General features: G+C 35.0%; 1 pseudogene; it reads left to right on the plus strand.

Annotated features, from left to right (window-relative positions):
• Nucleotides 1-45,731: 45,731 nt before the first annotated feature.
• LOC105740740 lies at nucleotides 45,732-47,177 on the plus strand (annotated as a pseudogene).
• Nucleotides 47,178-72,089: the final 24,912 nt, after the last annotated feature.

Consider the following 72,089-nt stretch of genomic DNA (forward strand, 5'->3'; position numbering starts at 1 on the left):
GCAAAACATTGATGATGCATATGAAAGTACTTTGTAATCAAAACACTATATGCATGCACATTGATGGAACTTTTCCAAAACCAATTTCGTGCTTCTTCTATATAGAGGCAATATTAAAGATTCTATTCATCTCTTTAGCATGAAGTCGTTGCTGTAGATGGGGTCCATATAGTGTTCTATAAAAAAGTGATATTCTGATATTTTAGAAAATCCAGAAAAAAAGACAGAAGAGTTTGAGATTTGAACTGGAGACTATACATGGGAAATAGAATTCTGACAAGTAGATGATGGAGTTAACCACCTGCAAGGTATGATTCACATAAGCAGAGAGGGATTGTAACTGTATAAGGAACAGTCAAAGACATGTTATCAATGTTACTCGAGAAATCATTTGAGTGTAAATGTGTGGTCAGGAATGAGTGTGGAGGACAATAGTATAGCTGTACTTTCAGTAAAAGAAGATTTTGTATAACCTCTATGGGGAAGGAAGAAAGTCATATATATGGAAACTATTCAAAAGTTTATAATAATTACTCCTTTTCTAAATAGGTCTTAAATAATGGATTTCAACCCTTGAAGAGTCTGATTAAATTACATTGGCTGATACTACTATTTAAACTGTGGGGAGCTTTTATAAGGGTACATTTAAAAAAACAATTTGTAAGTGCCAAAGATTTCATTTAATTTTAACTTATTACTCATGGGGTCTTAGAATCTATGTTCACTCTGGGTTAAGTTAAGGCAATACATGCGATGACCAGAGGGAATTTGTCACTGTAACATGGTAACAGTTTTGATCATTAAATTAAGATAATCCAAATATCTATTATACGTTTGATAAGATTATAAGGGGTAACTTGTTAAAATTTAGGGAGATCCCCAGGTTTATTAACAACTTGAGTCCTTGTATTGATTAAGGCTGTTAAGATTGGCCAATTGATCAATTTCAGCAGATATTAAAGTTAATTCAGAACTTATGTTGTAGAGGTGCAAAGAAACGGCATCATTTTTGCTGTATAAATTATTTTATTCAATTTAGTAAATTTTGGATATTCTATTGAGTGAAATTGAATTATGGGCCACTCTTCCAGGTTTTTAAATTTTCTTTTATCTTCCCCCCTCTGTATTCAGATTTATTCATTTCTTCGTTCTCTCTCTCTCTCTCTCTCGTCTTTTTCTATTATGTGGTTACTAGATACACTTTGGGATGGGGAAGTGTCTCTTGGTGATGCTCATCTTTATAAATTTCTTCCTCCAGGGAGCTTCAAATTAGTATCACCAGGGTTAGGGGCCTCTTCCATGGTAGATTTAACCTTTTGATTTTGCCACAGGAGTGATATGAGCGTTCTTTCCTATAACCCTGAGGATCAGGATTTTCATTTTAAACAGAGGTAGCAGCAACCAGGCATTTTATAGGGTCTGAAAGAGCCATGTGAATTTTAGGGGTGTGGACCTCAACAATTCTAATCTGCGAATAGTAACTGCCCTTCAAATTGTGACTACACTTCCTCCACAGGAGCAACCACCTGAGGAGCCCTGGTATTGCGCAGCGCAGTCTTTCCCTGGGCACTCTGTAGAAAGGGATGCAGTGCTTGATTGAGACACACAGTTAGTCATAGGGTAAGAGTCATTTCTCTGAGTCCAGCATCTGTGGAAGCTTATGCTGGAATTGAGACATGATTCATTCTAATATACACAAATAGATCTGGGCTGAGACACATAACCCAGTGCCATTTTAAGGGGAGTCCCAATCCCATACTCCTGCTCTTACATGACAATTTATTATAAAAGTTTATGACTGAGGTCAGTTATATCTATAAGAGAGGCTCAGTAAAAACCAGGAAATGTTGCACAAAACAGCACAACTCAAACTCACGCCAGCCATTAGGCAGCAGCTTATTGTACATGCTTGCTACTAGGCAGCAGAACCAGTCTACAAGCCAGAGTAAGAGAAGAAGGACCCCGGTATTTGCTGTCATGGTGTAGACAATCCTATTCACAAAGCCAATTGTTGTGGCCTCTCTGAAGAATCTGGATGCCCAACCACCCCAAATTTGGCTTGATGTCAACATTCATGATTCTACACATACACCAAGAAAGTATGAAAAGGCTTACAATTTACATAATGAGGCTTTCTGGGGAGAGGAGGCCACATCTCCATACTGGTCCAATAGTACAGATTGATTTGAATTTTTTTTATTTATTTATTTATTTATTTTTATTTTTTATTATTTTTATTTTTTTATTTTATTTTATTTTTTTCCTTGAGACAAAGTCTCGATCTTGTCCCCCAGGCTGGAGTGCAATGGTGCGATCTTGGCTCACTGCAACCTCTGCCTCCCAGGTTCAAGCGATTCTCTTGCCTCAGCCTCCCAAGTAGCTGGGATTACAGATGCCTGCCACCACGCCTGGGTAATTTTTGTATTTTTAGTAGAGATGGGGTTTCACCATGTTGGCCAGGCTGGTCTTGAACTCCTGACCTCGGGTGATCCACCCGCCTTGGCCTCTCAAAGTGCTGGGATTACAGGGCATGAGCCACCGCACCTGGCCGATTTGAATTTTTATTACGGTTAGTCAGTGGGTCTTGACTGAGGATTTCCAGAAGTAGGCAACGACTTATGCCGCTTCAAAGGTGTGAGCAGTTGAACATCAAAAATGGAGTCAGATGTTTTATTTCAGCCCCAAATTAATTTATGTATTTTATGTGGTCACAGTTAAAAATCTATCAGGAGTTTTGATAGATATTTAAAAACTATCTATTTATATGACAAAGCAAGGTTCCTAAAATAGCCAATAGAAATTTTTGTTAAAGAATAAAATTGGAGGGCTTATATTAGCTGATTTCAAGACTTAATTGGGTGTAGTAAAGACAGTATAGTATTGGTTTAAGGTTAAGGATATAGACCAATTGGAAAAAACAGATTTTCTGGAAATAGACCCAAACTTGTATGATTAATTGCTATATGGCCAAGAAGCCAATGTAATGCAATTAAGAATATATAGCCTTTTCAACACTTGGTGCTGGAACATCTGAATGCATGTATTGGGAAAACAAGAACCTAGACCCTTACCTAACATCACACAAAAAAATTAATTGAATGTAGATTATAGGCCTAATTATAAATCATAAAATTTTTAAAATTCTAAATGAAAGCTTTTGAGAAATATTTGTGACATTGACTTAGGTAAAAGTTTCTTGTACAGAGATTTTAAAAAGTAAGAACTGTAGACAAAAAATATATACATTTTATCAAAATGAAAACATTTTCTTCAAATATACATTCAAGAAATGAAAAGGCAAGCCACAGAAAATCTTTCTAATCTTTCCAAAACATATATCAAACAGAAAGCTTCTATCAAGAATATATAAATTAAACCTACAAATTAGTAATAATTAGACAACTTAATTAAAAGGAGACAAGTTTTGAAGGGACACTTCACAAAGAAGACATATAAATGACAAAATAAGCACATACAATGCTTAACATCACTAGTCATCACGCAATTCCAAAAACAAAAAAGAAACACAATAATATACCACTACACACTCACTATAAAAGATAAAATTAAAAGGACTGATAATATCAGTTTTGGTAAGAATGTAGAATAACTGAAACTCATAGGATACTACTGGAAATGCAGTCACAGCCACTTTGGAAACAGTGTATCAACATCTTTTTAAAATGTAACATACACTTATAGAAACCAGAAATCCCACCTATGGTTATATTTCACAAGAAAAGCGAAAATATTTGTCCACCTAAGGACTACTATGTAAATATTTACAACAGCGTTATTTAAAATAACAAAAATGCAGAAAAAACCTGGAAACAATCCAACCATCCATTAACTAGCATATGGGTAAATGAATTGTGGCATATTGTTACTATGGAATGTTACTCAACGGTAAAAGGGAAAATACTAATATTCACAACAGTATAAGTGAATCTGGAAATGTTGCCATAAGTAAAAATAATCTCACTAAAGTCTACATTCTGTGCACTTTATTCATATGAACTCTTAGAAAAAGTATCTAGGGTCAGAAATCAGATGGGTGGTTGCCTGAGGCTGGAGATTGGGAGAGGAGATGGTCTACAAAAGGTTTTGAGAAAATTTAAGACAATGGAACTGTTTTCAATCTTTTTTTGTGTTGTGAGAATTAAATGTCAGTACACAATTATCAAAATTGCTCCAACGTATAGTTAAATGGGTGAATACAACTTAAACAATTTAAAAATTACGAAATAAAGTCAGGTTTTAATTTTACTTTCATCAGTTTTTACTTTGGTGACTCTAAGCAAGTTATATAACTTTTATTTTTCTTCTCTACAAAATGGAGAAAATAACTATTTTGCGTGGTGGTTGTGATGATGAGTGTAATACACAAAGTGTTTAGAATTGTGTGGTCACATAGTTTATTATATATTGATAAAATGAGAGCAATTATTTTTATTAGTAGGAAAACACATGTTGAGTCAGAGGAAAAAACATTAGGTTGTTTTGTATATCATATTATTTGGTCATAAAATGCAAGTAATTTCCATGTTTATGAATTAAATATGAAGATAGTTTAAATGCTCTTTAAAGTATAATTATTTTCAAAAGCTTAAATTGTATGAGGAGTTTTTCTAAACCAAATACATTTAATGATTACCTACAAATATATGGCATAATTAAACTTGAGGATATGTTTGTTTTTATAAAGATATAACTGATGACTACACTACACCGAGAATAACAAGACAGCAGGGCACAAAAATGGAGAATTAACCTTGCCTTGTATTCCATATAAGCACCATCTTTAAGGTAGTGATATCAGAGTTTTTTTTTTTTTTCCTTTGTTTTAGGGGGTGATAAGGTAGTCACACTGTTTGTTACATTATTTTATCTAGGATCTTAGAAGTCCAGTTTCAGAACAAAGTGACTAACTGTGTCTGTATCATAGAAAGAATATATCTTTAGCTAGGTGCATCCAAAGATAAACTATCAGTATCCTTTAGAAAAAAGAAAAATTATTGCAGAGTCAAAATGATAGTGATAAAGTAAGTGACCAAAGGAAAGAGAGAATTAAGAGATAGGACGTTATACATTAAACTAAATAGTAACATTATAAAATGTGCTAAATTATTTGGTCCCTTATTCACAGTATCTGTCTCCTTGCTTTAAAATAAGTCATATAACAGCTGTAGTAATACATAATTCTTTTTACAACTGAATACTTAAATGGATCTTAATACTTGGTGTATGTGAGTTATTCATAATAGTGTCTGAGAGTTAAGGGGAAATCCCCAGGAAATCTCCTGTGATTATCCTTTGGGATGGAAGAAGTTTTTCTTGTTTTCAAAAATAGAGCAATAGTTAAATTTGAATATTAATATTACTAGCCTCCATGTACCTCCGCCACACTTTGGATAGGGATTTTCTTTTTTTAAGTGCTCTGTCCCTTCATACGTGTTGTAGGTAACTACTAAGTCATTTGGGCAATGTTTTTTTCCCAATAACTTCACCCTTCCTTTTTTCTTTTTCATTCTGCTTTCTCATTACTCTTTTTCCATCTGGCCCAGTAATGTTGATGGTTTTCTTTCTTGCTTAAAAATAATACAACTCCAACCTTTGTTACACCTTTTTAAAAAAATTATACTCTGGAATGGAGATATAAGAATGGGAATCATGAGTAAAGATAATTTATCTTTCAAAGAAAATTTGTCCAATTTGGTGTTTGGCTAAATAGAATATCATCTAAAATTTCAAAAATATATTATTCTACTTCCCTAGGACATAGAAGTGTCTTTGGTCAGTGTTTGCTTTGAACAGTATATATTTCTTTTCATCAGTCAAAATATGGTAATTTGGTGAAATTTGGTACTCAACAAATAAATGGCAGTTATAAACAAAATGCCATTTCTCATCAGAGCAATGAAAAATTATCAAGTTTTTTGTTGTCAAGAGTAAAATAAGGTTTGCTGACTCATTCGGGTATGTCAAGTATAAGGCCTATGACATACATCATATTATCAATCCCAATTTATAGATGTAAAATATATGACTATATTATTTTTCCTGTTTCCCCTGCAATGTTAAATTGATCTTTTTAATATTTACCAGTTTGATAGATATTAAATGTAACTCATTGTTACTTTAATTTACATTTCTTTCAATATTGTATTTAAATATAATTTTTTTATTATTCATTTGGTTTAACTCTTCTACAGGTTGCCTATTCATATATTCTGTCAATTTTCTCTTTGTCTTTTTATAAACTAATGAGTTCCTTATTATTATAGTTTTCCATTTTTTTTCAAAATTGCTTATTCATGTATCCTGTAAACTTTTTCTTGCTTTGTTTTTTAATAAAGTAATAAGAGTTTCTTATCCTTATAGTTTTCAATTTTTAAGTTTATTTTTCGATCTGCAATGCCATCTCTATCTTATATCATAGAGATACATGTGCCTCAATAATATACATCTTCCAGAGCATCAGTTACGATGATGACATTTATTGTGTGATTTGTCTTCTGCAAACTGTCATCCCATAGAACACAATGAGCTGTGCCTTTTGCAATTTCCTAGGCTAATGATGTTTAAGTATGTTGACAACTGGGCTGAGCTTTAAGTACTAAATATAGAATCACCATGTGAATAAAGAGGTCCAAAGAAAAAATAAGCAACAGGATTACAATAGGCTGTCAAAGAAATGTGAGTCCTGGAGGACAAACACAATATTTTTTAAAGTGAGTTAATGCATATGCATACAGGCACATATACATTTCATACACGCACACACACATGCATGCACATATAAATAGGTATACATGAGTATGACACCTAACAATGATTATGTATAGCACAAACTTCAATTTTTGGAATAAAAAATACCCTGTGATTTCCAAAAATAAAACCTTAAATTTTGAGAGAAATGTCTTCATATTCTGAGCAATAATTACCAAATGAGGACAATCCTGTACAGAGGCCTAGGAGACTTCTGCATAAAAATGAAAAGTTTCACATCTCACAAAACTTAAGTATGCATATGGAGAAAGAAAAAAGGGAATAAAAATATTTTCTCGTGTATTTCTTGGGAAATTGGGGGTACAAAAGAGAGAGGGAAGATTCTAAATGTCTGAAGTCTATACACTGGTACCTTTAGAATTTCAGAAAAAAAATGGTAATGTATTACTTAGTCAAAGGAGTGTAGTGAAATTAAAATCAAAGACACTAGAACTAGCCAGATGACTTTTTACTTAAATCCCACTTAACTGAAAACAAGTAGATTATGTCATCAACGATAAATGAATCAAGAGCATATACATATTGTTTCTAAAAAAGTATCATACATTCTCTCCAGATATGATTACAGTTAGAATTTTCTTCAACTTTGGCAGCACCTGATGTGAGATACTTAATTTTTGCCTCTGGGAAGGTTTGTAACACATCGGTGTAGCTAGATTTGAAATTTATGATGAATAATGATGTTGAGTGCTGTATCATAAGGTTATTGGCCAATTGAACTCCTTTCCTTGATGCAGGAAATTTTTATTTTTAGTATGTTGTTCATGTTACACTGGTTTGTCTTGTCATTTCCTTATTGACTTACAAAATTTCTCTACACATTTGTTGCTTGTCTTTTTAGTCTCTTCATGATGTATGTACAAAGTTTTATAATTTCTTGATGCTTACATTTATCAATGCTTTATTTTATGATTAGTGCTTTTTGTGTCTCATTTAAGCAATTTTCTACCCTAAAGTCATAAAGATATTTTCCTATATGTTTTGAAAATTCTGTAGTTGTCTTTCACATTTAATTTTTAATATATATATAGAATTGACTTTGTGCATAATATAAAATAGTGGCCTACAATGATTTCCTTTCTTTCTTTTTTCCTTCCTTTTTACTTTTCTCCCTTCCTTTTCTTCCTTCTTCTTTCATTTTTCTTTCTTCTTTTTCTATATGAATACCCACTGCTCCTTATTTATTGGCATAGTTCCCTTTCCTCCTCTGATGTGCAATGTCATCTGTGTCTTATATCATGAGGATACATGTGTATCAGTCAAGATCCAATCAGTAGACAGGAATCTCATGGTAACATGAAGAGAGAAAGTTTAACATAAAGAACTAATAGCATGGGATTAGAAAAATAGTTATTTGTCAGTAAGATATAAAGATGAACTTAAAGAATAACAGAAACTGCATGTATAAGGAGGAGCTACTACCTATATTCCTGAGATAGAGTATCCAAGGAAGACCCCAACCCCACTCCTCCACTAAAAGACTGAGATCGGACTGTATTGGAGAGGGCCTGGCTGTGGCTCATGGATAGTGGAGAGGTGCCATGCTGGCAGGACTCTCTGGGGATCGTCCCTCTGGACTGCACATCCCTGTGGTCACGCATTCTGAATTGTGGTAGCGTAATATATCCATGCTTTCTGCAGTTAGCATTATATCTGACTTGAAAATAAAGTTGTTTGCATAATGCAGCTTTGTGGTGTTTAGAACTACAGAAACAAGCTCAACAGAGAAATTCTACAATGTGATCCTAAGTATGACCTAAAATAATAAACTTACATACGTCTATGGAGTTTGAAATAATACCAGTGAATTTATACATAAGAACATATCCATATAAAGCTAATATAGATGAGAGATATTTTGGGAAATAACCGGTGCACAGGAGCAGCAGGGTAAAATGTAGAGCAACCAAGTAGATACTTACTAGTATCCTTTTTATTACACTTATTATCTATGTTTTTGTAACATAAAACTAGTCATAGAAGCAGTTTATACATAATACAACCTGATGTGTAATACAGAATAGCACTCGTGAAAATTCAGCATCAAAATAATAACCACTGGATGCACCTTCTAAGATGGTGGTGTCTGGGGCCAGTGGGTTAATGGTGGACATGTGTGACAAGTTGTCAAGTACTGGATGAATTTTGAAATAGTAGGGACAGAATTTGCTAACGAAGTTTGATGCGTAATGTGAAAGCAGGAGAAATCTAAGATGACTTTCAGATTGGGGTGTGAAAAATTAGAAGAATATAGTTACCTTTGACTGAGATAAAAAAGAAAAATAAGTAGGGAGTATGGGGTGGGAGCAGGGATTGAGGAGCTGAGCTTCACAAATGCTCAGTTTGAGATGCTTCCTACAAACTATGAAAGAGGCAATTGAATACATGTGACTGGAAATCAGGGGAAGGATATTAGGTGGATAAACAAATTTGAGAATCCTCAGAGAATGAAAGTGAAAATACATGGTACCTGCTTTGTGGATAAATGTTTAGAACATTCTGTGAAATATTTTAGTGTTTGGCTCTAATATATTGTTAAATAATTTTTGTAAGATTCTAGAGTTTTCAATGAAGAGTTAGGACAAAATTAACTTCTCTTATTATAGAGAGCATTTTAGGAACATCTAGGTACAGCAGTAAGGCTAGACTTAAGAATTACAAAGAGGCATGGCATATTCCCAGTGAAATTATAGCTGAAAAAAAAGAAAAATTGTGCTAAAAGTGTATATAGATTAATTTTACTATTACTTTCACAATGGAAGATCACTATCTAATGCTCAGTATAACATGAAAAAGCGATTTGCTTATACATAAGATTGATACTGTTTTCAGAATGCTTTGACTATTGAGATCTTGTTTTAATCAAGAACAATAAAAATTTTAGATGTGTATGAAGATTATCTCACTTTCATTGAATTTAAATTTTTATTTGTTGTATTCAATTACATTGAATTAGCAAAATGTATTTGTAAGTATTAGGCATTGGGCAAAGCAATGACATTTACAGAAACAAAATAATAAAAATACAGAGAATATGCCTAACTGTATAGACAGTTACAGATTTTTAAAAGTGTATTTTGTAATAGCTCATGCAAGGGAACTTTTATTAGGATTTGAAAATAATTGTGTATGAAATACTCATACATCACTCCCTGTGAATTTAGGAATCCAAGGGATTCTACGTGTTACTTCTCTGTCTAAATGATTTTTAAAATCGGGTGTTACCACTCCAGTTAGTCTCTTATTTTCCAGAGCTCACCTTGAAAATGTGCATAAAAATTCACTTGTCATTTTCAGTCTTCAAAAAGAAGCAGTTTGTTTGGCTTGCCAGACACATTTTTTTTTCTGCAAGTGACGTTAGAAAAGAATAAAGTTGAGGTTTTATGTACTAATTGGGTTGTAATTAGTTTGGTAAGAAAAGTAGTAGTAAATAAAGGTAACAGTAGGATTTAGATTGTGTTAGACCATAGTTGCCAGTTTATTTGAATCTTATTTTGTATGTGTTGAGGGACAACTGAAGGGTTTGGGAGCAAGAATACAATGCCAATAAGAAACGTCTTGGGAAATGTATTCCAGTGCAAGTTATAAAATCAATGGGAATAGAAGGTATTTTCGCATCACACCAGTGTCTAACTTTGCAGTCTTTCTATGAAGAATTAAAATCCTTACCAACAATTATTTATGTACTTCTAAACACTGGGCAATATACCGTGTGTTCAGAGAAATAAAACAAAAATTGTCTAAATGTCTTCTAACTTCAAAGGGTTTGTGGTGTTGTGAAACAATAGGAAGTAAATCAGAAAAGATAAATATGATAGTAAGAAGATGCTGAGCATCATGAGAGTGATTAGGCAATTAAAAAAGAGGAAGTGCTCACTAAAATTTGAAAAAGATTTGTGTAACCTTTGAAACTGCTTATGTAGAACAGATAATGACTTGGTAGATGGGGTAAAAGTGCTGAGAATATTACACATGGGAAAAAAGCATGCATAAAAGTCTATACATTAAATCGAATGTGAGACGACCAATAAACCAATTTGTCTAAAGCGTAGTGTCACACAGAAAAGTAATAGTAAATAAGAATAAGTGAGAGTAAGTGAAGGACTTTGATTGTGACAGACCATGATTGCTGGTTTATCTGGATCTCATTTTGTTTGTGTTGAGGAACCACTGAAGATTTTTCGAAGAAATGTGCAATGCCTAAAAAACAGAATCTTAAGAAGTTTAGTGTAGTACAAGTTACAGGGTCAATGAGGTACCAGCTAGAAGTGAAGGACTTCAGGCATAAAACCAAATGGGGAGATTAAGCCTACATTCAAGATAAATGGTGGTGAAAATGCAGAGAAAAAAACAAAATCAAGAGGAAAAATGAAAGCAAATTTAATATAATAAGTGAGTGATTAAATTTGGAAAGGAGCATATCAATGATGAATTCTGGAATATGATCTAGGTGAAATATCCACCATACCACAAGAAACTGACACTCACACATTTTCCAGGATCACTTTGGTAATAGAAGCTTATTTCAGGCATGCAGGGGAATATGAGATAGAAAACAGTACTCTTTCTAGCCATCCAGGTGGGTTTGCGTGCTTGTGGTGTTCTGAGAACTTCATGGAAAAACCAATATAATAATACCACATCTTCTACAATATAACTTAAAATTCTTTTGGTTTTAGACAGTTTTAACATGAAGTTAATGAAGCTTAATCTTCACTGTTTCTCAGTTAAACTGTCCCTTTAATGAGCCCTGCACATACTTTTGAGTTTACAAATTCACATATTCAAATATATTTTACAAATTCATTTACAAATCTACATATTCTCTTAAAGATCCCCACAGATTGTATCAGTTTTAGAACCATCAAAACCTGAGGTTTTACAGCACAAGTGATAGGAATTAATGCAGAAAATATTTTTCTATTTCATCAAAAGTATCAAGGGACATAGCAAGTGCTTGCAGAATTAAAGACTTCTGCATCCTGTCTAGTATAGATGATTAAGAGAATGATTTAAATGTGGAAATTCAGTGACTGGGTTTGGTGGTGCATTAGTTTTGATTGATTTATTTTGGCATGGAGAATGTAAGAAGATAGGCTCCATATGGCAAAGGGTAATAACCTACAGAAACACAAGAGAAAGGCCAGGACAGCTCATCTATGTACTGCTGTGCTTGGCTTGTGTTCAGAACTGTCTATATAAGTGATTGGTCATTTAAGCATCTTCTGATTTGAAAGAGACATCCTGATAAAGACAGGCACTAGGTTAGCACATGATCTTAAATAGAATCTTAAAAAAAACTTGACTTAATTTTGCTCATTAAAATTTTTCACTTGAATTTGAAACTTGAATTCTGGAACCTCTAGGGCTTTGGTTATCCCAGAGGAGTTTACTGAGAAGCCTGGTTAAAGGAGTGTCTTTGATATTTCTGAGAGACAGTCTCCAAGGGGAGCAGTATTCCCTTTTATTAAAAAAAAGAATCCTTCCATCTGTGCTCATCAGCCTACACCCTTCCATTCCCATGAGGATATTATTAACATTGGTGCTCTCACCAATGTATTTAACTTTTTTCTTGCTGGTGACTTCTTAATAAAGCATTTAAAGATCTCAACATCTTTCCTACATATAAAAAAATTACCTCTGTTGTCTACTTGTTCCCATGACTACTTTCTCATCTATCACTTCTCCTACTTCATTAAATCCTTCCTCATTTTTATGTCAGAACCTCAAAGAAAGAGTCAGTAGTTGCCACCTGTTTCTGCAGCTCTTACTCTTATATTCCCATGAACTGCCTTCACACAGAAGCCACTACCACTGCACTGGGATCACACTGACCAGTGCCATTGATGACCTCATTATTTAGTCCATCCAGTAGAGTCTTTCCAGGTCTCTATTTTTTATATCTGCATTGTTCGACAACATTGAAAATATTTTTTTTCTTAAATACTACTTATTCTGTTGGTTTTCATTGATTTCACGCAGTTGTTCTCTTCTGGTTCATTCTTTACAGTGTTTTTGTAAGTCATTCACTCTCTGTCTTCTCTTATAGGTTGTGGTCTTCAAAATTATTTTCATTTTAATATTTGTCTTGCTCTCCATACCTACTTGAAGTGGGCAATGATATTCAACACAACGCATTTTATTATAAAACTCTAAATGGCTACCTTGCCACTTTTTACCCTGTGTATTGACCTCACATGAGCTTGAGCTCTCCTTGTCCTTCATCTCAAATCCAAAAATATCCATTTGATCATTAAGGTTTTTAAAATTTATTCCCAAAATATTTTACCAGTGGTTTTTGTCTCCTTTCCTACATCACCATTTCATTATCACCACTGTAAAATAAGTCCCTGTCAGATCTCCTAGCCTTTCCTGACTTAACCTTTTAATCTGCCCTCTATGTTGTAGCCATGTTTATAAGCCTAAATATAATACCTTACCCCACCATTTACAGAACATATCTTTAGTGTGACCCAGTGGGTAATACTCTTCATAATTTAATCCTAATCTAAAATTTCAAGGCATATTTGTGTGTGTGTGTGTACATGTGTGAAAACATAAACATAATACCCTCAACACACGTGGCCATTAATGCAATTTTGTTGACGTTAAGAATCCTGAGAGGATGGATTCACAGAATCATAAAATCATAGAACATTAGTCCTAATATAATCCAGACAAAAATTAATACTCAGAGAACTAATCAGAGTTGTTTAAGTGCATAAAATTTGTTACTGACAGAACAAGAACAAAAGCCATAGTCTAACACATTTGGAGCCATTAGTCTCCTTCTCTGCAATGCAAATACATTCTACAAATCTACAGAATTAGGGCATCAATACATTGGTAAACTGAAACTACCAACTGGTTATATTTATTCAGTTGTTGCTTGGTAATTGTCAACCCCTTGTTTTGTACATCTGGCTACCATCCAAATTCCAACTGGGAATCTTCACAGGTAGCTTATCAATTTTTTTGTTATTTGACTTTCAATCAAAGATGAGTTGTTGTCTGATTGTTATTTTATACTGAGGTACTAGATATTTATCAATATTAACTTCTTAAGGACCAGTAATAGGGAAATTCATGCTAATTGTAAAACATTTTAATATTAAGAATTATAGTGAGAAAAAAAGAGAACTATTATTTCTTTCTTCTCACTATTCTCTTCCAGCAAATGACATTATCTCTTCAAGATAGAATCACCATAAATTTTCATATATTTTCAAAATATCTTTACTTTTGTTCCATTTATTGATAGTTAAGGATAATTTGGTTGTGTTGACATGGAAAACCAAAACTTGATTAAGTCTGTTAATTATAAGAAATATTAGAGATTTGTTTTCATCATTCATTTTTATAATAATAGGAAGAAGTATAACTAAAAGATTTGTTATAACTTTGTGAATGACTTCTTATGGTAATCAGGTTTAGAGAAGGTAATCTCCTTATTTCCTTGGCATGGGAAATGGCATATGGCTGATACAATTTCCTAGTCTTATTTGAAACAATAGAATACCATTTTTAAAGTTGCCCATGAAATAGGCTGGAGGGACACATCCTGTCGTCAGAGATTTAAATGAATTTTTAAAAATAGTGAGCCACATAGTTTCTTTTAAAACATTTCACAAAAAGTAATTGACTTTTTCTTTCCCTACTTGCTTATTAGGGAGTTGATAGATGTCAGAATCACTGTGCTTTGAATACTGGCATATATTATGAAATTTGGTTAACAAAGCTTTGATTGTTAAAAGGTCATTCTTCTGAAACAGTTAATAACTGATGGGCATAGTCCTCAAAGTTTTCCGTGCATGGATTATGCATTTTGGAACTCATTGCTTTTTAATTTAGAATTAGAAATTAACTCATATCATAGCCATTATTGCAGGAAATGACCACCTGCCATCCCCATATGTTGGCTTTAATTATGAATATTTCCTCCATTCTATAGAAGATCAAACAAGGAGGACCAACATTTTATGGAACATCTTTAAGCAAATAACATCTTATTATGAGGAGCTTCACAGCAAATAAATAAATAAATAAGATGACTTGTGAAAAAAGTAATGTTAGAGACATAGCAGATGGTTCATAGAGATTTGTGAAGTTAGTTACATGAAGCTATGAGAATGCAAAGGCATAAGAGTGATACATTGGATTCTGAGGACTCGGGGAAATAGTGGGAGGGGGTGAGGATAAAGACTACACATTAGGTACAGTGTACACTGCTCAGGTGATAGGTGCACCAAAATCTCAGAAATCACCACTAAAGAGCTTATTCATGTAACCAAAAAAAACCCACCTAAAAAAATCTTTCACAACTCGTAATGCTTTATAATAATTGTTTAAGATCCTGCTCATAGCACAGTAGTTCTAGTATATATTTTCGTCGGTAGTTGCTTGATTTGATGGTAATTCTTTTTCTCCCCTCTGTCTGCCTCCCTTTCCATTTTTTCTCCTTTCTTCCTTCCTTCTTGCTTTGCAATTTACATCAAGCAACAATCAGCATTAAGTAAAAGTTAACTTTAGACAACATTTCTAAGAAAATTTTATAATCCCCATCTGACCGTTTGGTTCCTTATTAGCAGCTCTCGTTTTCCTTTTGGCTTATTCTACAGCAAGCATTAGTATGTTCTTTTTATGTTCCAGATACTTTATAGTTTCTGGAGGTACAAATAATATTAAAACATGGTCCTTTCATTCAATGACCTCTCAATGAAAGGCTGGGAACAGCCCTGTCCATATAAGGTAAGTGTCAAAATCGGGGCACAAACAAGCAATACAGTGACTCCTCTAGTGTGTAGAACTTACTTCCCTGGAAAGCTCAGGCAAGTAAATTTACTGGAAATAACAGTAAATAATTTTGATGTTGATAAAGTATGGGCAACAATGTGAAAGATGCTTGAGAATTTTCTAGGAAGAGTCGTCCTCATGGAGATGGTGGGGGTGATTAAACAAATGTGAATTTCCCAAGGTTTACAGTTGTTCTCCTGGGTAACTAACCTCTGTCTCATTTGTAGGAAATCACTGTCATTATTCTCAACCTATATGTTAGCTGAGAATCCTTTCTTAATCTGCCATAGTGTATTTTTATTTACAATGTCTGTCTTTGAAAACTAAAAGTTTTCTTATACAAGAAAAAGTGTTTCCAGGGTTGTAGAAAACAACATTTAAAAAACTGACTGAAGGCTAAATATTTTGTTTATGCAATTTTATCAAATCCTTTCTACCATATTATTAATATCAGGGAGATTTGTTACAAATGAGTGAACTGAGAGTTAGGTCAAGTAAGTCACATAGCGAGTAAGAGATTATTCAGAATTTGAAATTAAATTCTATACTCAGCTTCCCTAGAATGAGGAAGATAGTGGAGTACAATCTTTGACTCTTTGCTTTTTTTGTTCTTTCATTCTTATTAGAATTCAACTGAACCTCCTAGTTCCCATTTTTATTTATGGTATTCTCCCATCTCTGTCACTCAAATTCTAACCAATACTTCCAGACTCAGATCAAATGCATTTTCTCTAAGAAATCTTTTCTGATTACTTATGACAAAATATTATGCCTCCTCTGAGTTTCTCAATGATTTGCCTCATTTGCCTAGTAACAATTATCAGGGCTCTGATTAAATGAATACCTCAGTGAATTATAATCTCAAAAATTAAAAAAAGAAAAAATACCCACTAAATTTCTATCTGCCTTTCATCAGTGTCTCTTGGGTACGCCAAGCATAGCATTCCTTCCCTCATAGAGCTACAGAAGCCCAATAATATAAAGACGCAGCTTTTATCTCCAGGAAGTGAGATAGATCTGGCTCCTTTATGACAGACCCTGCTTAAAAATAGCACTTTGCTGCAAGTGTTTGTGAAAACACCCAGTCGTAGCGATGATCTTTGTTGCTGTTTGTAACACTAATGTAGACATCTCCACTTTCTCATATTTCAGCTTGACAAACATATCTTTATTCCAGTCCCTGAAACTAAAATATTATCTTACTTGTACTAAGTATATCCTGCCACATCTGAGATTTTACTTGTCTGAATATGTTTCCATAGTACAACCTCACGTGGAGTTGAAAATTGCAGAATTTCCGTTGTTGGCTATCTAGTCTAAATAGCTTCAACCTATTAAGCAACATTAAATATTTATAGTGAAAAATAAATATCATATAATGGAACTGTAGAGTACATAGCCTTTTGTGTTTAACTTCTTTAACATCATTTAATGTTTTTGAGATTTATCCATGTATTTGTTCTTTTTTATTGCTGAATATTATCTCATTTAATAAATATTACACAATTTTTTTATTTATTCAGTATTTGAAGGATATTTGCAGTCACCATTTCTAGTTTTTCCAATTACAAACAAAATTGGCATAAACATTTGTACCCAGATCAGTGCATGGATGCACACTGAGTCTTTTGAATAAACTTCTAGGAACAAATTAGCTGTGGTAGTATGTATAGTAGCATATGGTAGAATATATTTCTATAAGAAACTGCTGCTTCCTTTTTCAAAGTGACCATACCATTCTGAATTTCTATCAGTGATGTATGAAAGCTTCAATTACTCCACGTTCTTGCCAGCACATGATACTGTCAATCCTTTTACTTTTAGCTATTATAGTCTGTGTGAAGTACAATCTTACTATTGTTTCAATTTGCATTGCTGTGGTGATTAATGATGTTAAGCATTTTCCATGTATTTATTTGTCATTTATATGCTTTTTTTGGTAAAGTGTCTATAAAATATTTTTATCCATTGATTACATTGGTCTGTTTCTTTTATTAAATTTAAAGGTTATTTATATTTTGGAAACAGGCACTTTATAAGAAATATCATTTGTAAATCTGTCCTCCCAGTTTCAATTTTTTATTTTTAATATTTAATTGTAAATATTGGTGAGTACATAGTAGGTGTATATATATTTACATGGGGTATGTGAGATATTTTGATACAGACATGCAATATGTAATAATCACATCATGGAAAATGGAGGGTCCATCCCCTTAAGCATTGATCCTTTGTATTGCAAACAGTCCAATTATACTTTCAGTTACTTTAAAATGTACAATTAAATTATTTTGACTATTGTCACCCTGTTGTGCAATCAAACGCTAGGTATTATCCATTCTTTCAAACTATTTTTTTACCTCATTAACCATCCTCACTTTCCCTGGCCATACACCCCACTACTCTTCTCAGCCTCTGATAACCATCCTTCTACTCTCTATCACCATGTGTTCAATTATTTGATTTTTCCATCCCACAGATAAGTGAGAACATGCAATGTTTGTTTTGCTGTTCCTGGCTTGTTTCACTTAACACAGTGACCTCCAGTTGAATCTTGTCTTATTAACTTAAGCATGATTTTCATACAACAGAGCCTTAAAATTAGGATATAGTTCAGTTTTCATTGTTTCCTTTTATGTTTTATGCCTTTTTGTAACTTATAAAATGTCTTTGCTTAACTGATGGTTATAAAGCTTTTTCCTACAGTTCTTTCTAGCTTTATAATTTCAGTTCTTACATTTAGCTCTATGATCAATTTCATCTTATTTTTTATATATGGTACAAGGTAGGATCCTTGCTCACATATATGCTCATCTATGTTTACATCATACATTTCCTGCTTGGGATTTCAAAGATTCTTGCCTCTGTGGCATATTGTCATTTGTTAATTAAGAAAGAAAAAATATTGTTTATAAACTCTTCAAACATTCTTCTCCTATTCCCTTTTCCTTTACCCTCTCAGACTCTAATTGCATAGAATTAGATTTTAGATACTTTGAAATTCTTCCATAGCTCTAAAATGCTTTATTCGATACTCAGTCATGTTCAGTCTGCTGATAAAGTGCATCAAAGGAGTTTTTAACCTCAGATAAATTTTTTAAACTGCTAACATAGCTGACTTTTAAATAGTTTTAATCACTCCTATAAAATTTCCTATCTCTTCATTTATGGCCCCTACCTTTTACTCTATAGCCTATAAGTATTAATCATAGTTATTTACAATCCCAGTTTAATACTTGCAACATTTGGGTCATTTCTGGTTCTAGTTCTGTGAACTCCTTTATCTCTTGACTGTAGTCATCAGAACCAGAACTAAAGTTGTATTGCTTTTTTTTCTCACTTTTTTGTGTTTTGTAATTTTTTAATCAATGTTGGACATTGTATGCAGAATAATAGAGCTTGAGGCATAACCTTTTTGCCTGGGAATGGATGCTCCTCTTCTCTCAGGCTGTTAGCATGGTTGTTTGCTACAATATAGACAATTCATTTGGCTGGTTTGGGGTTTTGTTGTTGCTATAGTTATTTTCAGTGCCCTATAGTTGTCAAATTTCTCTGGCATTAGACAGTTACTCCTGTGTGTTCAGCATGAGGGTTGCAGAACACTATTCTCAGTGTTTCTGCACCAGCCTCAGTGTTTGGAAGCCATTGCATATCTATGGCACAGAAGGGTTCTCTTTTCCTCCTGCCTACCCCAGGAGTATATTTTGACCCTACATACCTTAGCACAAGGGTTGAACTTTTTTTACTCAGTGTTTCTGCTCCAGCCCCAGTCTAAGCCTCTATGTGCTTATGTGTCTAAATATGGCCAAGGGGTGGGGTTTTCTTAATAGGTTTGCTTCTCTCCCTCTGCTAAATAGTCTCTGCCACATAGTGGTGGACAATCTTGTTCTGGAGCAGATCCCTGCTTCTTTTCCAGCTCTAGCAGATATCTTGAGCTATTGTGAGATACTGTACTGAAGCGAGTTTTTGTTCCTCTCCCAGTGGCAGATGGCTTTTTCTTTACCCCTCTCTCAAATCCAGCAGAACTTTTCCTTGAATTATGGGGTGGATGAGCATGCTGCCCTTCCTGTTGCTTTTACTTTTTAATCCAGCAGCAATGGGCCTTTGATTGCTTCTGGGAAGATATAGGATTTGTGCTTTTCTCCCAGTAATGAAGACTTTTGCTTCACAGGAGAGCAAAGTCCAGCAAGATTTTGTGTCACTGCACCACTGAGGAAGGCTTTTCCTTGTCTCCGGTGCTGTACTCAATCTCTTCTGTGAGCACCCTGAGAGGCCCAGGGGAAAGATCTTGGGTTTGACCCCTCCTTGTATCTGGGGCTCCAACGGATTCCAAACAGTCACAATAGTTGACACTATTGGTGTGAACAAAATTGATACCTGTGTTTATATGCATAGAGTATCTCTGGAAGAGTACAGATAAAATAAATAAGAATAATTGACTCTTGGCAGGGAAATCTAATGGGTACAGAGGGTGGAAGGATTACTTATTTTCATTTAAAATGAATTACATTCATTTTATTGTTTAAATATTTTACCATGTACAGTTTTCATCTAGAAAAAATAACTAAAGACAGTAGTACAAGCAATTTAATTGAGTGTTTGAATTGATTAATGTATGTATGTTGTTTCCATAAAGAAATGCTTCACTAAAACAATAGAAAGTGCTGGACATGTACATTTTTAAAGTTTTTATTTATTTTTTAGTTTTACTTTTGAGACAGCATCCTGCTTTATCACCCAGGCTGGAGAGCAGTTGTGCAATCATGGCTCACTTCAGCCTCGACCTACTGGTACCAAGCAATCCTCTTGCCTCAGCCTCCTGAGTAGCTGGTACCATAAGTGCACATCATCACACCCAGCTCTGGGCATATGTCTTAAGTCATGTTCTGAACATATCTGAGACAGATGTTCTTATGTTATAATCAGTAACTTCTGTCTCATACAGGTAGTTCTTGACTTTGACTGCACAATAACATAACCTGGAGGCCTTTTAAAAAATGCTCAAGTAGAACCTGCACTGAGATATTTTTATTGTATTAGAATTGTATACAGACTATGTATTTTCTCTTTTATTCAATATTCTGTTTTATTTCCCCTTTCACGAGGCACAGTACAGGAAAAAATTAAAATATGAATGATTAATAAATATTTTAATAATACAAATTAATAATACAAGCAAGTATATGTATATATGTATAACCCAGATTAAAAAATGGAATATTGCCAGCCTTTCCTATCATGGTTTTTCCACTTCCTCCTCTGTGAGTGCCTCTAAATAATGACTGTCCTGAATTTTAGGTGGGTTATGCCTTTGTTTTATTTTGTAGCTATGCCTCCTAAAAATACAATTTTGCATTCCTAAAAATGTAGTTAGGTTTTATCTGGTATAGAACCCCAGTAAAAGAGAAATCTATTATATTACTTCATGTCTTAATAATGTCTATTAATACATAAATAAAAGTTTTATTTTGTATTTTATTTATCTTTTTTTTTTCTTTTTGAGACGGAGTCTCACTCTGTCGCCCAGGCTGGAGTGCAGTGGCACTTACTGCAAGCTCCGCCTCCTAGGTTCACGCCATTCTCCTGCCTCAACCTCCTGAGTAGCTGGGACTACAGGCACCCACCACCACGCCTGACTAATTTTTTGTATTTTTAGTAGAGACAGGGTTTCACCATGTTAGCCAAGGTGGTCTCGATCTGCTGACCTCATGATCCACCAGCCTCAGCCTCCCAAAGTGCTGGGATTACAAGCGTGAGTCACTGCACCCGGCCATCTATTTTTAAAAGTACCTGCATCTACTTTAACTTTTCATTGCTGTACTGTGTTCCAGTACATGGGTATAGCATGCTATGCATATCTTTTCTACTCTTGATGGATATTTGTATCCTATCTTGTTTTGGGTTATTGCAGACAATGCTCTCATAAACTATCATATATATATATTTTTTAATTTTTAAATTATTTTTAAAATTGTGGTGGGTATATAGTAGGTGCATATATTTATGGGGTACATGAGATGTTTTGATACGGCCTGCAATGTGAAATAAACACATCATGGAAAATGGGGTATCTATCCCCTTAAGCGTTTATCTTTTGAGTTACAAACAATCCAATTACATTTTTATGTTATTGTAAAATAGACAATTAAGTTATTATTGACTAAAATAACTCTATGGTGCTATAAAATAGTAGGTCTTATTCATTCTTTCTAATTTTTTTGTCCCCATTAACCATCCCCACCTCTCTACCAACCCCCACTACCCGTCCCAGCCTCCGATAACCATCCTTCTACTCTCTCTGTCCATGAGTTCAATTGATTTGATATTTATTTTGGTGTTCATTTGCAGAATTTTCTGTAGAGTATAGATTTAGGAGTTGATTTGTTGAGTCAAAGGTAGGCATATCTAGAATTTTACTATATTAGATCATACTGTTTTTCAAAGTGGCTGTTTTCAGTTACATTCCTACCAGCAACGTGTAGGAATAAACATTGATCCATAGATTTGCCAGTCCTTGACTTTGTCAGATTATTTTTGAGAAAAACTTGGCCACGTGGTAGATGTGTAATGGTACATAAAAGTCTACTAATGTGCAAAGTTTGATATAAAGCAATTGCTGATTGCCTCCTAACCTCTAACCTGGTAATTTGAAGAGATTCATCCCAATGAGATCATTAATTACCCAGTAACACCATGCAATATATTACATGGTGATTATTTTGGTTCCCACCCATAAAATTATGGAAATATATTAGTTACATGTGCATTTCCATGACTACTAATAGACTTCATGCCATATGTTTGTAAGCCTCTTGGATTTTTTGGTATGCAATGTATATTCATGTTTGCTTTTTGTCCATTTTTCTTTTCAGATCTCTATGTTTTACATTTTGAGATGTAGGAGTCTTTATATATTCTCCATATTCACCTTGTTTTAGTTATATTATTGTGTATATATTATCCGAATTTGGGACTTGCATTTTCACTTATTAGATGATGTCTTCTGATGAATACCTGCTCTTAATTTTAATTAGATGTCTTAATGTTTTTTATTTTTATTGATGTTGTTCTGTGTCTTGATCAATAAATCTTTCCCTACCTCAAGATGATGAACATACTCTCCTGTGTTATCTGCCAGGTGTTTTATGGATTGCTTAAAAGTTTTACATGCAACTGTGATCAAACTCTGACAAATTTCACTGAACTCTCAAAATGTTTCCAATTGTCATCTCAGCTTTCAAACCTGTGTGAAGATTCTTTCATAACCAACTTTTCAAGGATGGTTTTTTCCTTTTTCCTTTTTCTACCTTACTCCATTCAGCATCAAGGTCCACTGTCCACAGAGTTGGAAAAGTTTTGTTTCTAATTAACCCTTACCCTGAGAGTAGATCCCTTTGGAGAGCAAGCTCAAAATGAACACCTTCTCCTAAAAGTTACCCCTAAAGAGGGAGGATTTAGCCTTGCCTTCTGTTGTACTCATCTATAAGGTTCCCCCAAAGCAAGCTCAAGTTTGCTTGGGCTGGCCTCTTGTCCTCAAGGCCAAATTGTTTTTGTTGCTTGAAGGTTTTTTATACAACTTTTATATCCCATTTTCTCTTAGATGTTTGCCTGGTAGTTTTCTTATTATCCTGTCTACATTATGATGCATTTAAGAAAATGATAGCTATAATTCAACTAATATATTTTATTGTGTTTAGTAGAAAATCTATTCCAAGCATGATGGTTAGTCTTCCACATCAACTTGGTGAGACTACAGTAAATTGTAAAATATTAATCTAGGTGTTGCTGTAAAGTTAATTTTTATATGTGGTTAACATCTATAAGCAGTTGACTTTAAGTAGAGGAGATTTCCTTCAATACTGTAGGTGAATCTTATTCAATCACTTCGAAGTCTTAAAAGCAAAACCTGATGTTTCCCAGAGAAAAAGATATTCTGCCTCATGACTGCAGTACCAATTTCTGCATGAGTTACCTACGCACTTGCCATCCCTACATATTTGGACATTCTAGCCCCCACAACTGCATGAGACATTTCCTTAAAATAAATTCAAGTGTTACTATGGAGAACCCTGACTGATACACTGAGCTGTCTTATCATTACTGAAATTGAAGTTCTCTCTCTCCCCACTCCCTCTTTCTCTCTCAGTATTTGTTTCTGTCTGTCTCTCTTCCCAAACATAACAGCCTAATTTTGTCTCAGGGAAATGCTGTAGCTTCAAATATCTCTGATGAAATTTATCAGAGAACTTTTCTTTTCCTGAATTATATATTTTGTTTCTGATAAGCTCTTCAGCTTCTTTATCTTATTCTTACTCTTTTATATTTCAGGCTTTTCTCAATATGTGAGAATGCTTTTAAGGCCAGTTGAGAACCTTGTGCATGTGGGCAGGCTGATAAGCTTTACTTTAGATGAGAATCTTGGAACTGAGGCATTGCAATACTTGAGTTAAAAGGGCATTACTCTGGTATTCTGCCATTTTTTTCTCTACTCTGTATCACATTAGATCATGTAGTCACTTTTCCTAGAAAAAAGTCTACTATTTATTCCACTGATATTATTTCCACTGTATTCAGACACTTCTCATTCTTGGTTTTCCGTCATCCTCTATCTTTGTGTTCAGAACCTCTCCAGGTTTACGAGAAAAAGTTGGCTTCCTCCTCTACTTCCACTCTAGGCAGCAACTTATTTTTCTTTATTTATTGACTTTATATTTCATAAACTTGTTGAAATTTTTTGTTTTATCCTCTTTTACATAATACATCTGCCTTAAATAATTTTCTTACTTTGAAACAAGGTATTAAAGGAAAAAGAGTTATTATTTTTTTAAAAAATTAAATTGACGAGTAAAACTTGTATATTTTCATCATGTACAACATATTTTGAAATATGTATCTATTGTAGAATGGCTCAATTGAACTAATTAACATATGTATTATCTCATATGCTTACTTTTTTGTGGTGAGAACGCAAAATCTACTCTCAGAGATTTTCAAATAAAACACATTGTTATTAAATACAGTCACCATGTTGTAAAGTAGATCTCTCGAACTTGTTCCTCCTATTGATCTGAAATTTGAATCCTTTGACCAAGATATTCTCCCCAACAGCCACTGTTCCCCACAGCTGCCACCAGTCCCTGGAAAACACCATTCTACTCTCTACTTCCGTCAGTTCAACTTTTTTCATATTCCATATATAATTGAATCATCCCATATTTGTCTTTCTGCGCCTGACTTATTTCACTGAACATAACGTTATCCAGGATCATCTATATTGTTACAAATGGCAAGATTTTTTTTTGTTTCTTTAAGGCTGAATAATATTCCATCGTGTATACAGGCCACTTTTGTTTTCTGGAGACCAGCTCCTTTGTGCAGGCCTGGTGCCTGGGACCGCGAAGCCCTGCCTTCAACCCTGACTCTGTGGGGTCTGGCTTGGTGCTGGGACAGGTCAGCAGCCAGAGGGTGCTGGGTCCAGCTCTGCAGTGGGGTCACTCCAGAGCCTGGGGACACTGAAGTTGGCCTGGAGTTGGGGTGGACACAGAGACTGAATATGCAGAGCAGGCCTGAATGCTGAGGCTGCAAGATCCAACCTGGCACTGGGACAGGCCTGAAGGCTTGGTCTCCAGGTACCTGCCCAAAGTCTGAGGCCGTGGGGGCCTGCCTAGCATTGAGTTTTACTGGGGTGGGTGTGATGTTGGGGTCTAAGGCAAAATCCGGTGTTCACTTCTGTCTCCTTACCCCACACAGAGGGTATCTTTCTCTGTGCTGTGCACCTAGGGTTGAGAGCAGGGGTAAAACAGGTAATGTAATACTGTTCCTCCTACCCTCTTTGATGCATCTTTATTTTGTTTCTTTGCTATAGCCATATGCTGTAATCTCTTACCTGGTTTCCTTATCTCTTGTGAAAGTATTTTATTGCTACTGAGAGAGATGAGTGCTGGCAAGTCCCATTCCACCATCTTGCAGACATGAGTCTCTTCGATCAAGTAATTTTATGTTTCTGTCTAATTCAATATCTTAATCCAAAAGCCAATTTTATATATTCAAAAAGATGATACATAAAATCCGTTGCTTATATTTTTAAATTCTCTCACATTAATGAATATTTTACTGGAAAACTGCCTTTCACTTCTGCTTTCAATTTCAATATATTTCTCCTTGTTTATCCTGTTGTTAAAAGCCATAAGCTGCTAAAAGACTGCATAGATTGCTCTTTTCCTGCTTTTCTAGTTTCTGCCCCTTCAGTTACATGGTAAACCTTAATTATCTCTGATGAAACTAATGTAGGCAGGGAAGAAAAAATTACTTGGTAAAGCTCCTCCTATATACTTGATTAATCATAAACCCAAGGCTCATTGTTAATTTTGATTGGAATGCTGAAATACAATATGTTGGAGAGCATAGATTCAGTTGCAATATGTGCACTCACAAGGGGAAGACAAGCTCAGGGTATGCTGCAAGGAATAACAGCTACAATAAATGGTTCCTTCTGTACATGTTTAAGCTGATTTGCAAAATCGGAATCTTTAAATTCAACACTTCATAATTTCAGAGTTTGTGCCATTGATTTCCAAGTTATTTAAGCATCCAGACTCAATTACATGTCTCTTAAATTATTCTGTGTATTACTATATGCTCTTTTGAAAACATGGAAACACTATTTTGAAATTAGATTTTCCAACGAACAATAGTGTAGCTCTCTCGTGTCTAGAAGCGTTAATATTAAATAACTAAAAAACAACATGTTGAAGATTCTAGAAAGATGGCAGCAATTGTATTGTTTGAATGTCTCAGGACTCTCTTAGTAAGTGGACATGGAAACTAGACAGCAAAAGCAAAATCTCATAGACATTACAGATATTTACAACAGAAGTAATTGGGAAGTTATCCCTATGATAGACATATGGCAAAAACCTTCAACATTTATAAGACCTCTGTGGAATCAGTTTTGAGCAGAAGGAGGGAGAGAAAAGAAATGAGAAATACAAAAATATTTTAAATCTGGAAAATCCGAAGTATTCCATAGTTACTCACCGACAATGGGAGGGGTTTTACCCAATCCAGTAGTTGGTGAATCTGAGGCATCAGAGGCATTGTCTGAATGAGCCGCGGCAGTGCAGTCCCTGTGATTCCACAAAGCTCATCAGTGAGGGCCGACTCCCAGGGCAGGACTTCACATTGAGGAGAAACTCCTGGCATGGCCAAAAATTAAAAAGCAGGAGGATAACAGAGACAAAGGAAAAGACAATTGAGATAATATTAAAGGGGGTGGAACAGATGTAGTAAATCGAGCAAACAAGCTGCCGAATATGTATTTTTTTCAAATAACTACAGCAAAACTATAGAAACGGGGGTTATGCCAAATTAGAAAAGTTACTTGAACCACAGGCCCTTCTAAAAGTTCAGAAAAATTAATTTTACACATGCAAAAATAATTATAAAAGTTGTAGCAAGAATGAAAAGCACAATAATATTCTTACAGAATAGATACTAAAAGACAGGAATATGAAATAAAACTATGACTTATTATTCTTTTTTTTTTTTTTTTTGAGACAGAGCCTTGTTCTGTCACCCAGGCTGGAGCGCAGTGGTGTGATCTCAGCTCACTGCAACCTCCGCCTCCTGGGTTCAAGTGATTCTCCTGCCTCAGACTCCCGAGTAGCTGGGACTACAAGTACCCGCCACCACGCCTGGCTAATTTTCGTATTTTTAGTAGAGACGGCGTTTCACCATATTGGCCAGGCCAGTCTCGATCTCCTGACCTCGTGATCTGCCCATCTCGGCCTTCCAAAGTGCTGGGATTACAGGAGTGAGCCACCCCGCCCGGCCAGTTAACTTATTATTCTAAATGACTTACGTGAATCAGAGATTCTCTAAAACTTTAATAACTTAGAATGATTTATATTTTCCCATAAATATGTCCCTCTTCCTCCTCATCTGTTCTTACCATAGGTAGTAATTAGTCACATCAATTATCCTGAACTAGATACTGGAGAGCATGATTTTCTTCTTCTTCAACAGCTCTGTATCTCTACTCAGTCACTGAGTTCTGGAAATACTTTCTCCTAAAGATTATTGAAACTATATTTTTCCTCTCTTTCTCTACGTTCAAGAACGTATTATCTCTCATGTATATTAGGGTCACGCTCCTCATTTGTATTCTTATTTTATGGTAGTCATCTCCAGTCCACATGGCAAATTGAATTAATGGAAAATGATATAAAATAAAAAAACTAATATTTTTAAAATAATGACTTTAATGACCTTTCATTTTCTCACTATAGTTTGCCTTTTCGATCTCATCTTCCACCATTCCTTTTTATGTATTTTATAGAATACTTAGTTTCTTTGCATAAATTACTGTCTTCCACATTCCTATGCCTTTTTATATGTGGTGTCCTTTGTTTAGAGGGCTTCATCCCCTTATTCAGCTGGAAGATTCCAGCTTATACTTCAAGATTCAATTCAAATATCAACCTCTCTAAGATTATTTCCTTGACCTGATAGGTAAAAGTTTGACATCTCTTTTCTATCATATTTTATGGCTATTATTTGTTTACATGCAAATGTTACCCTCTGTTAGCTCAGAGGTCAGCAAATCTTTCTGCAAAGGGCCAGAGAGTAAATATTTGAGGCTCTGTGAGCCATACAGTCTCTGTCACAACCACTCAACTCTGTCACTGTCGTGAGAAAGGAGCCATAAACAGTATGTAAAGGAATGGGCATGGTCGTGTTTAGGTAGAACTTTATTTACAACAACAGAGAATCACCTGGCTTTCGTCCCTGGGCCATCGTTTGCCAACTTCTGAGTTAGCTGACTAAGGTTTACATTTGAAGCTTGCTATAAAACATATATGATAAAGCATTTGTATTTATTATATTTTAATACACATAGAAGCCTGATCTCCTAAAAAGACCTTGAGTTCCAAAAGGAAACCACTGTCTCAATTGGCTGTTTCTCATCACCAGCAGATTCTTGTGTATATTAAAATCGAAAAAGAAAAAAATGAATCCCATGAATTAATTACATAGACTATACCAAAAATTATACATAGTGCATTTTGTTATAATATTGTGCAGAAAATATCCCTGAAAAAAATTAGTTAAGAAATGTATATCTTCATTCTCTATGGGCCCTCCCTTATGAACATCATAAGGTACCTGTTTGGTGCTACGTGGTGTTTTACTCAGAGCATGGCATCATCCAATGTGCCTCACAGATGTTTTTAGAGGTTCTTCACTCTTAAGAGTGTTACAGTTTGTTAAAGAACAATGTAAGGACAAAAATTCATAAAAATGGCATTTATTTTGATGTATATTACTTGAGTTTATAGTAGAATAATTTTACTGTAGATATAGTTCCTTTTTTTCCTAATGATATCTGCACTGTATGATTTTATGATCACAGTGAGTTATTCTTGGGTCCTGTGTCAACAATAATCTTTCTAGCCTCCAGGTAGTTATAATTCTCTTTCTTTACACTAAAAACTAGGAAAGGAGAGATACAGAAAACATTAAAGCATGTTGTATAAAACCTACCATAACAGATTGCTTTATTTTAAAGATCAGAAACCTTAAAATCTAATGTTGGTCTAATTTAAGTACAATGGAGCAGAAGCTACGAATTCTATATCAATGCCGATTTCCCAAGCCCTTCAAAAATGACCTAATAAAGGTTAAGCTAAGGCATACCCTTGAAGTTTGCTATTAAGTTGAAATGAGGTAATATTAGTTTACTATTTTTCAACAAATATAAGATCCCACTGGTATTTTCTCTTCTAAATTTAAATTACCTTTACTCCTCAGGTTTTCAGGAGGGACATTCAAGTGAAGATGAAGTGGTCTTAATAATCATAAGTATTTCGAGTCTGTTTGAGGGTGTGTGTGCACACACATGTTTTTAGCATATTCATAACAACTTATTTGAAATACATAATTTTTCCACTTGAAATAAGTTTGATAAACTGGCATATTGATTCCAATTGCTGCTGTAAAAAATTACGAAAAGTTTAGCTGTTTAAACAATACAAATTTACTATCCCACATTTCTGGTGGTTAGAAATCAGGTATGGGTCTCACTAGACAAAAATGCAGGTGTCAGCAGGGCTCCTTTCTGGAGGTTTTAGGAAGAATCTGTTTCTGTGCTCATTCATGTTGTTAGCAGAATTTAGTTCCTTGCACCTACGGGACCAACAACCCTGTTTTCTTGCTGGCTGTCACCTGAGGACCATTCCCAGCTTTTAAAATTAATTCATATATATATATATATATCTCGTGTTTCTTGACTCATGGTTCCATTTCTTCATCTTCAAAGCCAGAGAATATGGGTGGAGTCCCTCTCGAGGTACATCATTAGTCCTTCTCTGCCTTCCTCTTCTGCCATTAAGAGTGCTTGTGATTACACTGGGCTCATCTGGGTAATCTCCCTATTGTAAGGTTGGCTGATTAGAGAACTTGATTCTACCTGCATCCTTAATCCCCTTTTGATATATAACATATTCACAAGTCCCAGGGTTAGGACATGATCATCTTTGGGAAACCCATATTCAACCTGCTGCATTTTGTAATTCCCAATATCCACAGTAGCAGTGGTCAACCAAATTACTACCTACAAAACTTAGGGCAAAATAATAATAACAATAATATAATGAAACGATCATATTTTATATTTTAGGTCCATAATTATCATAATAAAGAAGCAAGGAACCAAAAATAAAACAGATACTTATAAAGGATATTTGATATGGGTAGTGCCTGTGTGAGTTGTAGTCAAATTTTATCACAATTGTATTGATTGAACAATAATTCGTTTTTAAATTTAATTTTAAGAGAAAGTAATATTTATAGTGCTAATTTCTAAAACTGCAAGCCCAGATGTGGTAGCTCATGCCTATAATAACCCTGGCACTTTGGGAGGCCAAAGTGGGAGGGTCACTTGAGCCCGGGAATTTGACACTTGCCTAGCAACATGGCAAGACCCTGTCTCTACAATAATAATAATAGTAATAATAATAATAATAAAATAATTAAATTGTGACAACTGCTGAAGTCAAAGAGGGCTTAAGCTGCCTTTTGTGTACTGCAGAATAAAAGTTCTAGTTGCGGTAAAAATAGGGATCATAAAGATTACTTCTTAGGTAAACATGAAAAGATTTGGCATAACTACCAAAAACAGTAATATCGAGAAATAAATTCCCAAATTTGCTTGTCTTCTGTACTATCTCAATTCATGTCAGACGATACAGGATTGATTTTAGTTCTGTCGTTGCCTAGCTCAGTTTTTCATCCTTAACATTGATTTGTAAAATTTGTATTGATTATATCTTTCCACCAACAGTAAGAAATTTCTGCCATCTCAGTGCTCCAAAATTTCTGTGAAAATATGGATCAATAATATGGTAAATAAATGAGTTTCCTTATCCAAAAAGCTAGTGACCAGAAGTGTTCAGATTTCAGATTTTGAGTTTTCTTGGGATTTTGGAATATTTACATATACATAATGAGATATCTTTAGGATGGGACCCAAGTGTAAACATTAAATTCATTTAAATTTCATATATACCTTATACACATAGCCTGAAGGTAATTTTATACAATATTTACATAACTTCTTTTAAAAAACAAAGTTTTGACTGTGTTTTGACTGTGACTTGTCACATGAGATCAGGTATAGAGTTTTCCACTTGCGGTGTTGTGTCAGCTTTCTAAAAGTTTCAGAATTTGAAGCAGTATGGATTTTGTATTTTTGCAATGGAATGCTTAACCTGTATTTTTATTTTGGGCATCAAACTGAAGAAAGATTAATACACTTGAATATGTCCAATGGGAAAGAATGATAAAATAAATAGATCTGACAATTTTTAAAAATGTTTAATCAAATTAGAGATGTTTGTCTGGAAAAAATTATTAAGTGTCACCTAGTGTTTATTTGTTTATATTCCACTGACTTTTTAAGATAATGTTAGTGTAACTACTATTAAAGTACTTTACTGTATCTTAATAACATATTGATATTATTATATTATCAAAATGATGGAAGCTCATTCTCCAAAAAACTGAAGAAGTATGATTTTGGCATTTAGTGATATGCTTAGGAAGACCCTCCACATGCCACAAATATTCACCGAGTACCTACATTCTACCAGGATGTTCAAGGGCCATGGAACACAGTGGTGAGCTAACAATGCAACCCAGACAAAAACAAAAACAGAATAACCAGAAGAAAAAATACTTCCTCTCAGAGCTTACCTTTTCATAGTACAAAAGAAAATGAACAAAATGAATAAGAAAATCATATAGTACATCTATATTAAAATCTGCTAATTGTTCCTCAATTTTTACTCCAACCTTCTTTCACATAGTGATGGAGACCTCCCTTCAAGTTTTGGAAACATATCTGTCAGTTACAGTTTAGATTTTCCAGCTTGTGTTAGCTATGTGATTCATGTGACTAAATTCTTATCAAGGAGTTATAAGTGAAATGCATATGTATAACTTTTGTGTCCATCACCTCAAGGGAGTCTCTTGAAAGTTTATGCTTCTGGAACTGGCAGACCAGTGGGTTTAGGCCAGACCCTCTCACCATGAGTAATTGGAAGGGGTGGAGAAAGTATACAATAAAAAGAATCTATTTGAAGACATCAGAGGAGTATCAAGGCCGAGATGCTGGATAAAAGAGAACTCCAGAGAGATGCACCTTACATTTGATATCAATATTTACCTCTAAATAATTTGCTATTTACAAACATTAGCCGAGTGGCTGAAGAGCAAACTAAAAGTAGTGGGGAGAGGCTGAGTTCTTAGCAGCTTTACAGGGAAAGAAAATAACAATAGATCACACTTTGTATTCCAAGTTTGTTTGTGTCTATAGTTTCTTTTTGTCCCTGTGTACTATATTCCAAGTTTTTTCCTCTGATCTACTTTCTAATTTCCATATTCTCTTTAAAACTGTGTCTACTTTTCTGTTAGAATACTGCAATGAATATTTGATTTTCATTAATGTGTTTTTCTATTTCTAGATATTCTATTTGGTTCTTTTCTGACCTATAGGTTGCTTTTTACAGTTTTATGTTCCCTAAAGACATTTTCAAGTTTGACTTTCATTTCTTTAAAAATAACGGGCAATATTGATTTATAATTTCTGTCAGATGTCTTTGTAGATGCTGTCTGTGACATGTTTCAGTTGGTACCTATTTGCTGTACCTTCTGTGCTTGGTAATTATTTTATCTTATTTTAATTTTACTTTAGGCTGCCCATTTGTCTTTGTTAATTTCTCAACAGGCCTCTTGAGGCATAAGATGGTGATGACATTCTCCAGAGAAGGAATTTAATTAATTAAGTTTGTTTCCTGTACTAGCTAAATCTTATTCCAACTTTTGTTTTTTTGTTCTGTAATTTTCTCAGTCAGTATGTGTATTAGTCAGTTCTCTCACTGCTATATAGAAATACCTTTGACTGAGTAATTTATACAGAAAAGGGGTTTAATTTCGTGGTTCCATAGGTTGTACAGGAAGCATGATGCTGGCATCTGCTTGGCTTCTGGGGACGCCTCAGGAAACTTACAATCATGGCAGAAGGCAAAGATGGTACAAGTGTCTTACTTGGCATGAGCAGAACTAAGAGAGAAAATGGAGAGGTGCTACAGTTTCAAACAACCAGATATCACAGCAGTTCAGTCACTCACTGCCACAAGTACAGCACCTAGGAGATGGCACTAACCCATTTATGAGAACTCCACCTCCATAATCCAATTACCTCCCACTAGGCCGAACCTCCAACACTGCAGATTACAACTGGACATGTAATTTGGTGGAGGAAGATCCAAACCGTATCAATATGTTAACATTTTTGACTGTGATTGTGATTCTGTCAGCTCTTTGATATATATGTTGAGGTTGTTTGGGTCGCCCAGTTATTGGGAATTTAGGTTTCAAATCGTTGCAGGAGGTGCCTTATAAATACATTGTCTCAGGAAAGTTATTTTTCTAGCTTAGCAACAATTCAGTTTTCTTTGTAATTATCTAAAGAGAGTTTCCTTTGGATTCAGCATTACAGTAAAGGATTTCTTTAGTTTTTATTTCTGCCCTGCTTGTCTCATAAATCCATCAAAACTAAATGTCATTTGTGCATAGTCCAACTTCAAAGGGGCTTCAATGCTCTTCTTATTCCTTTGGGTTCTGACTTTCTCATGGATTTTGACCTGGTATTTCCCTTCTATCCTTTAGGGATTTTGAGGAATTAAAATTTATTTTCATTATTTTATGCAGCATTTAAATTTTTTATTTCTTTAAATAATCTATCAAATTTACCTCCCCAAAATATAAGTCCTCTGCTCCTAACTTTATTACTTATTTCCTGTAAAAGATTTTAGTTTTATGCTTTAAGTTCTTTATTCTATCTTTTTGAATTGCTCTTTTATAACCTGGTGATGTTGGTTGCTTTTGTTTTTTGAATGAATCCATTTTCTTCAAAGTACCACTTAAGTAGCGTTTCCTAATTTTAAAAACTTCAGAACATTTTCTACTTCATCCATGGATTGTATTTTTAGATTTCAAACACATTTTTCCTACCAGTCTAATTATTGGTTTCTAACCAATTTCACTGTGAAAAAAAAAGAGTAAGTTCTATAGGCCACTAATATTTTTAATGAGTTGTGGCTTATGTCATGACCTATAAAAATGTCAATTTTTAGAAATAGAACAGTCCACTGTTGTGCGCAAAGTTCTCTCTCTGGCTCTGTCTACATGAGCTACATATGTTAGTATAGCTTGTTAATTGTGTTTTCCCAATCTGCTATGTACTATCTGCTTAGACTATCACTTTTGAGAAAGACATGTTAAAATCATCCATTATTATTTCTTAGTACGTTTTTCTATGTTTCTGTCAACACTTCTTTTAATGTTAGGAGACCATATTTTCGGGTGTATATACATTCACACTGATAATACCTTCTACTAGTTTATTTCTTTAATCATCATGTAGTGATTATCTTAGCACTTATTTATTCTTACACCTCATGCTGTTTGATGCCTACTTTTCTTAATATCTCCATATAGAGTCTTCCATCTCTTATTGTCTTTTAAATATACTTATTTTATGGAACATATAGCTAGATTTTTAATGCAATTTATATCTTAGGGTTTTAGTAGATTATTAGCAATTATTACGACTTATTACAAATATTTCAATTAACTTTTATTTTGGCTTTTTCCCTCTTTCTGCGGCAGTTTCTCAATGGGTCATTTTTTTTATTATTAATGTCTCTCTTCCTTTATTCTTTCTTCTTACATTAGAAGTATAATTTAAATTTAAAGTTTCTCTCATTAAATTAACATATGATTTTTTTTAAATTTTAGCAAAGTTTGATGTTTTTAACTTTTTCCCTTTTATTCTTGAGTAGAACTTTCAATTAATGTGTTTTGTTGCCCCTTGTGTTCCATCACTTACATCACCTATATTATTTGTGCTAAGGTTTAATTCTTAATTTTTAATCATAAAAATATAAGTATTATTTTTAATGGCCTATAATTAATTAGATTCAACAATATGTTTTGCTAATTCTCCTGGGTTTAATTTTTTTCTCAGCAAAGTATGTTTTTTCCCAATAGTTCTTTCTCAGAAAGTTTTTAGGTGGTAAAATGTTTTAACACATTTAAATAATAATGTTATTTTATTCCAGTGTTATTCACTGACAAATATTATATTTGGTTATATCAGTCCAGATTGACAAATATTTTCCCTCAGCACTTTTGAGGCACAACTTCATTTTCTTGCATGTAGTTTTGCTGCTGAATACATCATTAGCTTCATTATCACTCCCTTGTAAGATAGCTGTTCTTCTGCGTAGCTGTTAGGTATTTGTTTCCTTAATTTTTCCCAATATATTATTATAAACAATTTCAAATTCGTGGGAAAGTTGACAAACTGTGAGCTAGTGAATACTTGTATTACTACCACATATTATGCTATATCTGCTTTATCTCTCTCTCATACACACACACACACACACACACACACGTGTGCACACATACATGTATTCCAATTATCTATTTTCTTTGGATGAGTTGCAAACTTAATCTTAGATTTGATTTAATTAAAAAGTATCGCTATTCATGGCCAGGCACAGTGGCTCACGCTTGTAATCCCAGCACTTCTGGTGGCCGAGGTGGGCAGATCACACGGTCAAGAGACAGAGACAATCCTGACCAACATGGTGAAAACCCATCTCTACTAAAAATACAAAAAAATTAGCTGGGCGTGGTGGTGCATGTCTGTAGTTCCAGCTACCTGGGAGGCTGAGGCAGGGGAATCGCTTGAACCCAGGAGGCAGAGGTTGCAGTGAGCCAAGATTGCGCCACTGCACTCCAGCCTGGCGACAGAGTGAGACTCCATCTCAAAAAAAAAGAAAAAAAGATCGCTATTCATAATTGTATTCATAATTAACAGTCTTTTTAAGGTATGACAGTAATGTAATGAACTGTGTATTTTAAGTGTAGAATTTAATAATTTTGGCTAAATTCATCATCACAATCAAGATAATGAATGTAATGATCAAAAAAAGGCATCCCTTGTCTCTGCACAACACATTGCTCAACCCTTCTTCACCAAGCAAACAATTATCTGTTTTCTTACACTACCATTTCCAAAGTGTTAGTTTACATTTCCAAAAATTTTATTTTATGATTTATACAATATGTCTTCTTTCCATCTGGCTTTTCTCACTGAGTGTAATTTTTTTAGATTAGCTTATATTGCAGTGTATATCAATAGTTCATTATGTTTTTATTGCTGAGTTATATTTCATTATATGGATACACTACAATTCACTTATCCGTTCATATGTTCATAGCTTTCCAATTGTTGGCTATTGCAAATAAAGGTGCTCTGAGTAGTTTTTCTGCTAGCCTTTGCATGGACATATGCTTTCTTTCTTTTGGGTGAATATGTAGTAATGCAATGATTATATTACCTGGTGGTGTGTATTTAAATTTTCAAGGAACTGTCGAATTGTTTTCCAAACTATTTGTAGAAATTGCAATGCAAGATAATTCCATGTATACATATTGTTCCCAATGCTTGTATTTTTTTTACCTTCTTTTTTTTTTATTATACTTTAGGTTTTAGGGTACATGTGCACAATGTGCAGGTTTGTTACATATGTATCCATGTGCCATGTTGATTTCCTGCACCCATTAAATCCTACAAGAAAACCTAGGCAATACCATTCAGGACATAGGTGTGGGCAAGGACTTCATGTCTAAAACACCAAAAGCAATGGCAACAAAAGCCAAAATTGACAAATGGGATCTAATTAAACTAAAGAGCTTCTGCACAGCAAAAGAAACTACCATCAGAGTGAACAGGCAACCTACAAAATGGGAGAAAATATTTGCAACCTACTCATCTGACAAAGGGCTAATATTCAGAATCTACAATGAACTCAAACAAATTTACAAGAAAAAAACAACCCCATCAAAAAGTGGGCAAAGGACATGAACAGACACTTCTCAAAAGGAGACATTTATGCAGCCAAAAAACACATGAAGAAATGCTCATCATCACTGGCCATCAGAGAAATGCAAATCAAAACCACAGTGAGATACCATGTCACACCAGTTAGAATGGCCATCATTAAAAAATCAGGAGACAACAGGTGCTGGAGAGGATGTGGAGAAATAGGAACACTTTTACACTGTTGGTGGGACAATGCTTGTATTTTTAACGTTGGTCATTCTAATAGGTGCGTCCTGGCACCACTGATTTCTATTAATGACTAATGATGTTGAGTGTTCTTTCGTGTCCTTAGTTGTCTGTAAAACTTCCATGGTTAATTGCCAAATAAAATTTTTGCTCATTTTTCATTGGATTGTTCTCTTACTATTGAGTTTTGAGAATGTGTATTCTGGATTCAATTTCTCTATTAGATATATGATCTGCTAACATTTTCTTCCCGTCTGGGATAAAAGGTATATCCACACAGCACACCCCAAAGAGGTGCTCAAATGTTCTTTTTTCCAATGATAAAAGTAAAGTAGTTACTTAAGTTTGTTCACTCATTTTCTGGGGAAACAAAAGACTGAGGCTTGTGCTCTGTTAAGATTCACTTTTGAAATTTTATAATTCTATGGAACTCAATATTATACTAAAATTTAATATATCTTATATTTTTTTAATGTAATGCTTTTTTACAAGTCATATAAGAAAAATAGATCCTCATCTTTCCAGTGTTACACACAAAAATAGGGCAGAAAATACTTTCAATATCTGCAATTAAACACATCAATATGAATGGGATAATCTAGCAGAGGCCATTATTTAGATACATTAATATTTGATTGAGACAATTCAGTTCTTAAAATTATTTTTAGTTACTGGTAATGGTATAAAAGCACATTATAGCTATGTTTTTTTTGAGACGGAGTCTCGCTCTGTCGCCCAGGCTGCAGTGCAGTGGCGCGATCTCGGCTCACTGCAAGCTCCGCCTCCTGGGTTCACGCCATTCTCCTGCCTCAGCCTCCCGAGTAGCTGGGATTACAGGCGCCCGCCACCGCGCCCAGCTAATTTTTTTGTATTTTTAGTAGAGACGGGGTTTCACCGTGGTCTCGATCTCCTGACCTTGTGATCCACCCGCCTCGGCCTCCCATAGTGCTGGGATTACAGGCGTGAGCCACCGTGCCCGGCCCATTATAGCTATATTAAGATTGTAATATCAGGCGTATAAAGACAAGGAAATTGAAAAATCTACATTTCTTTCAGTAATGTTACCATAGCCATTTAAGTTTTAGAATATGTATTTATTATCAAATAATCTTTTTGAAAGTAAATTAATCACTAATTAAAATAGGTGAGCATTATGTCTTATGTAGAAGTTGATCATGCTTTTATTGTAACAATTCTTTCTGTTTGGTTGAAATATTCCATCTTAATATTTAATTGAGGGTACAAACCTTTACAATTGTCCTTTCTGCATCATACAAGGTATTCAAAATGATTGAGGACAGGTTGAGCTGATGGGTAGGAACATTGCCTCTGCCCTTGAGTAACTGCTTAAATCCAAATAGTAAATTTGTTGTGGTTGCTAATAATAAAATCTGCCTTAGTCTCCCTCTATACTCTGTCATTTTTATAGTCTCAGTGGACAATAGTTTTTCAAGTACTTTACTAATCCACAGAATTCCTGAATTCTGCTCACTGTTTAGACCAAAAGATATTTTCTCTATTCTTCCCTCTTGACTGATGTCCTTCCATTTTACATTCATTAAGATTGTTCTCCGTAAAATGTGCTTGCATTTTCTTAAGAGGAAACTCATTACCTGCTTAACAGTTATTTTTAAAAATGGAGGGTTAATATAAGTATTGAATTCCAATTTGTTCTTTTTTGGTAGGAATCATGCTACTGAGGAAATCGAAGACTCTCCCTTGTCAGATAATAACATAAGTCTAAAATTAAAAGACATTTAATGCCTATAAGGTCTCATTGTATTTCTCTTACTGCATCTCCAACAATTGTTTTCATATTGATATCAATATTAATTTATTCACTGATACTTAAAATATTGTGCTTTTCTGTTCTTCCCCATCCCACTCCTTTTACTAGGCGTTATTTAATACTTACATCCACTCTCACTAGTCTTTCATCTCCATTTTCTTTTCTCTTAAATTTGATGTTTATATTTGTTTACACATTTAAAGTACCTATTTAAAACTCTCAATTATATAATAAAATTTTGATTTCTTGCTCCCTTCTGAATATATTGAATCTTTATTATCTAAATGAATCAATAAGAATCCAGATCCTACCCTTGACCCCTTCTTTTTAACCTATTTGTTACTTAATATTCTAAATATTGTTAAGATATTAAAAAATAAAATTCATTTACTATTTACTTATATCTGAAAACCACAATCTGCTGTGTTCTCTTCCAATTGATTCTAATAGCTGAAAACCACTGTCTGCCTTATTATAATGATGTAGATATTTTTCTTTGAAAAGTCAAGCAGTGGGCTGGCATTACAGCTTTTCCTATGTGGGATCATAACCCCTGTGACACTCAGGGAAGAACACATTGGCAATGTCAAACAGATCCTCTTTCATTGAACATCATCAATAGTTTCATAACATGGCACATTTCTATTTTTCTTATATTCATACATTAGTTTCTTGAAGATATTTGTTGGTTTTGTTTTTCTTAGTGTTTCTAATTCTATTATTTTCATTGTTGAAAGAAGAAACATATGCCCTCTTCAACAGATTCCTTCAATATTCCAGCACATGAAAGACTTCATCTCTTGAATAGAATCTACTCCTTTTTTCTATTTACATTTTCCTTACTGCTCAGGAATTTCTTGTTCACATTTGTCCTGATTATTACTAGGCTATCTAGAAAGTTATTATTTTAAAATTTATTTGCTTTGGACTCCTTACTTAAATCTGAAACAGAATAGTTCCTTTACCCCTTCATGAGTCCTGTGAAGGGGTTGGCTTGTTTACTCAGCCCGCAGCTCTCAACCCCTCATGGGAGTGGGAGCAAGCAAGTGAGTATCTAGGAGTTGCCAGCAACCCCCAGAGCCCCAGAAGGTGTGTGTTACATGCTCCTTTTTTAGTTTTGCCATCCATGGATGGCTGAAGTGTTAGCCCGGTGGAAGGTCAGTGTGACAGCCTCCTTTACCTGCATCTGGGACCACTTTGTCTGGCTTCCAGGAGGAATCAGGTCGCAGGAACAAATTGAAGGTGGTAAATGTGTAGGATTTTATTACCAGTGAAAGTGGCTCTCAAGGGGATGGGGAGCTGGAAAGGGGATGGAGTGGGAAGGTGGTCCCCCTGGAGTCTGGCCGTTTTCAGCTGAACTCTTCTCCAAGGTTCCATAGTCAAGCCATCCCTTTGAAATCAAGCTGCTTCTTCTCTTCTCTCCTTCTCTGCCACTCTGCTGCTAGTGGAGCCTGGGGTTTTTATGGGTACAGGATGCAGGGCAGGGCAGGTCAGGGTGGTTTTGGAAAAGGCAACATGCGAGCAAGAAAACAGGAATGCATGTTCTTACTTTGGAGCCCTTGCCAGGGACTCTGCCCTTTTCTACCCAGTATTTCCCTGCCTTCTGTCTGTATCAAATCCATCATTTTTAAAAATTCCATGCCTACATCTTGCGATTGTTAATTTTGTTTTATGTAAACAGATAGTCATGTAACCTTCTCCAAAATGGTATGTGAGAGGTACATTTTCTGATTTCTTGAGTTTCTCAAAACTCCTTTATTTTGCTATTTCTATTGATGGATTTCTTGGCTGGACATATAATTCTAAGTTGAAAATATTACTGCCTCAGAATTTTGAAGTAATTGTTACCTTTTTTTAGTACCAAAGTTGAAGATTTAAAAAAATCCGCTGCATTTATGACATCTATTGATTAATATTTTTTCTTAGTATTCTCTGGATGCTTTTGAAATTTCTTTTTATAGGTGGTGTACTTGAAATTCCCCAATGATGTCAGTGATGTGCCTTTGAATTATTATTTGTATATTGAGCTCAGCAATCAGTGGGCCCTGTTATATCTACAGCTGGTCACCAATCTTCATCCCTGGAAGGTTGTTTCAGATTATTTATTTGATAGTATCTCTTTTTTTTTTCTTAATGTTTCCCTTTTGAAAGTCCTTTTGATTAGATATTGAGCAATCTGGACCTACTCTTCACCAATTCATTTTCTTTTATAGGTTTTCTCTTTTTTATGTTTTCAGGTGTATGTTCCAGAAGAAGACCTCAAATTTTCTTTTAATCTTCCTATAAATTTCCATTTTTAATTTGTTAACATAGTTTTAATTTCTAAAGTTTTATTTTTTCTGAGAGCTTTTTTTTTTTATTCAGTCCCGTTCATGACTCTTATTTTATAAGAGGCATCATCTAGAAGCCTTCTGAAGACATTATGTGTTTTAAGATTGTCTACTGTCTATGAATGATCTCTCTTTCTTCTTGGGGCCACATTTTTGTGTAATTGACATTTTTTTCTCCTTTCATACTGCTAATTTGCTTCATATGTCTAGTGATCTGTAGTTTTCCATTCAAATGAAGAAATAAAGGATTAGATTACTTGAGTTGTTTGTCACATATCTCTTAAGTTGTTGGGTATGAAGGCTAGAATTTTCTATTAATATTTTTTTCTTGAATAAGGACGTTCAATAGGGTAGTACAGAAGCAGAGCTTGTTCATTGGCAAACTCTCTTTCATACTGAAATGGTGTAGAACTGTCTTTAAAATGGAAGGCCCCACAGTTTCAGAATTAGAAGCACTTTACTTTGGAATAATAGCACACATTCAAGCAAGGTTAATTCTTATCTAAAATGTTCCTTATAATTGTTTTGAGATGGTCTTACAATTCAATCAAGTTCCTGTCCCCCGCCCTGATAACTCTCTCTTTATGGTCATGGAAAATGATGTCTTTTTGTATTTTGCCACATTTTCAGTCCTATTATTATATCTGCTCATTCCAAAGAGAAAAATTTTCTGAGTTTAAGCTATCCAGTTCAGGCTATCTTATTTTTGCATCTGTCATCTGCTGTATTAGAATTTGAGAAATATATTCTCTTTTAATTTTATCAATATGATTTTATCTTTTACTTTTATAAAATTTATAGAATTCCCCTAATATGTGTGTTCTCCACCCACTTATTTTACAGTTATGGGTTTATCCCCATTTTAATCATTTATTATTTCGTTAGTGCCTTGAAGATAAAATCTAGACTAACACATTTGCTTAGTCTGCCATATTTCTGTGTTAGTAAAAAGTATATATTATTCCTAATTATGAATTGTTATGAATAAGAACTTGAAAGATGTTTATCAAAATAATTAAAACTGTAAATGTGGAACTTGCAATTTTATTTTAGCAATTTATACTAGATGTTAAAATTTTATTCATATATATAGTTACATAGATGTTCAGTGGAGGGTTATTATAAAAGTTACATCAGTAAAAAAGATTTAACAAAGGGAGATTATGTCATTAAAATATGGCACATATAATTTTAAGCTACAGAGCTTATTTTTATAGTTGTACTCAGTATTCATGCAGTAATTTTCAGTTCTTTCTACTTTATCATAAATATTATTTTTATAACTATTTGATTACATTTACATTTCTTATTCATTTGGTTTAGATTTAAATTGTAGTTATTAACATAAGAATTTAAGAGAGTGTAACAGAACAAATAAAATACAAGTATGGCTGGCTATAATAAATTTAAATATGCAAAGTTCATCTTATAGAGGCAGAGAGGATAGATACTAGCAGGAGTGTGAGATACACTGATTTATAAAATGATGATCAAAGTTTGGTTCAACAACAAATAGAAGGTTAGACAAAAAGGGATAACCTTTTGCATGAAATGAAACTTAAGCAGGAATCTATCATGTGATTAATATTCAAAAATCTACTATTGTATATATAATTTAACCTGATATGACATAAGTCTTAGAATAATTGCTTTAAAAGTAATGCACTAAAATACAAACAAAAAAGAAAGAAAGAAAACAAACAAAAAAACGCTATGCTTCTAAAGAGCTCTTACATTGACCCTATTTTGGGCAACAGTTTACAGTTCATCAAAGGAATGTCTTCAATACACTACAATGATGCCCTATTTTGTTTTTGAAGAAACTTGTATCTCTTTGAGTGGGGTCTCACACATTCTGCTATTTTTCTCAAAATCGAGCACTGTGTCGAGGGTTTCCATGTTTGGAAAATTTTTCTGGCTCAGCACAATGCTCTGCCAGACGCTGACTTCTCTCATGGTTTTGTAAACCCAGTTTCTAAATCCAGAGCCACAAGCCTAGATTTCTTCTGTGGATGAGTTTTCATGTGATATAGTTAGGTTTCTTTTTTTGCTGATGGGCCTTAAATTGAAAGCACTCTAGTCTCCTCTACTTTCTTGAGAAGTGTAAGACTACGCCTCTTGGATTCTTTAAGTCTCCAGTTTCCTTGTAAAACTTGATTGAGTACTTCTCCAGAGCTCAGCAGCAGGAAAACTTCTGATGTGTTGCCATTTCAGAATTTTGAGGTGAATTCCATGTAGACTTTAATTGAGCCAGCATATGAAAAAGATGAAGAAATAAAAATTATGTTTTCAGATATTCACTGCTTATGGAAATTTTATTTATTATATAATATATGATTTCTGTGTTTGTCAGTTTGAGCTATTATAACAATGTATTACACACTAGGTGGCTTGCAAACAGCAGAAATTTCTAACAGTTTTAGAGGCTGGAAGTCTGAGATCAGGGTTCCAGTATGGTCAGGTTTTGGTGAGATCCCACTTCCAGTTTGCAAACTGTCAACTTTTTCTTATATCCTCATATGGCAGAATGAGAGCAAGCTAGTTCTCTGGCCTCTTTGTTTACGGGCACCAATCCTATTTGTGACCTAATCTGCCCCCAAAAGCCCCGCCTTCAAATACCATCCCATTGAGGATGATAGTTCAACGTTTAAATTTGTAGGGGACACATACATTCAGTCCCTAACAAGGTATTATTTATTACATGGGATATATCTCATGTATTATGTAATATATATATATATATATATATATATATATATATATATAAAATGTGATATTTCCCATCCAATTTTTTATTGGAATGATTACATATACAATCAAGATGAAATATTAGCCAAGAAAGAAAGAAATGGGCCCCAGATAAAGTAAATCCAATAGAAACAACTTGTAAAGCTGTGTATAAAAATATTAAAAGAATATCTAATAAAATAAAAATCATTATTAATTTTCACAAAGTTCCTACACAAAGACAATGTAAAACAACCAGTTGAATTTCTACATACCATCAAGTTAATAAATAAAAGCTGTATAAGTTTATAATGATCACAGTAATAGTTATAGCAAATATCTGGAAGTGGTCCTAAATTTATATATGTCTTCATAAAAAATTACGAAACAAATTGAGATAATTTAAAGGACTAAGTAAATGGACAAAATATGTTACAATCATAGATTTGAAGACAGTAATTTAGAGATGGAAATTCTCCTTAAACTTCTTCTTAAATTAAATACAAATTCAATCAAAATTGTCCCAACAATGTATTTCTATGTATTTTGGTATTTTAAAAAATTTCTAAGTGTATTCCATATTTTAAGTGGAAATGCAAGTGGCTAACAATAGCCAAGCAGTCTTTTAGGTGGGAAGCCTTGCTCTATTCATAATGAAGCTACACTAAGACAATGTGGGAATAGTACAAGTACATAATAAAGAGCCTCCAGACAGAGCCTAATATATATAAACACTTGATTTATACATAAACATAGCCCAGAGTAACTGTAGACAAAGGTTTGGAGGAAAAATAGAACTTGTACCATATGTCAAACCTACACAAAATTTCATGTCAATTTCATGTCAATATATCTAACTGTGGAAATTGAAATAATAATCTAGAAGATTATGTAGAAGTTAACCTCATTATCCTGGGTTAGGCAAAATTTCTTAGGATGTTTTTAACCTAATGTTTCTCAAAGTTATTTAACTAGAAACGGTGCGTGTGTGTGTACGTGTGTTTAAGACATTAATATATTGGGAAAATAACTTTTCTCTGAAACCTTTTGGGAAAAGCTACCTTGAGTTCTCTGTTTTATTACCAAATTAGCACAGGGCAATCACCAGAATTAAGGCCCGTGATTATCAGCTGAAAAACTTTACAAGAACAGTTCAGGGTATAAAGCCTGACCCCGGTCTGGTAAAAAACATCAAAGCAGGAAACTACCATTTTCCACAAAAAGATCATAAGATAATGTATTTTGGCTGTCTGTCAAGATCGAGTTCCAGTGTAACAAGGTTAGCTGCACTCAAGTAAGTATATACGGAGCAACTTATGTCATCAAGAAACATTAACCAGGGAATTGCATAAAATTTCGTTTAGCTTTTGTGTAAGATTTTTATTACTAGAAAAACAATGATTAAAAGATATACTTGTGGCGGCGGCCGGGAGCGGGCCCGGACAGGCTGACGGGTTCGGAGATTCGGAGGGAGGGAGACTCCTGCCTAGCGGGAGCCAGAGGGGCTGTCCTGGGCTCCGTGGAGACCAGGGCGGAGGAAGAGTTGCGCCAAAGAAAAAAGCCAAAGTCTTCAGAAAATAAGGAATCTGCTAAAGAAGAGAAAAATCAATGACATTCCAATTCCTGAAAGAGCTCCAAAACGAGCTTGAACGGGGAATCACGTTTCAGGGTGACAGTGCCATTTATTAGACCTATCGTAAAGATATGTTAAATGTTAAAGGCACCTTCATTTGAAAGAGGTGTTTATGAACTGGCACACAATAACAAAACTTCTATCTCTGAAGACTCTAAATGCAGTGCAGCAAATGTCTTTATATCCAGAACTTACTGCCAGTGTTTTTTTGTCAAGCCACTGGTAGCAACGAGATTATTGAGCCACTGTATTTCTATATTGGCGCTGTTTTTGGATTCCAAAGAATATATATTACTGCATTATTTGTTACAAGTTGGCTTATGAGTGGAACATGGCTAACAGGAATGCTTACTGTTGCATGCCTCATTATTAACAGGGTAAATACAACACGAATGAAATACTCTATTCCTTTAAGAGAAAACTGGGCACCACCATATTTTGCGTGCCAAGTTGCCGCCCCTACAGACTATTTAAAAAGCAACTGAAATACTTATGGACAGGACTTTTGCTACTTGTTGACAAGTGCTTCAACTTACATATTTATGATGACGTGGGGTATGGCCGCTATCTCCTGTTTCTTCAAGCATCGTCTCTATTCCTCCTCGATATCTTGCCGCTGGAGCAAAGTGACAAGGTTCATCAAGTTTATAAAATCTACATATTTTCTCTCTTTCTGGGATATTTACTGCAGCTTGGGAATCCAGCTGTACTGGTATTTCGTTTGTTAAGTTTACTAGCAGCCTAAATGATTGCTAAGTGCCTTCAGCTGAATGTGAAGAAAGAAACTTTTGTAGCTAAAACAATGAAAGTGATTAATTTTTACTAGGTGTGTACTCTGACAGTGACATTGAATATTCTAATGAAGATGTTTGTCCAGCACAAAGAAAATGGGCACATGCTCAAATTCCTTGAAGTAAAATTTGGACTAAATATGACTACGAATTTTACAGTGATTTAGCTCCTCTGTCAAGATTCCCTGCAGGCACCTTCTCCAGACGTTTTTTGCTTTTTTTATTTTTATTTTTATTTTTTTGCAATTGACAATCTTCTTTATTACATTTCTATATTCCAGTGTTAATTATTTGTTTTCTTTCTATACTGCAAGTTATTTTTAGGAGGATTAATACTAAATTCCTGACAGAAACTGTTATTCTTGATGATGGATGAATTGGAGAAAGGCCAGAAATAATTTATCATGTAATTCACACTATTTTATTGGATTCTCTTGCGATGGTTATAGAAGGCTTGAAGTACATCTGGATTCCTTATGTGTGCGTGTTAGCAGCATTTGGTGTATGTTTTCCTTAACTTTGTACAACACTTTTCAAGTGGATTCGATTAAGAACCATACACCCAATATTGTTGGTGGTTTGCAAAGAAGGTGACAGGCTAACCTACTCAAAATACAGGTGATTTTGTCATGAGGTCAAAATTAACTTTCTCCATATGTGAATTATTTCACTAGAGCTTACTGGATCAGATCCTACTTTGTATATAAAATCAACCCTGTGATATCCTTCCAATTTTGAAAAATAACAGAGCCTTCATTTCAAAGACTACCTGAAGTAAAATGCAGTTTTCTTCCACCTACTCCGTGTCTTTTGCAGATTAGACTATGGGCATTTGAAATATTGCTGCTTCTTTCCCCCTCCTGCTCTTAACTGGATCCAGAGTTCTGTGGGAAATAGAAGATCAAGCATTACTGTCCTTTGATAAAATGTGATATCTACCATGCTGCAATATTCCAAACAGGTGTCTTTCTTCCTACTGAGAGGTGAAGCCAGCTGGACTTCCTGGGTCGAGTGGGGACTAGGAGAACTTTTCTGTCTAGCTAAAGGATTGTAAACACACCAATCAGCACTCTGTATCTAGCTAAAGGATTGTAAACGCACCAATTAGCGCTCTGTAAAAATGCACCAATCAGTGCTCTATGTCTAGCTAAAGGACTGTAAATGCACCAATCAGCACTCTGTAAAATGGACCAATCAGCAGGATGTGGGTGGGGACAAATAACGGAATAAAAGCTGGCCACCCCAGCCAGCAGCAGCAACCCACTCGAGTCCCTCTCCATGGTGTAGAAGCTTTGTTCTTTTGCTCTTCACAATAAATCTTGCTACTGCTAACTCTTTGGGTCCGTGCCACCTTTAAGAGCTGTAACAGTCACTGCAAAGGTCTGCAGCTTCATTCTTGAAGTCAGCGAGACCAAGAACGCACCAGAAGGAAACAACTACTTTTTTTTTTTCTGCTTTTACTGATTGCAATATTTTCCCTGTAAAATCTTCATTCCATTATAATATTGATTCGAATATGTTCAAGGACAGAATGTATTTCTCAAACATAACATTTAACAAATACGTAATGTGACATAATTGTTTACTAGAAAGAATTATTCCTACCTTTAAACAAGTTTCTGAAAGTGTTTCATGATTTATAACAGCTGAAGTTTTACAATAAAAAACTAATTTAAATGTTAGCTGAAAATATGTGGGATTTAATTAAAATGGAAATTATATAAAGGTAAGTGATTTTTAAGGATATACATAAAGATATATCCAGAATTTTCATGATAATGTTCACATCATCTGCTGCTTATATAAGTGAACACTTTCTTAGTAATACAAAGTGCACAATATTATTGCATTTTATTTTTTATGACTGTCTAGTGATTAGTTTTTTCACTTATGCCTATTAATTTGATACCAATTTGATAATGATAAAACAATAACTGTTATCTATATTTTTAAATGGACATTTAAAAGAATGTTGTTCAGGTTTTTAGAAAAATATTGATATTGGGTATACAATTTATTCATGTTTTCTACTGAAGTATTAAGTAAAACATTAAGTCTTTATCAGAATAAAAATATGTGCTCTAAAATGAGCAACAATTTCTGGAGATACATGCAGATGCTGTTAAACATACCTCTGCATATAGATGTATTTATTATAAAACGAGTGATGTTATTTATGAAACTGATGCAGTCTTCAACATTAAGAAAAAATGATTACAATAAAATTTACAACATGGTTTCACAGTCTAAATTCTGTGTTCCTTTAAGTTAAATATTTTTATATTTTTAATCATCTATTAAGAGAAACTTTAAAATACTTAATTTGGCCTTATAAAGAGATTCAGGATAGATGTAGCCTATGGATGTGTCATTTTAATAAATTGGGATAAATGTTTAGTTTTTCCTTGTGCTCCTGCTCAGTGAACAGATTTTCAAAATTTTCACTTGTTAGAGTGCTGCAAAAATTACATTTTCAGTACTTTATTACCTTAGAAGGGAGCATTTCTTTTTTGTCTTTATTTTCTGTTATAGATATATTATAAAAGTACATGCATTCTTAGACAAACTCTAGGATGCTTTGCTCTTTTGGAACTTAATTGTTTGGGCTCACACCTGTAATCCCAGCACTTTGGGAGGCCAAAGTGGGCAGATCACGAGGTCAAGAGTTCGAGACCAGCCTGGCCAACATGGTGAGACCCCCATCTCTACTACAAATAAAAAAATTAGCCAGGTATGGTGGTGGGCGCCTGTAGTCCCAGCTACTCGGGAGGCTGAGGCAGGAGAATCGCTTGTACATGCGAGGTGAAGGTTGCAGTGAGCTAAGATCACGCCATTGCACTCCACCCTGGGCGACAAGGCGAGACTCTGTCAAAAAAAAAAAAAAAAAAAAAGAAAGAAAGAAGAAGGAGGGAAGGAAGGAAAGAAAGAACGAAAGAATTGTCATATATCTGACAGATTAGTTTCAGTCATTCTCTTTTCACTCTTAGACATAATTTTTTTAACTATATTAAGATAGTTGCAGACAATGTGCTTCAGGTTGACTCTGTACATCTGAGCAGTGGGTCACTATTATTTCACTTCAAGCCTTCTGAAAATATTACCGTAGTTATCTAAGCACACGATGAATAGTCACATGGTAGTACTTGTGATTAGAGGATGTAAAACAATGTAATTTAAAAAGTCATCTTCCATATATTGAAGGGGAAATAGAACAACCTACTTTTTATTAGTGTGAAATATTTTAATTGAATTTTTATTGACATATAATGAAAACATGCTGAATTAGGTTTGGTGGTTGCGTTTTTTTTGACATATTCACAAGCTGCTTTTACTTCTTTCTGTCGACTTTTTTCTTAAATAAAATCGTTCTGAAAAAAATGTTAAAAATAAGATATATTTGCATAATTTATGCATATGTTATTAAAAATATTCTAGGATTAAAGTAGTCCATGTTCGCCCTTCTAACAGGAACAACACAGCAAAGGTTGCAGGCTAAGCATTAGAAATAGAGCACCACACCCAAATTGCTCAGGCCAGAGGCTAGAGATAACTATGAGGCATCTTTCCTGCCTAGCCGAATGGGCTCCCTGAAGGAACCATTCAGACTTGCCCACAAACTTAAAGTGACCCATTCACTATTCTGATACATACTGCAAGTTTTCTCTCTCTGCCTGTCCCTGTCCCCCTCCCTCTCCCTCTCTCTACCTAACTCCTCTTTCCTGCCTCATGTGATCCAAGGTTGGAGGACTGCCCACCCAACTCACTGCATCCTCCCTGCCAAGGACCTGTAAATAATAAATCTTTGAACCTGATTCCTGACATGGTGGTGTGTTGAATTCGTGCCTTCCATCTGCGGAACCAGGGACTACCCTAAGCTCTGTTTTCCCTGCTGTGCTAGGGGTGACACAAGATTGGGCTTCCAGCACCAGAGCTGTGGTCAGATATGAGCCACAAGGGGTCTTCTGGTATAAGCAAGTTTCTCATGTGAAGGACCGCCTGGCCACTGGTTGGACAGCTAGGCATTAGGCCATCCACCAGGTAAATGAAGCATCCTGTGAAAAACACTCTGTAAACACCCACACCCAGCAATTATTCATAGCAGAATTGCTAGCCATGTTGTACTAAAAGCTCAGTTTAGCTGGGGTCTCTCAAAGCAATCCTATTTAAAATAGATTACATGAAAGGCATTTTCGTACCAGCCTCTATGTCTAGATCCATCCCTTATTTTTTCTAAAATATTCTTAATCATTCTAAGCCTCACATATCTACTTTATAAACTGAGGATAATGTTAACTGCCTTTAATTAAATAATAGAGGTGTGGATTATCTTATTGAAGCTATGTCCTTTAAATAAACATTACATGGTAACAAAGGAACACAACAGCCAGAGTCATGACTTAAATTTGTAAGCACAATGGGCGTCCCCTCTGTAGAGAGGCTGGCACATGAAACAATCTATCATGGATCCCATTCAAGGAGAAGTGGCCAATCTTACATGGCACAAATTGTTCGTTTGATGCAGGTACTGAAACATTCAGCTGACTAGAGGATTCTAGAAGTTATGTGACACAGACAGACTTCTCATGGGGAGGGAGTGATTCATCTCCACTGCGGCTAATGAGAGGATTAGCCTGTGTGTCTCTCGGTCATCACCCAGTCATGGGGTTCCAGGGGTGCATGCTTCCCATCTATGCAATACCCAATTTCCTACACTGGGCCTCTTCCATCCCCAGATTACATGTGATTCATCTGTGTTCCCTTCAATTTCTCCTGCTGTTCATGTGATTACATTTTAATATAACACACTTGAAGGGTAGATATACTTACCATAATATGCTTGAAAGATAAAATATTCTGATGGATTTTATTATTTGCTTTGAGGTTAATAATTGTTAGAACTTTTATAAGTATGTGAATATTCCTAAAATAATGCGTACTAAAAATATACTAGCCAAATTCTTTAGCATTTATTATGTGCCAAATATTGTGCTAAGTGCTTTACATGTATAATCTCACTGAATCCAGTTCTGGGTAGCGTTACAATCATCCTTATTCAAATAATGAAAATATGAAGCCAATAGAAATTGAATATGCTACCCAGAGTCGCACAAGTATTAAATAAAGCCAGGCTTTAAACTAAGATTTGTCAAAATCTAAATTTCAAAATTGTTGTGCTTGACCACTAGATCATGCAGTAACCTGTATACCACACAGTGAGAAATGGGCTTTCCAAAACTATGAGGTAAAATCAGTACGTGCAAGACATTCACGTTAGAAAACCACAAACTGTTATTCATATGATGCCATCACATCATTAATTTTCTGGAAAAAAATTAACTTCAAATTTGTATTCAAAGTCTATTTCAAAACAATTGTAGAGTCTACCAATAAAACAATATAACCAATAAATAAAAAGTAAAAAGGTTTGGGTCATAATCTCAGTTGTGTGTCACTATATGAATTTGGACAGCTTGATGAATCTGAGTCTATTATATTTTTAAAATGTTGCAAGGTTTTTGAAATGTTATGCATAGAATTTGAAGTTTGTATACACAAGTATCTCTTACTTTAATATTAAAGGCATGTTGGTTAATAATAATATTGCCTGAGATTGTAAATATTGCTTTAAATACAGGGTATGAAAGTTGTTAACAATATTTAATAAAGGATTAAATGTACATGCTATACTTTAGAAAGCTGTTACTATATTTATTACTTCTGTGAAGGTCACTCCATGTTCAGCAGCACTGTTTCACCTGACAAGGAAGGTTCTGCCTTAGGCTCACTGAGAGCTGCCTATTACTGTTGTCAATTTAACAAAATCTCACTTATTATGCTTCCAAGAAAGCTTATATTTTGTATAGTAAAGAGATTAAACTATAGATAGATAATAGATCATAATTTTAGTAGAATCTATTTTAAGAACATGATATAAGAATGTATGCTTAAAATCTCATATTCATATCTATGTAATTCAAGTAAATTAACAAAACATGCGTATGTCAATATTCTTACTAAGTTACAATCTTCTTGCTATTAAAAGTCGAGTTTGTATTAATGCTTGCAAGGCAAATTTCTATTAACCAAGACCACAACTATCATTTTCTAAGTAAGACATTTTTTAGAGAAGAAGCATAATCACTATCATTGGTGTATATATGTATATAAATGTCATCAAAATCCTGTGTATATTTTTGGTGACTATCAAAGTTTGAACATGTTGAGATTCAGTTTTTTTATGTCAGTGATTTAAGGGATTGTACATGTTGCTGAAGTCATAAAAATTAGTGGACTAGAGCCTGCTAACAAAAGAATACTACCAGGATATAAATTAGATCCTTTGTAAAGGTCATTATTGCTACAATTATCCAAAATGGATTTAAAATTACAGGAATAATAGTGCATCACTTGATTCTCAGAAACATAAGACATTTCTAAAGACATCTAAAAATATCCTTCCTCAGTTCTCTAACTTGTTAAAAAATCTGTTTCTTTTTGGAATCTGTCTAATAGAACTATATCTGAAAACTTTATGATTTCCAATATTTAATCCATTATTTGGAAAACCCAAACAAGCATAATTGAGGTGTCATTTTGTTTGAATATCATATATACCCATACTATGAAATTATAGAAATATTAAAGGACATAATATAGTTAAGATTCTGACATATATTGGAGATATATTAGAAAATATTTTATTTAACCATTTTCTATCAAGGAACCAAAAGAAACATTTTAAAACAGACATTTTTATTAGTAAAACAGGTTTGACAGGTTTTTAGTCGAATTGAAATTCACAAAAGATTTTAAGTGCTTACTATGTTTCAGTAACATGGAAAAATACAGGTAAGACATATGCTCTTGTATCAAGGAATTTATAGTCTGTCAAGATAAAGAGTAAAGTGGAGTAAGTTACAAGGAAGGTACCTAAAGCAGAACGTTATCACAGACTAAAAGATAACAACTAACCCAGACTAAGCAGAAGGAGGCTAGGATAGATTTTAGGAATATCAGTACATTATCATAAACTTATTCAGCTGGACACACCAATCATCTGCTGTCCTGATGTGGTCTTTTTTTTTTTTATAGAAAATATAAACACAGCACCTTGTACCTTGTAGTTAACTAATCATCCAGTGAATGCTTTTAACTCTGCACTTGTTAATACCGACCAAACCAGACCCATTTGATTTCACTTAGACAGAAAAACAAAAAAAGGTGTCATTCACTTTCCTGAAAGATATATCAACCCTCCAGCTCTCTCTCAAAATGTAAGAATAGGGACCTGTATAATTGTATTCTTCCAGAAGACATCATGCTAGTTCCCTCTATTAATGGTAGCAGTCTTATTGGACTCTGTAATCAGGATGTATTGAATATCTCAGAAGCCTTGGTAAGATACTTGTATGCCTGACAATGAGAAATAGAGCCCCATAAAAATTCAATGTCTGACCTATTGTTTAAGTTTCAAGGTTTTCTTCAGTCTGAGCCATGAAAACATATCTGCTCCAAGGTAAATGGAAAGAGGCTATATCTGAAATCTACAACCAAGAAAATAGCGTGGTGCCTTTTGGGACTCTTTGAAGTCTCGAGGCAGCATATAACAGTTTTAGGTATGCTTCTGCAACATATGTACCAAGAAACTCTGAAGCTCACTGTTTTGACCTGGCCTGGAACAATACAAGGCTCTAGAATTCTGGAGCAAGTTGCACTGCCACTGGGCCATACGAACCCAGAGATTTAGTGGTACTTGAAGGGTCTGTGGCAGTTGGTGTTATATGGAAAAGGTCCCCTTTAGGAAAACTCCATCATACACTCTTATGATGTGGAAGTAAGCCACTCCATATTCTTAAGATAACTTTTATTTGTTTGACATACAAACAACAGCAGAAAAATGATTTCTGGCTTGATACTAGGTCCTACTAGCAGTAGAAAATTTGGTTGGGGTTGCCAACATACTATGCACATCTGAGCTGCCTGTCATGATCTGGCTGTTATCTGACCACAGAAGCCATACATTTTGGCATTTGCAATACTATTCATCGTGAAGTACAGGAAGTATATAATATTGGGCTTGAACAGGTCCTGAAAACACAATTAAGTTACATGAGAAAGAGGCTCAGACCCCAATAAATCTACTTTTATTTTATTTTTAAATTTAACTTTAGTTTTCATTAACAAATAATAATTGTATATATTTATGGGGTACAATGTGATATTATGATACATGTATACATTGTGGAATGATTAAATCAAGCTAATTAACATATCTGTTACCTCACATCCTTATGTCTTTGTGGTGAGAACATGTACAATCTACTCTTTTCACAATTTCAAAATATACAATAAATTAACTATAGTCACTAGGTTGTACAATAGATCATTATAACTTATTCTTCTGTTTAACTGAAACTTTGTACCCTTCGAGTAACATCAATGAATTTTGATGTTACTCAAAACATCAAAAGGGAAAACATGTTTTCCCTATCCATTCTGCCACCAGTGTTTGGTAACAATCATTCTGCTCTCTATTTTTATGAGTCTGACAGTTTTAGATTGCACATATAGATGAGACCATTCAGTGTTTGTATTTCTGTGCCTGGCTTATTTCACTTCACATAATGTCTTGTAAATTCATCTATGTTGTTGTAAGTGACAAATTTCTTTCTTTATAAAGGCCTTCTACTGTGTATCTCTACCCCATTTTCTTTATCCATTCATCCACTGATTGACATAAGTTGTTTCCATATCTCGGCAATTGTAAACAATGTTGCAATGAACGTGGGAGTCAGATATTTCTTCAAGATACTGATTTCCTTTCCTTTAGATGTACATTCAGAATATATATGTGGAGCATATAGTAATTCTATTTTTAGTTTTTTGAGGAAACTACAAAGTTTTCCAAAATTGATGTACTAATTTATATTCCCACCAACTTTATACAAGGTTCCTTTTTCTCCACATCCTTGCTAACACTTGTTACCTTTTATCTTTTTGATGACAGCCGTTCTAACAGGAGTGGGGTGATAACTTATTGTTGTTTTAATATTTCCCTGATTATTAGTGATGAAGAGCATTTTTTCATATACTTGAGAGCCATTCGTATGTCTTCTTTTGATAAATCTCTCTAGGTGATTTGCCTGTTTTTTAGTAGGATTGTTTGTTTTCTTGCTATTGAGTTGTTTGAGTTAATTATACAGTGTGGATATTAGCCTCTTATCAGATACAGGATTTGAAATATTTTTCCCCAATCTGTAGATGATTTCTTCTAATAGTTAATTGTCATTTGCTGTGCAGAACCTTTTTAGTTTGATGCAATCTGATTTGTCTATTTTTGCCTGTGCATGCTTTAGTTGCCCCCAAAAGCATGGTCATATCCAAGGAATTATACACACGTCCACATTTAAAGCATTGATTCCTCTCCACAAACCCACACTTAAGGCTTTTGAAATTTCCCATTACAAGTTGTCTCGGGAAAAATAAATGTATATCTGGTTTATAAATTGTTTTACATCTTATGCTGGTGTATTAGAGTTATCCAGAGAACCAATAGGGTATATAAATCTAGAGTGAGATTTATTATGAAGAATTGGCTTACACATGTATGGAGGCTGAAAAGTCCCACCATCTGCCCTATGCAAGCTGGAGAACCAGGAAAACTGGGGATGTAAATTCAAATTTCAGTTTAAAGACTTGAGGAACAGAAGCGTCAGTGGTGTAAGTTCCAGTTCAATGGCAGAAGAAGACCTTTGTCTCCGCTCAAGCAGCCAGGTGAAGGCAGAAAATTCAACCTTCCTCCACCTTTTTGTTCTATTCAAATCCTCAATGCATTGGATGATACTTACCCAGCGCAATCCAATATACTCATTCACAAGTTCAAGTGCTGCTCTCTTCTGGGAACACAGACACATCCAGAAATAATGTAGCATAACCAGGTCTCTGGGAATTCCATGGCCCAGTAAAGATGACAAATGAAGTTCACCATCATAGCTAGGAACACCTAGAAGTAGATGACTGTAGTATGATGTTCTTCCTCAGGCATGATGCAGAACAATGGTGAAAGAAAATCTTCCAATGGGAAGAACTGACAGGAGTACATCTGGTTGTTTAGTTTGCTTGGAAAAGAGGTGGATAAATGTCAGATTCATGCTGATTTATGAGCAATGACTATTATTTGGCTGGATGGTGAAGGATTTAGAAGGAAAAATATTGGAAAATTGTTTACCAAGAGGCCTGGGAGGATGTCATAGGCCTCACAAAATTGGCACAAAAGCAAAAGGGTATTTTTGCCTTTTGTAGATGTCCACCAAATGGCAACTACTGAAGATCAGGCTCTTGGTAATCACATGGAAATGATGGCCCATTATACACAAGGTCAGTGGACCTTCCTGCCCAGCCATGCTAATCCCTGCTGAAAGGGCTGATGAACCAAGTGACTGTGGAAGTAGCTATGGAAGCAGGCTTGAACCCAACAGTGTGGATTATGTGCTATAGCTATTGGTGAGTTCCCAACATGTCAACAACATAAAGTGACACTGAGCCACCAATATGATAATGTTTCCCAAGTGAACAAGCCAACACCTGGTGACAATTTGATTGTATTGGGCCACCCATCACAGAAGAGGAAGCAATTTACTCTTCTTGGAATAAACGATTATTCTGGAAATGGATTTGTCTTCATTGCCAACAATGATCCTGCCAAAACACCATTCATGATTTTGGAGATTGCTTTATTCACTCTCAGAAAATTTTCCACTGCATTTCTTCTGAACAAGGGAATTATTTTAAAGCAAATGAAGTGTAACAAATAGGTCTTTGCCAATGGAATTCTAGTTCCTACCATATACCCCGGCTCCTGACTAATTGAATAGTGGAATGCACTACTGGCCTTATAGCATGGAGGAAGGGGTTCAGAAGACACTTAGATCACCTTTCAGGTATCAGGTTATATCCTATATGCAGAAGTTAAGTTCCAGACCTTATATACCAAAGATGCTTCTATTTCTCCCATACCTATACTTCATGGGTCCAGGATGTAAGGAATGGAAATAGAAGCTTTTCTTTTATTGCTATACCTAATGAACTACAACTGTGGCCTCTAAATCGTTTAGAAGTCTTGCCTGACTAAGGAGAAATGTTCTTACTAGGGATACAACAGGGACAATGTCAGAGGGAAGATAAGGACTATATTTCTCAGAATATCTTATCCTTAATGTTAGAGTTTGCCAACAAGAAGAAATGCATGAGATTCTAAAGGCAAGGAAAAAGCCGAATCCACAGTTTCCTGGAGGTGGTTGTACCCAGATAAGGATATTTATTGGTTACAAGTTCTTTCATTACCCGTTTTACTCATTTTTGTCTAAATCCAATATTCAATATACTGTGACGTTTTATTTGATTATATCTTGATATTTCAGCTTATTTCCAGTTTATTGACTTGTTCCATTGAACTATTATAATAAAGAATTATGAGATCTCATATTATTATTCCTTATTTTCAATAACTTTACTGGGTATTTAAAAATCTTACCAATCCCCCACAATAATAACAGGTCAAAATCTCAAATTATAATCTTCCATTCAAAACTATTTTCCCTGTCTTCAATAGCATCAATAGTCTATTAACATCTTAAATGTTGTAAGAAGTCCAGTTCAAATCCTCCCTCTTTCATGAAAACTTTTCTTACCATTATTTTTCTCTTGATCTGTAATTCCCCAGCCCACAGCCCATGTCACACAATACACCGGCTACATTTTTCCTAAAACATACTGAGCATATATTGTGCTATTGAAATGCTAGCTGTATTAAATGTTGCTGGTGAGACTTGACAGAGAGAAAATGGGGTCCAGTATGCCCCTCTGAAAACTTCTTACAATCTATCCTATTTCCCCATTAATAAATTTATTGGAAAAAAAAAACAAAGGTTGATTTTCAGACTACTTGGTCATCTTCAGAGATATTGAACAAGAAGTGAGTCACTCAGCTCAGGAAAGTCAGGCTACTCCATAGAAAGTTAGGTCACTAAACATAAAAGTAAGAGGTACAGAGTCCTGGTAGTACTCTGGCAATTCCCATTCCATTGCACTTTGAAGCATCTGATCGAATCAAGAGAGAGATATTACCTAAATTAAAAGCATATGCAATATATTCCCTGGAGGTCCAGGATACCTCCCCTATGTGCCAGCAGCTACAGTCCTGCCTTACACACCAGCAACATCTGCTGAGAGTGAAATGGAGTGATGTAAAAGCCCCATAACATCGCCTTTCTTATTTTTGCCTCAGGCTGCATGTCAACATTTATCTGTTTGTAAGTGGTAATGATTGAAGGATTTATGGTAAGAATTTCAACATCACTTTATAGTCTTCTGTGGAGGTAGAAATCTAAGAAAAGACTTTTTGATAAACTAGTCCATCCTTGAGGAGTGATATTTCATTTCCATTTATTGCAAATATGTGGTTTTCAAAATGAAATAAAATTCAGCCCAGGAGCAGCCAGAGAGCAATGAAAAGAAACAGCAGGCTGTGGTGAGAAAAGAAACTTAAAAACAGTGTGGACAATTCCTTTTTCTGGCTTTCGCAGCTCGCATTTGCTCATTTTTCCAAACACATTTCAGACCTGGCAGATAAGTGTGAGACTGAAGATTGCACAGCAACAGAAATTACTGTCACGGTTACCTAATATCACTGAGAATAAAAGTGCTGTTCTGATTGTTAACGGAGCCAAAAATGCCCCCAAACGAGGCTTTGAGGAGAGTTGATCTGAAAAGGAAACAGATACCCAGTCCTTATCCCATCTTGACTCTTCAATAAATTCTCTACTTCTCCTGGAAAAAACTTTTTATTTTTGTGACATGACAAACAAAATCTTATGATGAAAAGCCAGGACCAAAAGAGTGCCTATGCTAATGATCTTTAGGACAAAAAATTTTAAATAAAAAATGAAAAGAAAACCTAACCTGGCAGTTAGTTGTAAAGGCTAAACTGGATTTTGTTACTAGTTTCAGCTCTACTACAGAGAGGATCTTACTGAGAGTCATTTGATAAAGTCGCTTTAAAAATGCCATCAACTCTGACATAAATGTGAGCCCTAGCTAGAGACGTTTCGCTATTTATTCCAAGAACAACTAGATGCACATAATTAATTAGCTAACAATACTTATTTTTCCATATTTATAACCACTACATTAGGTGAAAAAGATAAAAACCTTGCCTTGGAATCTTACAGAATGTAGTATAGAGTTACAACTTCGGGATTTAAACCAAAGTCTCAAAAATGGCTGTAATAAAATCTAACCTGTATTTTTTAAAGTATGTATTAGTTTTTAGCTCCTCATGGTCCCCTCCTTATTCTTTTTTCCTTTTTTTTGTCTTTATTTCTTCATTTTTCTCTTCCTCCCCTCTGTCCTTCATTCTTTCATCCGATTTTTCCTTTTTTTTTTTCTTAACCTTTGGTAGCTAATATGGTGTATTTAACCCCCTTTCTCCTTTTTTGGCATTGCATTGGTACAGTCATACTCAAATAAGTTAAATTTTCAGGCTCAAAATAATTCACTGGGTTGCAACAGTGAGATTCCATAATAGATAGAAGATGCTAGATAGATAAATAGGTGATAGATAGATGGATAGATAGATATAAAAGCACAGACGTGTGGAAGACAGAGAGGTATTTAAATATATCCACATGATTATATTTCACAATTGTACAGTAATCAGATGTCCCACGTTTTAAAATCGCATTGAAAATACAAGTAGCTTCTTTAATGTTGGCTCCCATATCATTAACTGAGCAGAGAAGAGCAAAAGTGATTTTAAAGATAGCGTAGGTTAAAGACTACAGAATTAGAAACCAGGTTATGTAATTCACACAGTTCTTTCTCGTATCTAGCACCCATCTGTCACTGTTTATCCTAAATCACAAGCATTCATTAAATTCTTAAATCCATTTAATTTTTTCTGTTGCTCTTTAACTTATTTTTCCCCAGTGTTCTCCAAGTTCTCAAGTTCTATTGTTAGTTTATGTTAGATATGCTTTTAGGTAGCTTCTTACTTTCCTTTCTCATGCTTTTTCATACTCCCTGTCAAGTGTCAGAATGATCACTGTGCAAGGTAGAAGTTCCACACTTACCATTTAAAGACACTTTTTTCCATGGCATTTATGTAAATCCACGGCTCCCCAGACCTCTAACAACTTTGCCACATAAAGTTTATAACAATCTATCATAATTGAAGCGCTTGGGAATGGAGGAAGATAGAGGACTGATTTGACACAGTGGGATGAGAGCCTGAGGCAGGAAGGAAGACCAGGGCACATTACAAAAGCGCTGTCACTATGTTTCTTAAATAAATGACTTTCTATATAAATATATACTTGTTGTGGGGCTTATACTTCATAAAATGCGAAAAGCATTGGTGAAACTCACTTCTCTTTCTAATCTTCCACTTTATCACATTTACCTTTTATCAACTAAAAAGTCTTAGAGCCATTGGTTTATCCAATATAACATATAATAGCCAAATTGCCAGACATTGAGCAATCACTGTGTTCACACAATGGGATATTTATTTGTATGCTCAGAGCCTGCTGGGTAGTTTTCAATCAGAAGCCCCTCTGGAAATTTTTCTTTGATGTTCATAAGTGGGCAAAACAAAACAAAAAAAAAAAAAGGAAAAAAAGAAAAATCTAGATGTCAGCTTTCTTATTTTCCATTGATTCAAGTGTAAGTGATTCAAGAACCTCTTCTGCAAGGCTCTAGAAGCTCATGTGGTGTGAACTATCAGATGAGTGCTGAAGAGAAGCATTTTCTAGTCTTTGGCAGAGTATTGATCTGATCAAGAATGGGCTAAAATTCCAAATGACAGAAAATACTACTGGATGAAACAATTCTCAGAAAAATCCTTAGTCCGAGAAGAGACCCCAGATATTATACATGGGAGTAAGAAAATTTAATTCTAGAGTAAAAGCTGTCCTAGAACTGTCTGAACAACGCTTAAAAGCAAGCCTCAAAGGGAATAAGATGATTTGCAAGTATGTTCACTACATGCTGAAACAAACCCAACAGTCCTTAGAGTAATAAAAAAAAGCCTTTTGCAACATAAAATTCATAATGTCTGGTATCCCAAAACAGTTTACCAAATATAGTAAACAAAAGACAATATGCCTAGTGCCCATCTTCCTATATTTCCTCCCAAAACAGTAGAGGCAAAAAAATGTGAGGGTTTGGGAAGTGGAGATTCTATTTTGAATGCTTGTGACCCTCCTCCCTCACTCAAATTCATATATTGAACTTAATCCCCACTATGAAGGTATTAAGAGGTGAGGTCTTTGGGAGGTGACTAAGTCATAAGGGTGGGGCCCTCAGGAATGGGATCAGTATTCTTATAAAGAGGCCTGAGGGAGCCTGCTGGCCCTTCCACCAGCAAGAAGTCATGGTCTCTGAGGAAGTGAACCCTCACCAGGCATGGCCACTTCCTTGATCTTGGACTTCCCAGCCTCCAGAACTGTGATAAATTTACGTTGTTTAGAACTTACCCAGTCTAAGATATTTTGTAATAGCAGCCTGAAGAGACTAAGACAGACGTAAAACTACAAAACAAAATAAAACCCCCAAATATCCTCGACATAATTTTAGCACTGAAAATTTGTAAAATTCAAAACATCTGTAAAGAAAAGAGAAAAACAGCAAATCTCAGTATGCAACCACTTATGCTGTCTTCCCAGCTCTATTGCATTGAAATACTTGAGTTAAGCAGGGGCAGGCTGAGAAAAACTGCTGGGAAGGGAGAAGCATGGGCCTAGTAAGATGCTCTAGGGTTCATTTAAAACCATCACCAGAAAGTTCACCCTCTGTCTGAATATAACTAATTTTTTTAAAAGAGAAAAAAGTCTGAGTAGGTGTGGTCAGCTGAATAATGCTCCCCTACAATGGTAACCTCATGCCAGAACTTGGGAATATGTATAATTGTTCTTGGCAAAATGACATTGCAGATGTAAATAAATTGAGGAGATTATATGGGTGGGCCTTGTCTTATCACGTGGGTTCTTAAAAGCAGGGAACCTTTCTCAGTTGTAGTGAGGGAGAGAGCTGTACTTACGAAGAGACAACCTGAAAGGTGGCGGCAGCAGTGTGAGAAAGACCCTCTCGGCTGTTGATAGCTTTGAAGATGGAGGAAGGAGGCCAAAAGCCTACATATGTAGTCATTCTCTAGAGCTGGAAAAGGCAAGGAAATGAAAGAACCTTGCTGACACCTTGATTTTAGCTGGGACACCCATGTAAGACTTCTGACCTACAGAACTGGAAGATAAATTTATGTTGTGTTAAGCCACTCAATTCGTGGTCATTTGCTATGGCCTCAGTGGAAAACATACTAGATCAGAACGTAAATTGCAGGGAAGGGGCTTTAAAAGTTCACATAATCTACACATATCTATTGCGATTGAGCTGGTTTTTATATGCTCCTCCTGACTTTGTGTTTTCCCTATTCATGCCTGATTTCATGAAGCCGCATGTTCAATAATTCAGCAAGGAGCTCAGTTACTGCCTCCTGAATTTACCCTTGGCTCTCAAAGAAGCAAGTTATATAAAGCACCTAAGTTAGTGAAGTCTTCCGATGACAGGATCTACCATCGTCATGTAAGAGGTGTTAAATTAACATGTGTCCTGACCTCCATAAAGCCAGTGTAGGTCATTTGCATTCATTACACTCCTGCTACCTTGAAAGGGATATTCTATTTTTGAGTCCGAGAGGGGGAAAGGTGATTATATCTCACAGAAAACTGTGTTAAACCCACAGTTTCACCCACGGAAGCAGGTTAGTTGTATTATCCTACAGAAGAGTCAGTTTATGAAAGTGTGAAGCCACTGGGGGATCAGATTTGACCTAAATTACACCTTACATGCAGCAGTATTAAAATTAATAATGTATCCCTCTCCCCTTTGATCATTAATTATAAAAATCTATGCCAATATTTTTTGTCAGGCTTCTACTGGTACTTCTTGGTAGTGATATAACTTCCTAAGAGAATATTTTCAGGATTTTGTAGTAACCTGACTTTGGTCTCCAAGTACCCATATAATTTTCCAGTAATCAATAGTCTCAGCTGAGTTACTTTGCGTGGAGCTATTGAGATTTTCCAGGAACATAAAATATACAAGAGAATATTAAAGTCCTTTTTGTGCAGAAGTAATTTGATTTTTATTTACTAATTTTAAAATATATTAAGATTTTCCAGTTAGCAATTTATTACTGATTTCTTGCACAATATAGTTTGGTAAGAGATACAGTGCCCATAGTTAAAACTTGTTGACACTTGGCTTATGGATAAGCATATGACCATTTTTTGTTGTTTTTCTATTTTGCTTAAACAACTGCCTACTTGCTCTTGTTGGATTCAGCTTTCTATGTGTGTCCATGAAGTCAAATTTCTTTATCATGTAGTTCAGATATTTTAAAGTCTTACTATTTTCTCTTATTGTTCTATCAATTATTCTGACCACATCTATTTTTCTGTTTGTTAATATTTGTTTTCTATATATATGTGTATATGTTTCTGTATGTGTATGTACATATATGTTATTTGTGCATGCAAATTTAGAATTATTATATCTTCTTGTGTTTTGAATGTTTTATTAAATAAAGTTGTACTCTATTTTCTTCAGATTTTCCTGTTTCAGAAAGAGGGTTGATCTGAATCACGTACTCAGCTATTGTCAGAAGTAGAATAAATCTCTATTCAATCATCAACCAATTTCTTAATTCGTTGCTTTTAAAATTCTAAAATTTCCGATTATTTTTAATTATTTTCATTTATCTGCTGAAATTCTCCATCTTTTCTCTTATAAACTTGAACAAGAAAATATAGTTACTTGGGTATTTCTTCCTGATATCTTACATGTCTGGTTTCTCTGCATATCAGATTCTATTGTCTGTTGTTTCTACTGGTTTTTATTCACATTCCCTTTTTTCATATTCTTGTTAATTTTTTATTATGTTAAACACCTCCCTTTGTAAAACTGTAGAATAACCTTGTGGACAATAATTTACTTCTTCTTTGTGTATATTTACTTATGGAAGATAGTTATTGGCACAAACAATTCCAGATAACTGTAATTCTTTTTCAGAAGTTAAGATTTTTTAGGCTGAGCCATATTGCTCACCAAAAGCTATAATTTACTTTTGTCCTTACTACTGTAATGTAACCCTTTGTAATGTAAACCCAAAATGAAGGGTTTATGCTTACTATCTTCCTTGTTTAGCTGGCTCTGGTTCTCCAGTTTCCCACTGGGATTACTTATCATGCCAATGATGGCAAAACTTGCTCTCAGATATTTACCTGTTACCTACAAAATTGATGAATGCTCCCATAAAATATGTTCCACCTGACTGAGTCATTTTCCTGTCCTAATGGTATTCTCTAAGTCTTCATTATCAGTTTATCCCTTTGATGCTCTTTAAATAAATCCACTTTATATTTTGTTCAGCTTTTCTTTTTTTTTTAATTTTTTTTTTATTTTATTATTATACTTTAGGTTTTAGGGTACATGTGCACAATATGCAGGTTTGTTACATATGTATACATGTGCCATGTTGATTTCCTGCACCCATTAACTCATCATTTAGCATTAGGTATATCTCCTAATGCTGTCCCTCCCCCCCTCCCCCAACCCCACAACAGTCCCCGGAGTGTGATGTTCCCCTTCCTGTGTCCATGAGTTCTCATTGTTCAATTCCCACCTATGAGTGAGAACATACGGTGTTTGGTTTTTTGTCCTTGCGATAGTTTACTGAGAATGATGTTTTCCAGTTTCATCCATGTCCCTACAAAGGACACGAACTCATCATTTTTTATGGCTGCATAGTATTCCATGGTGTATATGTGCCACATTTTCTTAATCCAGTCTATGGTTGTTGGACATTTGGGTTGGTTCCAAGTCTTTGCTATTGTGAAATAGTGCCGCAATAAACATACGTGTGCATGTGTCTTTATAGCAGCATGATTTATAGTCCTTTGGGTATATACCCAGTAATGGGATGGCTGGGTCAAATGGTATTTCTAGTTCTAGATCCCTGAGGAATCGCCACACTGACTTCCACAATGGTTGAACTAGTTTACAGTCCCACCAACAGTGTAAAAGTGTTCCTATTTCTCCACATCCTCTCCAGCACCTGTTGTTTCCTGATTTTTTAATGATGGCCATTCTAACTGGTGTGAGATGGTATCTCACTGTGGTTTTGATTTGCATTTCTCTGATGGCCAGTGATGATGAGCATTTCTTCATGTGTTTTTTGGCTGCATAAATGTCTTCTTTTGAGAAGTGTCTGTTCATGTCCTTTGCCCACTTTTTGATGGGGTTGTTTGTTTTTTTCTTGTAAATTTGTTGGAGTTCATTGTAGATTCTGGATATTAGCCCTTTGTCAGATGAGTAGGTTGCAAAAATTTTCTCCCATTCTGTAGGTTGCCTGTTCACTCTGATGGTAGTTTCTTTTGCTGTGCAGAAGGTCTTTAGTTTAATTAGATCCCATTTGTCAATTTTGGCTTTTGTTGCCATTGCTTTTGGTGTTTTAGACATGAAGTCCTTGCCCACGCCTATGTCCTGAATGGTATTGCCTAGGTTTTCTTGTAGGATTTTAATGGTTTTAGGTCTAACATTTAAGTCTTTAATCCATCTTGAATTAATTTTTATATAAGGTGTAAGGAAGGGATCCAGTTTCAGCTTTCTACATATGGCTAGCCAGTTTTCCCAGCACCATTTATTAAATAGGGAATCCTTTCCCCATTGCTTGTTTTTGTCAGGTTTGTCAAAGATCAGATAGTTGTAGATATGCGGCATCATTTCTGAGGGCTCTGTTCTGTTCCATTGATCTATGTCTCTGTTGTGGTACCAGTACCATGCTGTTTTGGTTACTGTAGCCTTGTAGTATAGTTTGAAGTCAGGTAGTGTGATGCCTCCAGCTTTGTTCTTTTGGCATAGGATTGACTTGGCGATGCGGGCTCTTTTTTGGTTCCATATGAACTTTAAAGTAGTTTTTTCCAATTCTGTGAAGAAAGTCATTGGTAGCTTGATAGGGAGGGCATTGAATCTATAAATTACCTTGGGCAGGATGGCCATTTTGACGATATTGATTCTTCCAACCCATGAGCATGGAATGTTCTTCCATCTGTTTGTATCCTCTTTTATTTCATTGAGCAGTGGTTTGTAGTTCTCCTTGAAGAGGTCCTTCACATCCCTTGTAAGTTGGATTCCTAGGTATTTTATTCTCTTTGAAGCAATTATGAATGGGAGTTCACTCATGATTTGGCTCTCTGTTTGTCTGTGATTGGTGTACAAGAATGCTTGTGATTTTTGTACATTGATTTTGTATCCTGAGACTTTGCTGAAGTTGCTAATCAGCTTAAGGAGATTTTGGGCTGAGACAATGGGGTTTTCTAGATACACAATCATGTCATCTGCAAAGAGGGACAATTTGACTTCCTCTTTTCCTAATTGAATACCCTTTATTTCCTTCTCCTGCCTGATTGCTCTGGCCAGAACTTCCAGCACTATGTTGAATAGGAGCAGTGAGAGAGGGCATCCCTGTCTTGTGCCAGTTTTCAGAGGGAATGCTTCCAGTTTTTGCCCATTCAGTATGATATTGGCTGTGGGTTTGTCATAGATAGCTCTTATTATTTTGAGATACGTCCCATCAATACCTAATTTATTGAGAGTTTTTAGCATGAAGGGTTGTTGAATTTTGTCAAAGGCCTTTTCTGCATCTATTGAGATAATCATGTGGTTTTTGTCTTTGGTTCTGTTTATATGCTGGATTACATTTATTGATTTGCGTATGGTGAACCAGCCTTGCATCCCAGGGATGAAGCCCACTTGATTATGGTGGATAAGCTTTTTGATGTGCTTCTGGATTCTGTTTGCCAGTATTTTATTGAGGATTTTTGCATCAATATTCATCAAGGATATTGGTCTGTAATTTTCTTTTTTGGTTATGTCTCTGCCAGGCTTTGGTATCAGGATGTTGCTGGCTTCATAAAATGTGTTAGGGAGGATTCCCTCTTTTTCTATCGATTGGAATAGTTTCAGAAGGAATGGTACCAGTTCCTCTTTGTACCTCTGGTAGAATTCAGCTGTGAATCCATCAGATCCTGGACTCTTTTTGGTTGGTAAGCTATTGATTATTGCCACAATTTCAGAGCCTGTTATTGGTCTATTCAGAGATTCAACTTCTTCCTGGTTTAGTCTTGGGAGGGTGTATTTGTCGAGTAATTTATCCATTTCTTCTAGATTTTCTAGTTTATTTGCATAGAGGTGTTTGTAGTATTCTCTGATGGTAGATTGTATTTCTGTGGGATTGGTGGTGATATCCCCTTTTTCATTTTTTATTGCATCTATTTGATTCTTCTCTCTTTTCTTCTTTATTAGTCTTACTAGCGGTCTATCAATTTTGTTGATCTTTTCAAAAAACCAGCTCCTGGATTCATTAATTTTTTGAAGGGTTTTTTGTGTCTCTATTTCCTTCAGTTCTGCTCTGATTTTAGTTATTTCTAGCCTTCTGCTAGCTTTTGAATGTGTTTGCTCTTGCTTTTCTAGTTCTTTTAATTGTGATGTTAGGGTGTCAATTTCAGATCTTTCCTGCTTTCTCTTGTGGGCCTTTACTGTTACAAATTTCCCTCTACACACTGCTTTGAATGTGTCCCAGAGATTCTGGTATGTTGTGTCTTTGTTCTTGTTGGTTTCAAAGAACATCTTTATTTCTGCCTTCATTTCATTATGTACCCAATAGTCATTCAGGAGCAGGTTGTTCAGTTTCCATGTAGTTGAGCAGTTTTGAGTGAGTTTCTTAATTCTGAGTTCTAGTTTGATTGCACTGTGCTCTGAGAGACAGTTTGTTATAATTTCTGTTCTTTTACATTTGCTGAGGAGAGCTTTACTTCCAACTATGTGGCTAATTTTGGAATAGGTGTGTTGTGGTGCTGAAAAAAATGTATATTCTGTTGTTTTGGGGTGGAGAGTTCTGTAGATGTCTATTAGGTCCACTTCGTGCAGAGCTGAGTTCAAGTCCTGGATATCCTTGTTAACTTTCTGTCTCGTTGATCTGTCTAATGTTGACATTAGACAGATGGGGTGTTAAAATCTCCCATTATTATTGTGTGGGAGTTTAAGTCCCTTTGTAGGTCACTCAGGACTTGCTTTATGAATCTGGGTGCTCCTGTGTTGGGTGCATATATATTTAGGATAGTTAGCCCTTCTTGTTGAATTGATCCCTTTACCATTATGTAATGGCCTTCTTTGTCTCTTTTGATCTTTGTTGGTTTAAAGTCTATTTTATCAGAGACTAGGATTGCAACCCCTGCCTTTTTTTGTTTTCCATTTGCTTGATAGATCTTCCTCCATCCCTTTATTTTGAGTCTATGTGTGTCTCTGCACATGAGATGGGTTTCCTGAATACAGCACACTGATGGGTCCTGACTCCTTATCCAGTTTGCCAGTCTGTGTCTTTTAATTGGAGCATTTAGCCCATTTACATTTAACGTTAATATTGTTATGTGTGAATCTGATCCTGTCATTATGATGTTAGTTGGTTATTTTGCTCGTTAGTTGATGCAGTTTCTTCCTAGCCTCGATGGTCTTTACAATTTGGCATGTTTTTGCAGTGGCTGGTACCAGTTGTTCCTTTCTATGTTTAGTGCTTCCTTCAGGAACTCTTTTAGGGCAGGCCTGGTGGTGACAAAATCACTCAGCGTTTGCTTGTCTGTAAAGTATTTTATTTCTCCTTCACTTATGAAGCTTAGTTTGGCTGGATAGGAAATTCTGGGTTGCAAATTCTTTTCTTTAAGAATGTTGAATATCGGCCCCCACTCTCTTCTGGCTTGTAGAGTTTCTGCGGAGAGATGAGCTGTTAGTCTGATGGGCTTCCCTTTGTGGGTAACCCGACCTTTTCTCTGGCTGCCCTTAACATTTTTTTTGTTCAGCTTTTCTATTTGCCCTCTATTTTTGAGGAGTAGGATTAGGGATTTTGGTCTGATTTACTATAATCTGCCATCATCAAAATTGTATACTTACTTTTAGTTTTAGCTACTTCTTGGTTGCTGTAGTTGTCAGTAAAATATTGTTCTCTCATACATTTGCTTTTAGAATCACCTTTTACCCTTATTACCTATATTAATTCCACCATAAACATAAAATAAGATCTACTGGTAAACCACAGACCTCATAATATAAACAGCCTTCTTTGTACAAATACTATTTCCAAGTGGAAATATTTACTTAATTAACTTCACAAGAGCAGCCACCAGCTTTTCCATTGTGACCAATTATTTCCTTGCTTCACTTCTCCTGTGAGCTAGCATTTGAAGAACTTTCTATCCAGAGAGATATGGAGCAAAGTATCAAAGATCCATAAGTCAATTAACATCTTTCTTGATACATATTGACATTTTAAAATTCTATTTATCAATTTTGGGACATCTCGTAATTAAATATTAAGAGCAACTACATCCTCAGAAAAAATCAAACTTCAAAATAAGGTCACATTAGGATGAAAATTAACTAGTTCTCAGATGTAAGGCATTTATACTTGCCACACCACCTAGACTTCCCTTCATTTTCTATTTCCCTATAGGACATAGGGAACAATGCTAGCTGGAAAATAAAGTTCAATCACCCTTGCAAACGTGTAGACAAATGCCACTTTCTCTGATTACTAAAGCAGCAATTCTGTGATGCCTCTGAAAAATAAGCAAAATGAAGAAACCAATCAACTACATCAAGATATAAGCCCTTAAAATCCAAGTACAGAATTCCCAAAATACAGAAAAATATAAATAATAAAAATAGGAATACATTACAATGACAGTCTCCTTCTGTTGTCACAATGGGTCGCTTTGCAGTTACACACAGCCAAATAACCCTATAGCTTTTGCAGATGAAGAGAATTTTAGCTCCAACCATAATGGAGCTGTAGAAATAGATAGAACCATAATGTCCTTATAACAGATCATAGGAGACTAGTATGCCTTGTCATCTGTTGCTATATTACAAGTCACTCCAAAATGTAATAGCTTAGAGCAACAATTATTAGCAGTTTGTACTGGTATCAGTTGGATAATTGTTTTGCTGCCTTTGCTTAGAGTCATTCATGGAGCTACAGTATCTGTCACCTCAGCTGTGGCTAGATGGTATAAGATGATCATCTATGTCTGTTGATTGGTGCTGGCTGCTGACTACGAGATTAGTTAAAAATCTAGTAGGCTATCCCAGTCTTCCTCATATGACAGTAAAAAAAAATGATTAGGCTTAAAATTTGTACACTATCTCTCCTGCCATATTCTATTGGTTAAGGCAACTAACAAAGCCCGTCTAGATTAAGGTATGAGCAAAGAGACTCCACCTTTTGATGAGAGTTACTGCAAATTATTTGTGGTTATTTTTAATCTACCAATTACTATTGAGACCTCCGTCTCGAAAAGTAATAAAAATAAATTTTAAAAATTAGAGGCTCCTCAGATGCTTTCCTCAGGGAAAATCAAATACATTCTTCCTAAATACTGTGCACATGTACCCTAAAACTTAAAGTATAATAATAATAATAAAAAATATTCATCATATCCTAAGATATTCAAAAGTCTTAGTCAATCAAGGCATCAGGTTCAAAGTCAAATATCTTTTAGCTGCTTCTGGTTCAGATATGGATGTTGCCTCCTTGGGTGCATCTTCTCAAGGGTAGCTTCACTTGACCTATAGACATGTGAATTAAAAAACTTAATTTGTTCCCTATGGATCCAACAAAAAGTTGTACGGGTATTGCATGACATTCATAAGAGGTAGGATAATTTCATGCATTCACTCATCTGCATAATTCTAAAATCCAGCTGGTTATGTGTTGTCAGAATCCTCTACCTCAGGTGCAGAAAATGTTTCTTCTTTAGAACCCAATTTTTCTTCTTTGGAATGATTCCATAATCCACTGGCCTCTAGAACTGAGGATCTACCCTGCAGATTCCTGACTACACCCACTGAGACATCTTTCATCTTCTATTAAAAATGGTCCATGTTTGCAGTTGGATAGATTTTTCAGCCAGCTTCCTGCCCACAGATAATTGGGTGTTCCAAAAATATTTTGTATTGTAAATTGTCCCTATCCATTTTAATCCATACTGATACAACTCTTTTAATAATGAGCAGAGGCTGGGCACAGTGGCTTATGTCTATAATCCCAGCACTTTGAGAGGCTGAGGGGGAAGGATCGCTTCAGCCCTGGACTTCAAGACCAGCCTTGGCAATATGGCATACCCTGTCTCTACAAATTTGTTTTTTTAATTAGCCAGACATCATGGCACATGCCTGTAGTGCTAGCTACTAGGGAGGCAGAGGTGGGAGGATGACTTGAGGCCAGGAGTTTGAGGTTACAGTGAGCTATAGCTATTATTGTGCCACTGCACTCCAGGCTGGGTCACAGAGCGAGACCTTCCCTCCAAAACATAAAAATAACAAATAAAATAATGAGTGGGCTTTGTAATCATCAGTTTATAATGTACTA

This window comes from Nomascus leucogenys, chromosome 13 (assembly GCF_006542625.1).
Source record: "Nomascus leucogenys isolate Asia chromosome 13, Asia_NLE_v1, whole genome shotgun sequence".
In the NCBI taxonomy this organism is placed as follows: domain Eukaryota; kingdom Metazoa; phylum Chordata; class Mammalia; order Primates; family Hylobatidae; genus Nomascus; species Nomascus leucogenys.